We start from the raw sequence: 70498 nt of genomic DNA, 5'->3' as shown, positions 1-70498 counted from the left end.
AGGTGTATCGTTGATTTCTCAGGGTTTTCTAGATATAAGATCATATCATCTGCAAACAATGACAGTTTTACTTCTTCTTTTCCAATTTGGATGCCTTTTATTTCTTTGTCTTGCCGGATTGCCCTGGCTAGCACTTCCAGCACAATGTTGAATAACAGTGGTGACAGCGGGCATCCTTGTCTTGTTCCTGATCTTAGAGGGAAGGCTTTCAGTCTCTCACCATTGAGTACTATGCTGGCTGTGGGTTTTTCATATATGCTCTTTATCATGCTGAGGAAGTTTCCTTCAATTCCTACCTTTTGAAGTGTTTTTATCAAAAAGGGATGTTGGATTTTGTCAAATGCTTTTTCAGCATCTATTGAGATGATCAATTGATTTTTCCCTTTCGAGTTTTTAATGTGTCGTAATACATTGATTGTTTTTCTTATGTTGAACCATCCTTGCATGCCTGGAATGAACCCCACTTGGTCATGGTGTATGATTTTTTTAATGTGTCTTTGGATTCGATTTGCAAGTATTTTGTTGAGGATTTTTGCATCTATATTCATTAGGGAGATTGGCCGGTAGTTTTCCTTTTTTGTAGCATCTTTGCCTGGTTTTGGTATTAGATTGATGTTAGCTTCATAAAATGAGTTAGGTAGTGTTCCATTTTTTTCAATGTTTTGAAAGAGTTTGAGTAAGATTGGTGTCAGTTCTTTCTGGAAAGTTTGGTAGAATTCCCCTGTGAAGCCATCTGGCCCTGGGCATTTATTTGTGGGAAGATTTTTGATGACTGATTGGATCTCTTTGCTTGTGATGGGTTGGTTGAGGTCTTCTATTTCTTCTCTGGTCAGTCTAGGTTGTTCATATGTTTCCAGGAAATTGTCCATTTCTTCTACATTATCCAGTTTGTTGCCATACAGTTGTTCATAATATCCTCTTATAATTTTTTTAATTTCTTCAGGATCTGCAGTTATGTCACCTTTTTCATTCATTATTTTGTTTATATGGGTCTTCTCTCTTTTTGATTTTGTCAGTCTAGCTAGGGGCTTATCAATCTTGTTGATCTTCTCAAGGAACCAACTTTTGGTGATATTTATCCTCTCTATTGTTTTTTTGTTCTCTATGTCATTTATTTCTGCTTTAATCCTTGTTATTTCTTTTCTTGTACTTGGTTTAGGATTGGTTTGCTGTTCATTTTCTAGCTTCTTCAGTTGATCCATTAGTTCTTTGATTTTGGCTCTTTCTTCCTTTTTAATATATGCGTTTAGTGCTATAAATTTCCCCCTTAGCACTGCTTTTGCTGCATCCCATAGGTTTTGGTATGTTGTGTTCTCATTTTCATTTGTCTCTATATATTTAGCAATTTCTCTTGCTATTTCTTCTTTAACCCACTGATTGTTTAGGAGTGTGTTGTTTAACCTCCAGGTATTTGTGAATTTTCTAAGTCTCTGATGGTTATTGACTTCTAATTGTATTCCATTGTGGTCAGAGAATGTGCTTTGAATAATTTCAATCTTTTTAAATTTATTGAGGCTTGTTTTATGTCCCAGCATATGATCTATTCTGGAGAAAGTTCCGTGAGCACTAGAAAAGTATGTGTATCCTGGTGATTTGGGATGTAATGTCCTGTAGATGTCTGTTAAATCTAATTCATTTATCAGATTGTTTAGGTTTTCAATTTCCTTATTGGTCTTCTGTCTGGTTGATCTATCTATAGGAGAGAGTGATGTGTTGAAGTCTCCCACAATTATTGTGGAAACATCAATTGCTTCCTTTAGTTTTGCCAATGTTTCTCTCATGTATTTTGTGGCACCTTGATTGGGTGCATAGACATTTACGATTGTTATTTCTTCTTGCTGAATTGCCCCTTTTATTAGTATGTAGTGGCCTTCTTTGTCTCTCAAAACATCCCTGCATTTGAAGTCTATTTTATCTGAGATTAATATTGCTACACCTGCTTTCTTTTGGCTGTAGCTTGCATGAAATATTTTTTTCCATCCTTTCACTTTCAGTTTCTTTGTGTCCCTGTGTCTAAGATGAGTCTCTTGTATGCAACATATTGATGGTTCATTTTTTTTGATCCATTCTGCGAATCTATATCTTTTAATTGGGGAGTTTAATCCATTTACATTCAACGTTAAAACCGTGAAGGCATTTCTTGAATCGGCCATCTTATCCTTTGGTTTATGTTTGCCATATTTTTCCCTCTCTCTATTAATATCCTTTATTGTACCCATACCGAATCTCTTTAGTACTGAACCTTTCTCCAAGTCTCTCTGTCTTGTCTTTGTTTCTCTGTCTGTAGGGCTCCCTTTAGTATCTCCAGTAGGGCAGGTCTCTTGTTAGCAAATTCTCTCAGCATTTGTTTGTCTGTGAAAAATTTAAGCTCTCCCTCAAATTTGAAGGAGAGCTTTGCTGGATAAAGTATTCTTGGCTGGAAATTCCTCTCACTCAGAATTTTAAATATATTGTGCCACTGCCTTCTTGCCTCCATGGTGGCTGCTGAGTAGTCACTACTTAGTCTTATGCTGTTTCCTTTGTATGTGGTGAATTGCTTTTCTCTTGCTGCTTTCAGAACTTGCTCCTTCTCTTCTATGTTTGACAGTGTGATCAGTATATGTCTCGGAGTGGGTTTTTTTGGATTTATTCTATTTGGAGTTCGCTGAGCATTTATGATTTGTGTATTTATGTTGTTTAGAAGATTTGGGAAGTTTTCCCCAACAATTTCTTTGAATACTCTTCCTAGACCTTTACCCTTTTCTTCCCCTTCTGGGACACCAATGAGTCTTATATTCGGACGTTTCATATTATCTATCATATCCCTGAGGTCCATTTCGAGTTTTTCAATTTTTTTCCCCATTCTTTCTTTTATGCTTTCATTTTCCATTCTGTCATCTTCCAGGTCACTGATTCGTTGTTCAACTTCCTCTAGTCTTGTACTATGAGTGTCCAGAATCTTTTTAATTTGGTCAACAGTTTCTTTAATTTCCATAAGATCATCCATTTTTTTATTTAGTCTTGCAATGTCTTCTTTATGCTCTTCTAGGGTCTTCTTGATTTCCTTCATATCCCGTACTAGGGTCTCATTGTTCATCTTTAGTTCTTTGAGTAGCTGCTCTAGGTGCTGTGTCTCTTCTGGTCTTTTGATTTGGGTGCTTGGGCTTGGGTTATCCATATCGTCTGGTTTTTTCATATGCTTTATAATTTTCTGTTGTTTTTGGCCTCGTGGCATTTGCTGAACTTGATAGGGTTCTTTTAGGGTTTGTAGACCTATTGAAGTCCTTATCTCTAATTTATCAGATCTACAGCTTCGTGGAGTACACTTTCTCTAACTAACCAGCAGGTGGCGTCCACGAGCCACCTGTTCTCCACAAGCCAGTTCTCCCCTGCTTAGCCTTTTTGGTGAGTGGGGGAGTGAGTCTTGTGGGGCCCAATTGGTGTACCAAGCTTGCGTGTGTAGTTGGTGTTGCCTGCCCTGTATGTGGGGCGTGTTTCTGGGCAGTCGGGGAGGGGGGGTGGCCCTAACAATCAAATCTCCCTGGTGATCCTGGAGTTTTAAAGCTGCTGCAATAGTCTAATCCTTCAGTTCAGTCCTGCCACAGTTTGTCTCTGCCACTGACCCACAAGTCTTTGGTATTGGCGTATGGCTCCTGAGACTTGCAAGTGGGCCCCTCTTCCAGGCTGTGCACCCCGGGTCCTCTGTTGAGGGATGACTGTGCTATGTCACAGGTGAGTGCCGTCCCCCCAGGGCAGTTCTGGGCTGCTGGGCTGTGTAGGGAGGCTCCCAGTCTGCTCAAATGATGGCTGAATGGGGCTTTGTTAATTCACACTGCTCCACCTTCCCAGCTCTGGGACATTCAGCTGAGGTTGCAGGGAAGGCTAATGTCCACGCCCAGTTTTGTGGTGTGTGCCTGTTATTTGAAGCACTTCCGTCACACTGGGTTGTCTGGGGCAGCTCTGGGCTATGGGGCTGGCGATGGGCAGGAGTGTTTCCTGTCCACCAGGATGGTGGCTGTGAGCGGACACCCCCCTTTTCTTGGGAAGTTGTGTTGTTTAGTGAATTTTCTCAGCCACTGGATTATTTCCTTTTGTCTCAGAGCTCTCTTAGTTCTGCTCTTGACTTGACGTGCCCAAATTGCAATTCTTTGAAGCTTTCTGTATTGGGCTTAGATTTCGCTGATCTCAGCAGTTCCACGTTTTCATGAGTGTTGTATGAAGTATGCCCAAAGACAGATTGCTCTGTGGTGTCCAGTCCACGCAGTTCCTGGCTTTTTACCTACTTTCCTGGAGGAGTAACTAAAACTTACAGCTCACCAGTCTGCCATCTTGCCCCGCCTCTCTTTGTTCTTTTTTAATGTAAACATTTAGAAGTGTAAATTTCCCTGTTAGTACTGCCTTCAGTGCATCCCCTAAGTTTCAGTATGTTGTATTTTCATTTTCATTCACCTCAAGATATTTCCTAATTTTGCTTGGATTTCTTCTTTAACTCATTGGTGTTTATGAGTATGTTGCTTAATTTCCACATCTTTGTGAATTTTCCTTTTCTCCCTCTTTATTGATTTCTAGCTTCATTCCTTGTGTCGCAGAATATACATTGTAGGATTTCAATATTTTTTAATTTATTGAGAATTGTTTTGTGACCTAACACATGGTCTATTCTGGAGAATGAACCATGTGCACATGAGAAGGATTTATATACTTTTTTGTTGGGAGAAGTGTTCTATATATGTCTGTTAGGTCTAGTTGGTTTAGAGTGTCATTCTAGTCTTGTACTTCCCTAATAATCTTCTGACTAGATGTTCTATCTATTGTTGAGAGTGGTGTATTAGTGTCTCCTACTATTCCGGGGTCCCAGCAGCAGAGTGGCCTGCAGGCTCAGGGCAGGGATGCACCCACATAGGGTGGGAGCCAGCGCCATCGCCAAGAAGAAGCTTGCCAAGGCCAAGTCTAAGGAGCAAGGGACTGTCTTGGCTGAGGACCAGTGGGCCCAGATGTCAAGGCAATTGTATATGCTTGAGACCAACCTGGAGGAATTGTTCCAGTAAGCACAAACAGGAAATCCAGAAGAATCCCAAGTCCCGAGTTCCAGGACATGTGTGCCACTATTGGGGTGGATCCCCTGGCCTGTAAGGACTGGCCTGTAGGGATCCATTTTTCTCATAGAGTTCCTGATTGGGAATCATTTGTAGAAGGGCCTGCAGGGAGATTCAGAGGATGTAGTTTTTAGGGAGTGTCTAGAAGGATGACTTGGATCTATATCCTCACTGAGTGCCCAGTCTGATGGGGGAGGAAGGACATGCAGGTGTGCAGGCAGAGAAGCCAGTGTATGTGTCCTTCCCTAGAACAATCTACAGTCGATTTTTTTTAGAGAAGTTTTAGGTTTACAGAAAAATCATGCATAAGATACAGTGTTCTCATATACCACCCTATTATTAAAACCTTGCATTAGTGTGGTACATTTGTTAAAACTGATGAAAGAAAAAAAATTTTAATTCAATTTTATTGAGATATTTTCACATACCATACAATCATCCATGGTGTACAATCAACTTTTCACAGTACCATCTTATAGTTGTGCATTCATCACCCCAATCTATTTTTGTACATTTTCCATATACCAGAAAGAATCAGAATAAGAATAAAAAATAAAAATTAAAAAGAACACTCAAATCATCCCCCCAACCCACCCTATTTTTCATTTAGTTTTTGTCCCCATTTTACTACTCATCCATCCATACATTGGATAAAGGGAGTACGATCCACAAGGTTTTCACAATCACACTGTCACCCCTTGTAATCTACATTGTTATACAATCGTCTTCAAGAGTCAAGACTACTGGGTTGGAGTTTGGTAGTTTCATGTATTTACTTCTAGCTATTCCAATACATTAAAACCTAAAAACTGTTACCTATATAGTGCGTAAGAATGTCCACCAGAGTGACCTCTCTCAGCCACTGAAGCTTTATTTTGTTTCATTTTGCATCCCCCTTTTGGCCAAGAAGATGTTCTCAATCCCACGATGCTGGGTCCAGATTCATCTCTGGGAGTCATATCCTGCATTGCCAGGGAGATTTGCACCCCTGGGAGTCAGGTCCCATGTAGAGGGGAGGGCAGTGAGATCATCTGTCAAGGTGGCTTAGTTAGAGAGGGGGGGGGGGGCACATCTGAGCAACAAAGAGGCACTCAGGGGGAGACACTTAGACACTATTATAAGCAAGTTTAGCCTCTCCTTTGCAGTAACAAGCTTCATAGGGGCAAGCCCCAAGACAGAGGGCTCAGCTTGTCAAGCTGTCAGTCACCAGTGTTTGTGAGAACATCAGCAACGATCCAGGTGAGGAAGTCCAACACCTCCGCATCCTCCCCCAGCTCCTCAGGGGGGCCCCGAATATATATTTTTATTCTCCCCCCAAATTACTTTGGGATGTGTTGCTATGTCACTCTAACCTATACATACCTACCAAATCTCACTTCTTATTCAAAGTTCCATGTAATTGTGGTGTTTGACTGTAGAAGTTATATTGTTTAGAAGATGTAGATCATACAAAAAATAAACATTTCTTCCCTTGGTCTCACATAGAAGTTGAAGTTTTAACACACGGTCAGTTTCAACCTCTACCCTTTGGCCCGATTTGCCCTAGTCTTAATCAGATCTGCTTCATTCGTATCTCTAATTGAAGTCTGGGCTCTTTTTCAGATTTTTTTTTTAACAGTTGCTGTATGTGTTAATACTGACATTCATATCTGCCGAGCTCTAGGTCTGAGTTTCAGGTGTCACACAGATACCCAATGTTCCAGAGACCAATCAGGTTATACACAAATGGATCAGCATCTCAGAGTCTGGAGGTAGCCATTATAATTCAGGAATAGATTTGACTGCTCTAAGAGCTTACAATCTAGGGACCATTACAATAATCATTCCCCTGTTAGGTTGTGTTCTAAGCTTCAATTTGAGTTTACACATTGTAGTTAGTCTAGATCGGTGAGGCATTATAGTGCTTGCCTTTGTTTCTGGTGTACTTCACTCAAAATGCTGTCTACAGGATCCATGCACCTCCTTGTGTGTTTCTCAACTTCACTACTTCTTGTAGTTGCTCAATATTCCATTGCATACATACACCACAGTTCACCATTCTGTTCCTCAGTCGGTGTACTCTTAGGCCACCTCCACCCACTGCAAATCATGAATGCTGCCTCCATAAACACCAATGTGGAAAGAACATTTTTATAACTGTACTATTAGCTATAGTCCATGGTTTACATTAGGGTTACTGTTTATGTTGTATTATCCCATGTTTTGTTTTGTTTTTTAAATTATTATTCTAGTACCATAAATAGAACCTACAATTTTCTCTTTTAACCACATTCATATATATAATTCAGTGCTTTTAATTACATTCACAATGTTGTGCTTCCATCACCACTATCTATTACCAAAATTTTTCCATCAACCCAAATAGAAACTCTGTACAATTTAAACATTAACTTCCCATCCCTACCCCACCTCAGCCCTGGTCTATTGTAGATTTTTTATGTTTTATTTTTCCTTTATTAAAAAATACCTGATTAAAAAAGTTTCCTACTATTAATATAATACCATCAATTTCTGCCTTCAAATCCGTCAGTATTTGCTTCATATATTTTGGGTCTCTGCTGTTAGGTGCATATAGATTTATAATTGTTACATCTTCTTGTTGAATTGTCCACTTTATCAGTATAAAATGACCGTCTTTGTCTCTCATAATTATTTCTGACTTTAAGTCTATTTTAGCAGATTTTTTAACACTTACCCCCTTATGACAGAATCATCTTCAAAAATAATCATGAAATGAGATGGATAAAAACAATAGCCACAAACGAAATAAAGTGAAAATTTTCTTTTATTGAACTTCATAAATATAGTCATACCAATAAAAAAGTAATAAATAAAATAAAAATTACTGTTCAAAAGGGAAAAGAGTACTGGGTTAGTTTTTAGGTACATTAATGTATTTTTTACAAAAAGGAACACACACAAACACAAAAACGCCTTCAAAAGAGTGAAATCAGCAAGGTTCAGAGAATGATTTGCACAGAGAATGAAAGAATTGAAGTGACTCAAGTTCTGTTCCTCTGTTTTTACAATCACTTTGCTAACATTGTTTATTTCAAATCTGTTGTTTAAACTTGGGGATACGGGACAATAACTGATCCTGAAGAAGCCTGAATGATTCTGACCAGCTATGAACCTACTCTCACACCAAATTCTAGTCAAGGAGTCCACGTGTGTCGGGGTCAATTGTATATCTGGGAGGTCTCCAAATTAGCTTCCATATAGAATACAATATTTTTTAAAAGGGTCAGTTATAAAAAAAAAAAGGCACTAATTTGAAGCTTACATACATACATATTAAAACTAAAACTGGCCAGTAGTCACAGCAATTATTTAGAAAGATCTCTATAGGGAGGAAGATTTTATCACTGACCTTATCAGAGGGAGGACATGGTGATAAGAAGCAGCAGATCAAAAGAAGATAAGGCTCAGTTTCATTTTTGTTTTAAAATTCTGTACAGTTACATGACTCACTTCTGCCTCAGGCCAATAGTTGAAGAGCTCTGGTTAAGACTTTCCAAAAGTTCCTTCCAAAACTGGTATTTCACGACTTTCTAATAACTGGCTCCACAAGCTATTTCAAGCCTGTGAGATCCTAGGCAAGTCAGGTCATTTCTCTAAGTCTCAGTTTCTTCATCTGTGAAATGGGAACAACAGCCCCTATCCATCCCTCGCCGGCAAAGGACCCATGAGCCAGAGTGGGTGAAGATCTATAAAGAGGGAGGCACTGCACACAGAGAGACGGCTGATTCACAGGCGGCAGGCCTTGAAAACAAAGATGATGTTTTTCCCGCCAAAGTCATGCAGAAGTTATGCCTGGATCTAGGATCCGGGAGAGGGAAGGGGATTTGGTGGGTGCTGGACACTGCAAATTACTGAGTGTGATTTTATTTTCCTTCCGGGAAACGGCTGGAAGGAGGCAGGGGGCTGGGCACAAGCACCCGGACTGCTCAGCTGCCATATTCTGGCCTGGCTGGCGCATCTCCTTCCCCAGGGAGGGGGGCCAAGGCAGAAGGAGGGTGTGAGAAAAGTTGCCACCAACTATCTCTGGTCCTCAGAAGCCCCCTGAATTAAGCTCACCTGTTCATTTAATTGTCCGTCTCCCCCAAATAGAATGGAAGCTCCTAGAGCAGGGCTCAACAAAATTTTTTTGCAAAGAGCCAGACAGTAAATATTTTAGATTTTCCAGGCCATATGGTCTCCGTGGCAGCTACTCCACTCTGCTGTTGTAGCGCGAAAGCAGACATAGACGATACGTAAACGGAGCGTGGCTGTGTTCCAATAAAACTTTATTTATGGATACTGAAATTTGAATTTCATATAAAATTCACATCATGAAATATTCATCTTTTGATTTTTTTTTTCAATCATTTAAACATGTAAAAACCATTCTGAGCTCGTGGGTGTACAAAAACAGCGAGTCGGAATTGGCCCGTGGGCTCTAATTTGCCACCTCCATTCTAGAGGGCAGAGAAGTTCTCTGTCTACTCCTCTGCTGTACCCCCAGTGCCTAGGACAGGCCTGGCACAGAACCAGTACCCAGTGAGTATTTGTCGAAGACCACTACTAGCGCCTAACTCTGCCCACCATTCAATCCTCTCCAACTGGTGGCAACAAGCTTTTGCCCCATTCTAGTATCCAAGCCAGGAGCACTTCCCTGTGGAGGGGTCACTGGCCAACTCTCCCGCCTCCCTCCACAGTATTTCCTTGACCCTCTGCAGTCCTGGGACCCACCGGCAGGCTCTTCCTCCTCCTTTCCAACCACTCCTTTATCCTCATCCTTTACCATCCCAGGATCAAACTCGAGGGAGTTCCTTCAAGCTGGGGCCTTTTCTCCTCACTTCTTCATGTCACACCAATGGAGAGCCCACTCAGAGAACCCCAAGCCCCCATCTCGTAGCTCTCACATCTCTCTTTTGCAGAGAGGAAGGGAGAGTCTGAAGTCTGTGACTGTCACTTACTATTTATACTGAACACCTGTCATGTGCCAGGTTCTGCTCGGATGTTTTAGTGCCTGACCTCACTTTATACTCACACCCACCCCTATTTTACCAGGGGTGGGGGTGGTGGGGGTGGAGGGGACCACTGAGGCACAGAGGGGCTGACACCCTCAGAGTCACAGTTAGGAGTGGTAGAGGCAGGATTAGAGCCCAGGTTGGTGTGGTTCCATTCACCAGGATATATATATACATATGCAGATGTTACTGAGATATATTTATATACCATATATTCCATCCAAATTATACAATGTCTCACAGAATCATCACTTAGTGGTACAGTCATCATCACACTCAATTTTAGACAATTTTCATTGCCCCAAAGAGAAAAATAACAGACAAAAAAAAAAAAAAAGGAAAACCCAAAACACTCCGTATCCCTTATTTCCCCCCATTATTGGCCCCTAGTATTGGTGTGGTACATTTGTTACTGTTGATGAAAGAATATTAAGGTTTTGCTGTTAAATATAGTCCATAGCTTGCAATAGGCAACTTTCCCCCATATACCACTGTATTAACTCTTTGTATAAGTGTCATACATTTGTAGTAGTTCATGCAAGAACTTATTTGTATTTGTGCTAATTGGTGACATACATGACTTTAAACAACCCTTTCAATCAAATTCACCTACAATACAGCACTATTATTTATAATCCCAATAACGAGCTACCATCACCTCTCTCCATTTTACCAAGATATTTTGAGGGCCTGCTATATGTCAGATATATCCACGGATACAGCAGTAAATAAAACAGACAAGTCCAGCCTCATGGAGTTTCAATCTAATGGGGGGAACAAAGAATAACGGGACAGGTAAACATACCACATGATTGTTGTAGGGAAGTGTGCCATAATTGAAAGATAAAACAGGTGATTGCATTGAGGGTGAGGGGAGTTATTTTAGATAGGGCCAGGAAAGGCCTCTCTGGAAAGGTGACATTTGAGCAGAGGCCTGAATGAAGTGGGGGGAGGGAATGCTGAGACCTGGGGAAGGAGCGTTCCAGGTGAAGTACGCAGCCAGAGCAAAAGCCTGAGGTGGGGACATTCATGGCATGTCCAGTGAGCAGCAGGGATGCCTGGTAGCAGGAGGGCAGGGCAGTGGGTGAGGAAGGAGGCCAGGTCATGCAGGGCTTCACAGGCCAGGCAAAGGCTTTGAATTTTGTTTGAAGTCTGATGAGGAAGTCATTGGAGGGTTTCAAGCAGGGGAGCAATGCCACCCCTATCCCTTGGACCCAGATGGGACAGACAATGTCCTCTACCCCCCTCCCATGTCACTCCCACCCACCATCTGCACAGGGACCTCCTTCCAGGCTTTCCAGTCTGAGAGACCTGGATTCCCAACTTGGCTGCAATACCTACTAGCTGTGTGACTGTGGGAAATCCTGCCCCATTCTGAGCCTCCATTTTCTCATCTGGAAAATGGGGACAATCATTTCTGTCTCATGTTGGGGTGATTCAATGAATTCTTGCCTGTAAAACACTCAGTTCCAGGCATAGTTGCTTTTCAAAAAGCCCTCCTCCTTGGTGATTATTATTATTTAAATGTTCAGTTAAGTTCTGGCACTTTGTAGTCACTTGTCAAAACCATAACAATCCTTATGGTTACTCCCTCCACCCTGTTTCACTTGCAGCCAGGAGACCTGCATGTCAAGATCATCCTCTACTGAGAGGCCACGAAGGAATAATGATGATAGTGCCCCCTCCCCACCCCAGGGCAGAGCCCACTCAGAGCCTGGGCTCTTGAACCTTTTGGCAAGCACATATCCAGGCTGCAGCCGAGGGACCCAGAGCCCGGCCCTCAGCCCCCAACAGTTCAGACCTCTGCTCCCTGCCAGAATAATCGCTTCCCCAGGGTACAGAATAATAAACTCCCTTGTGTCCAGTAAAGCTCTTTCACACTCATGAATCATTCACTTAACAAACACCTCAAGTGACCGCCCAGGACAGCCTGTTCTAACTGCATTATTATTATTATTATTATTAATAGCTAGCATTTATCCACCACGCAGAGTGTAGCATTTCAGAGCATGGGCTCTGAAATCAGATTGCCTCAGTCTGAGTTCTTGACATGCTGTTTTGTAGCTGAGTGGTCTTGGCATGTCACCTAGCCCCTCTGAGCCACTGGTATGTGCCAGGGAGCGTGTAAAGTGCCACAGAGGGACTGAAGAACAAGACAGACTCAACTGCTGCCCTCAGAACTTAGAGTCTAATCAAAGAGCCACATGTTAATCAAATAATCACATAAAAACATGTAAAAGCACAACTTTGGGAAGCCCTATGGAGGAAAAGTCTCCAGTGCTATGATGTGTATAATAGGGAGGTGAGAGAAGCTGTCTTGGAGGAAGTGATCATGGAGCTGAGATGGCTTTAGGAAGCGAGAAGACAGTTTCAAACATAAGGAGCAGCACGTGCAAAGGCCCCATGGCAGAAAACTGAAGAAAAGCCAGTGTGACCAGAGCCTAGAGAGAGGTGGAACAAAGTGTGAGCTGAGGCTGCAGCAGAATCAGTGCTTTGTGGGCTACACTTTCGTCTCCATAGCTCTCTGCTGAGCAACTGCTGTCCCTACACCACAGATGGGCAAGGTGACTTGCCCAAGCTCCCCAGGCAGGGCCCAGGTGTCCTCTGGACTCCCTTCTTTCCAATGTAACCCACCACCTCTCCAACACCCTTGGAAGAGGGGATGCAGGAAGTGAAAATCATTCATAGGATAGCACAATCAGCTACTCCATTCTTAAATTAAGATGATAAGCTTGATAGAGAATCCTTTCCTGGGAGAGGGAGAAGGAAGAGGGTCAGGGGTTCCAGGGAGCAGGCAGATGAAAGGCAAGATCTCTCCTGCTTTCCTTTCGCCTCCCTCACTCCCACCCATCTGCCACCTCCGTCTCCCAGCCCTTTGCCCTCATTCTCGGCTCAGTATCTCTAAGTTTAACCTGAATGTGGCTGGCTGCAAGCCAGGTATTTGGCACCTGTGTGTGATCTGTTCTGAGCCCTGAGTAAGGTTACTAGATTTAGCAAATAAAAATATAGGACACTCAGTTACATCTGAATTTCAGAAGAATAACAAATAATTGTTTTAGTCTAAGTGTGACCCAGGTATTGCAACTCTATCCAAAGCAAAGGGGTTGGGGCAACACAAACTATTTCCTGGCAACTGAACTACATGATCCTAATATGGATGTTGACAACAGCTGCCAACTCTGGTCCAGGACTGCCCTCGGTTTATTCCACACCTTCTCTCATCAAGGAGCTGGAGAATGAGTGAACAAGAGAACAAATTCTTGGGCCAGACTGCCAGGGTTGTCTCCCAGCTTGGCCATTTTCCAGCTCTGTGACCTTGGAGGGACACTGGGACCTGGAGAAGCTTAACCTCTCTGTCCTCAATTTCTCATCTGCTCACTGGACAAGATAATAGCACCTAGTATTTGCTGAGGATTTTTTGAAGTTACACATGTAAAGTGCTTAGAACAGTGCCTGGCATATAGTGAGTGCTCTGTTGGTGTTAGGTGTAATTATTTATTTAATCACACCAGAAAGAACGAGAGCTCCACGAGAGCAGGGGCTTTGTTTTGTTCATTAGTATGTCTCCCACATCTAGAGAACACCTGACTTACAATACATATTCAGGAAGAGGGCCTGGCATGTAATATAGAGTCTATAAATATTTATTGAATTAAAATGAATTTAGTCCTCACTAGATCCCTGAAACACTGGGATTATAATTCCCATTTTACAGATGAGGAAACTGAGGTTTAGAGACATAAAATGAGTTTCCCAGTGTTAAGGAGGTAGAAGAGCTAGGATGGAAACCCAGATTTGTTGGGTTCAAAGTCCTTTCCAGGTCCCACTCTGGGAAAAGCATGCAATAAGGGGAGCAGCGGGACTCAGGAGAAATCCTCATCAACTTTTATTTCTTGACTTGTTGTGTGACCCTGGGTAAGTCACTTCATCCCCCGGAGCTTCAGTTTCCTGAAGCTAGGTGGTGGTGATAAGTCGGGATCACATGCTGGCCTCTGGCTTGCAGGAGGCTTCATAAACCTTCCTTTTCATCCCCCTGCTTTAGAACAGCTTGGCAAAGAACTTGTTGGTCTTCACCTCTTCACCACCCGCCCGTGTCTCCATTCTCCTACGTGTGCACAAACCTCACACGTGCGCTTAGACTTTTTTTGGAATCTCTCCAGGGAAAAACCCCTCCCCATCCTTTCACTCCTCACCCAGCCCGCCAGGTGCCGGTCAGTTCTGGGCGCCTGGCTGCCTCTTCACCTCACAGGGGGCCCAAGCCCAAATCAGCCGAGAGTTGGGCCTGTAGCTGGAGAGACTTCAGGGAGACCTGGCTTGGAAGGAACTCCCCCAGGCGACAGGAGGACACAATCGAGCACGGAATGCAATCACTGGGGGCGCTGTGGGTCCTGGCGGTGGTGACAGCAGACTTGCAGCCTGCCTGGGGCTGGGGCGCTGAGATCCCTACAGAGATTCCAATCCTGGCTTCCGCGCTGGGCAGAAACTTGTAGAGGGTCGGCTGTCCCCCTGGGCCTCTGCGGTGAGGGCCTGAGGAAAGCCGGGCCCAGGTTCCTTTCAAGCCTCCGCCGGGGTCTGGACACCCTGTGGAGGAGGGGGGTGGACGGGGGAGGGTCCCTCCCGCTGGGGGAGAAGGAACATCTGGGGAGCGAGTCTCCGATGAGTTGAGCGGGGTGGAGCGGAGGCCCTGGAGTGGTCTCCGCAGGGGCTGGGTCGGAGGAGCCGGGAGAGCCCTTTTCGCGCCGGGCAGAGCGCCAGCCACAGGCTCGGGGTGGAAGCGGCGCCCGCGCTGTCCGCGCTGTGGGGGCGGGGGTCCGCGCGGGGAATGCCGCTCCGCGGGGGCTGGGGAGGGGCTTCGGCGGCCCCGCCCCCGCGCAGGTAGCCAATGGGCGCGGCGGCGCCGGGTGACGGAGGGAGCCGAAGTGCGAGTGCCGCGGCAGCGGCGGCGGACGGCCCGGCCTGAACGCGGGGAGCACTGGGGGCGCGGGGGGCTCGAAGGAGCCGGGGCGCCGGGGCGCAGAGCCCGGGACCAGGAGACCTGAGAGGCGGCGCAGCCGGGGCCGCCAGAGGTGCGCGGGCGGCCCGGCGGCGGCGCGATGCCGCTCGCCCAGCTCAAGGAGCCCTGGCCGCTCATGGAGCTGGTGCCGCTGGATCCCGAGGTGAGTGTGCGGGGCGAGGGAAAGGCGCCGAGGGCCGGCGAGCCCCGGGCCCCGCAGGGGCAAGACGGCCCGTGGTTCCGCTGCAACCCGGCGGGCGCCGGCGAAGGCGCCCTGGGATCTCCGGCTCCGCCCCTCCCTCCCGGTGTCCCGAGTGTGTGTCTGCGAGGGACAGTTCCGCCCAGCGCCGAGTAACCCCCCCTTGACCAAGAGACGGATCTGGTGTGGCAATGAGATCTAGTTCCCCTCGAGCCGCACACCTAACACCCCTACCCGGCTGCGTCCCGAACTCTCAGAGCTTCCTGCAGGGCAGGGCTGGGGTGCCAGATGTATGGGATTCTACCAGAGATAAGGGTCTTGGGACCCCTACTCTTGATGTCTCCCACCGACTCCCTAAGAACTCCCTGCTTCTCCGCTGCTGACCCTGGAAGGATGGCGCCTCCTGCCTCCTGGCAGCCATGGAATGTGGAGTGACACCGTGTGTCTAGGGCTGGGACTCCTGGCTTTCTTTGCCCAAGGCTAAGGCCAGAGGATACCTGTGTCCCTGCCCCAGGCTGTGGAGAAGGGAGTGGGGAAAAGCCCTCAGACCATGTGAAAATTATTCCCGCCTGGCAAGGAGGGGAGGGAGGCTGGCCTTGGTGTCTGCCTCCCTTCTTGTGCCCCCCACCCCTAGAAAGATCTAGGCCCCTGGGGAGTTCAGCCTCTGCCAGCCCAGGTTCTTAGAGAAGCAGCTCCTGGCCTGGGATTATGTGGTGCCAGGCCCTAAAGAGGCGGAAGGATGGCTTTTCTTGTGCCCTTTGACTCCCAGAGTCAAGGTCAAGCCCCTGAAGCAGTAGGTCAAAAACTTTCCCCTCAGTCTCAGTCTGGGAGGGATGCAGATGATAGTCCATCCTTTCCAGGGGGCCTGAGGAGGCTGTGCAGATAGGGGAGTGGAGACCCCAACTGAGCCTGGGAGCCAAGGTGATTTTCTCCTGGCTTGGGCCCCCGGCCTCTGCCTCAGTCCCCTCCTCTGCCCTCTCTTACCTGGGGCAGCCGCCATGTGCCCTGCCTCTCATGGCCACAGGTTGGGGTCAGGGTGAGGGCCCTGGGCTCCAGGCACCTTGGATGTGCTGCTCCTTTAAAGGGATGGCCAACACTGGCCATTGGAGGGTGGGTGAGGTAGGATTAGGTAACCAACCTGAAGGCGCAGTTGGGAGTAAATTGCTCTGGGATCCCTGCCACAGGTTTTTACAGGCCCTGCACGGCTGCTCCGAGGTTCTCTCGGTGACTCACCCTCTGAAGTGAGGAACACTGCCCTTTGCAGCCCCTATCCCCTCATGCCCCCTTCCCCCCCACCCCTGGGGCTGGAGGGGTGCTCAGAGGTAGATTCCTTTGCCACTGCAACCTAGGCCTCCCAAGAGGGACGTAGGGCTGGGAGAGCTGGGGAGGGACCTAACCCAAGAACTTCCCTCCGGTTATTTTGGTAGAGAGGTAAGACACCTAAGAGCTCCAATCCCAGCCCAGGGCACCACTTCCTGCTTCCCTTTGCGAAATCTTGGAGCAAGACCCAGTTTCACCAGGGGACCAGGTTTAAAAGAGAAAAACTCAGTTTTGAGTACTCCAGTCCCCGAACTTGGTGAGAGGAGGAAACTAGCTCATTCCCCAGGATTTGGGGTGGGGGTAACGATTTCTCCAGGAGCTTCACCCCGGAAGTGCTGTGTGACCCTCAGTCAGTCCTCAACCTCTCTGGGCCTCTCTTTTTCCAGTGGTGAGGGCTGGGTTCCAGCCTCCACTTCCTGGGCCTGAGAGGGTACACTGCTGCCTGCCTCTCCCTCCCCCCTCTCAGTGGAGGTGCCAGGTGACTGGGTGTTATTGTTTGGGTAACAGGAGCCATGGAGCAGCCAGGGTGCGGGTGGGGCCATTCTCACCAGAGAACAGGGCCTTGCTGTTCTTAGCCCAGGTGACATGTAAGCGATACAGCAGCCTGACCTGCAGGTACAGGCGCTGCTGGCGGCTCCTGGCCTGGGAGGAGGCAGTCAAGGGGCTGGTGGGGGCCCTTGGCAGAGGCCTGGGATCTGGGCTGCTCTCCTCGTGATGCTGTTGAAAATGGGCTGCTGGGGGGCAGGGCCTGGCCCAGGGTGTGGCCCAGCCGGCATAAACCCACTGGAAACTGTGGCGACGATTCTGCCTGGGCCTTCCCTGGCCCTGCCTAAAGCAGTAACCTTGTCCCCAGGCCTACCTTTACTCTGATCCATGTACCCTGCTTCGCATATGTCACCTTATTTTAGTTCTCACAACAGCTTTTCAAGGTCAGGTTTATTACTCCCATTTTCGGATATGACAGCTGAATTCAGAATGCAGAACTGGCCTATGAATTATTATCAAAGCTAGGATTGGAATTCAGATCTCTCACTGTCTTCTTCTAAGCAGGAAGAGGCTCAAGGATGGGGAAGGTATGGGTTCAAACTGGCCCAGGTAGAAGAGGCTCCGGATATTGACAGACTCTCCTCATCCTGCAGGGCCCATGTCCAGCCTTGGCCGAGGGGCTGACGGGGCCAGCCGGCCCTGGCACCCAGCCCCTGGCCTCCAGCAGCGTGCAGGGCTGCCAGTGCTGGGCTCCGAACCTGGCTTCTGGGGCTACTTCCTGCCTGCGGGACACGTGCTGTCTTTCTCCATCTGCTGCCCAGCCTTGCCAGATGCTGCCCTGGCTCCCTCTTCCCAAGGCAGAGCTGCTTGGGTGGGAAGGAAGGGTAACTCTGGGAGCTCATCTCAACCTCTGGGAAGGGGGCACAGTGGTCTGGGGGCTCTGGACCGCCGTGTCTATGAGCATTGCTTTCTGAGGAAGTGCAAGGAGAGTAATCTCCATCCTGTAAGGGGCTCCAGGGCTCTTCCCTGAACCAGACTTTTTAGACAAGGTCTTTCATTCAGTATTCTGCAAGGTCAGCATCATTGTCTCTTTCATTCATTCATTCATTTATTAATCAGCAAATATTTATTGCACACTAATCATGTGTCAAGTACTATTCCAAGCAACAGGGCTGCAGATGTGAACAAGACAGACTAAAATCCCTGCCCTCAGTACAGATGAGGAACCTGGACTTCAGAGAAGTGATATGACAGGCCCTAGGTCAGAGTGGGTGGCTGACAGAGCTAGGGTTAGAGGGCATGTCTTCATGGCTGAAAAACTATGTTCTTTCCACCACCTCATGCAGCAGCCAGGTCTGAAGGGCAGATGAACCTACCTTCTAAGACCTGAGCTCTGAGGGGAAAGCCCACCTGGGATCTCTGCAGCACTAGTCCTTTTTTCAGGGCTGCCCATTCCACTCTCAAGACCTTTTGCATCCGCTCTTACAGGTGTCATCCCTGGGTGGGTTTCCATGAGGACAGCACCCAGGCCAGAGACCCAGGGAATGGAGACAAGCCGTACTGGGTCTGTGGGGTTCCCAGAGTCATCCAGGCCAGGGTGAAGCACTCACTCTTGGTAAACCCACACCACTGGGGACACCCGCTTCTTCCCCCTCTCCTTTATTGGAATCTAGGCTTGCAGCCATGTGGCTTGGGCTGTGATCTCTAGCCTACCGCCTGCTGCTAGCCGAGGACCTTGGATGAGTCCCTTAACTCTCTGAGCCTCATCTGAAAAAATGGGAGTAATAGCATCTGCTCAGTCTTCCTTGCTGGGTTGCACTATCATTTGACAAACTACCTGCTAGGCCCTTAGCTGAGTGCCAGGGAGATGGTGATGGACAAGCCAGGGCTTCTTCCTGAGTTAACCTACCACGTGTTTGATGGTTTGGGGCACAGAGGATGGAGAGAGCCCATGAGGCTGTGTGGTCAGAGGAGGTGACATCTGAATTGAATCTTGAAAGAAAACTAGGGGTTTGTCAAAGTGACAAGGCAGGGAAAGGTTTTGTTGGTAGAGGGAGTTGCCATGCAAACACTCTGGGATATGAAACAAGCTGGTTTGTTCAGGGTCTCAGGTCATTCAGTTCAGCTAAAAAATAGGGCCCAGTAATAACAATGGTTAGTGTTGGTGGAGCTATTACATGCCAGGTGTATATTCTTATAAGCATCATTTCATATGCTTCTTGCAGCCACCCGATGAAGTAGGTTACTTTTTATCCTCTTTTCACACATGAGGATACTGAAGTCCTAAGAAGTGAAATAACCTTCTTAGGGTCATGCAGAAGGCAGAAGCCTGAACTGGAACCCATGAGGTCAGGTTCCAGAACTCATGCACCATGCATGTCACTGTTTCTAAGTATGATTTTCAAAGTAGAAAACAATTAATAGAACCCACGCTCTTAATCACTGTGCTAGGCAGCTGGAGGTCGTGGCCTTGAATGCCATGCTAAGTTGCTGGGGCTTTATTCTGCAGGCAGTTGGGAGCTATAGACAGGTTTGGAGCTAGGTTCATAGGAGGTGCTCAATAAGGATCGAGTGAGTGAACAACCGAGTGAGTTGAGTGCAGTGACCACACTTGAGTTTTAGGAAGGATGAGGGTTTGAGGGTAGACGGCTGGTGTGCAGGTTGTTGTGATCATCCGTGGGAGTTAGTATCAAGTGTCTAGGGTGACACCAGAATGCTTGGGGACATGGGACTCACTCTACAAACGCATCACCCTCAGGCCTTGATCATCCCAACCTTGTGCCTCAGGCTGCTGAGAGATGATAGTGTGTGTGTGTGTGTGTATGTGTGTGTGTGTGTGTGTGTGTGTGTGTGTGTGTGTGTGTGTGTAGGGGCCTGAAGAACACTCAACCCCTGAGGAGGATTAGGGGGCATTAAAGGGGCTCAGGGAGCAGGATGTCCTGGGAATGGCAGGAGAGCTGGGCCAGGGAGAGTGGTTGTGCTATGGGCAGAGCGCAGCTGGGCCTTTTGCTGCCAAGCAAGGCCACAGCTGCCCTGTGGACCCAGTGCCTGGCTCCAAAGTCCTGACCTGCCCAGGCTGGGTCTTCCCAGCCATTGGAATCCTCATCTGTCTCTCTCTTCTCTCACCATGCCCGGAGGGGTGGGGACTGCTCCTTTCAGCTTCCCAAGGCCCAGAGAGGGTAGGTAACTCACCTTGCATCACACAGGAAATGGATGGGCTGGATTTGGTGTACCCCAGGGTGTATAATGCCCACCTGAGGCCAAAGTAAGGGGGCAGGGAGAAGGAAGCAGGACTCTCTGAAGGTGGGCACCTGAGCCCGCCTCTCTCTGCATGGAATTCCCCTGCCTGGACTGTGGGCACTTTCAGCCATTTTTCTTTGGAGCGCCTTCTCGGGGCCAGAGAGACCAGGGTTTGAATCCCCACTTACCAGTTGTGTGACCTTAGGTACATCACTCGAGCCCTCTGAGCCTCCTCTGCCACATGGGGCCAGGGACTACCCTGCAGGGCTGTCATGTGGATTACATGGTGCCACAGGTGTGAGGCGCTGAGCCAGGGCCTGGCATGTGGCAGGAGCTTGGAAGAGAGCAGCTGTTAGCACCAAGCCCTCATCTCTGCCTTCCGGGGACTCCCATGTATTGGAAGGACAGGCTTGTGTGTAACTAGTCCCTGCAATGCAGCAAATGGCACAAGGAAGGAATGCAGGGGTGGAGTGGAGGTAACTGTGATTCTCCCTGGCAAGGGCAGGGGAGGGGTCCCAGAGACAAGGCAAGGAGAGCCACCATCTCTGGGCTGGATTCTTCCCCATACTCTGTCTCCATCAATCCTTGCAACACCTCTGGGAGGTGAGTGTAGTTATCCCCATGTTACAGATCAGGCAACTGAGGCCTCTCACAGATGAGTAGTTTGAACAAATTGTAAGTAGTTTGAAAGAGCTTGGAGCTGCACATGAGCCTTCCCTCTCACTGGGAGGAGGTGATATTTGGGCTGAGTCTTCAAAGATGAGGTGTTTGCTAGGCAGAGAGATGAGTGAGGGAGTGTCGAGCCTCTGGGAAATGCTCTGCCTGAGTTGTAAGTGGGCAGCTGTGGCAGGACTTGATACCTGTCCCCCGGCCCTCGTGAAAGTACAGTTGGAGGGGACACCCACCCAAAGCTCCTGCCCCCACCTTCATGACCTCCCTGGCCTTTGGGAGCAGCCAAGGTGGGGGTGTTCCATGGGGCTCTCTCTCTGACTGCACTTCCCCAATCTCCCTTCTCTTTTCCAGAATGGACAGGCCTCGGGGGAAGACGCTGGACTTCAGCCGGCCAAGGTAAGGACCAGAGCCAGTGCCCCGGTCCAGGGCCTGGGTGGGGGGCAGTGGTTGCAGGGATTCAGAGGAGAGTGGCCTGCCCTCGTCCCCCCGGGCATGAGGGCCCTGGTCACTCATCCTCTTGCCCGACTCGCCCTTCTCTGAGCCCACCTAACCCCTCGTGGCACCCCCGTGCATAGGGATCGCTTGTTCTCACCTCCCCGCTGTTGAGGTGAGGCGTCTACAGCCTGCAAAGGCTCCGAAACAGAATCTTGTCAACCAGCCAGAACCTGTCCTCGGTTTACGGGCGCCTTCTGCTCGTGCTCAGCGTTGAGTGTGGAGGCTGGGCCTGCTGTGAGGAGAGGGCCTCGGCGATGGGAAAGGCTCAGGCCGGCTGAACCACCTTCCTTGGTAGAATGGCCTGATGAGGGCCTGGAGGCCTCTGGCATGCGTGACTCGGAGTGGTGGTGCTGGAAAGAATCTGGAGGCCTCTCAAGTCTAACCAGGGCCCAGAGGGGGCCCAAGAGCACGTCTCCATCTCTGGGAACTCCCACCTTCCAGCCTGATGCTCATTCTTTCACCCCTCCTACCTCTGCTTCCTCTGGGCACCCTTCAGCCCAAGGGATCCCTGAAGAGAGGCTTCAAAAGCTACCTAGGCTGGAGCAGAGCTTGGGCTCTGGTGTCACGACAGACCTGGGTTCAAGTCCTGGCTCCACCTTCACCATTTGACCAGAAGTTCATCTCCCTTCTGAGTCTCAGTTTCCTCTTCTGTAAATTAGGGAGAGTAATGCTCTCCTCACGGAAGGATGTGAAGGGCAGATGTGGAAGTACCTGCCTGCCACACATGGTGCCTTCACAGTGGCAGGAATGCCCGGGTGTGTTGCGCAGCCCGGCCTCCCGCAGTGGCCCCACCCTCCAGCCCTGCGTCTACCTGGGCATCCGGCCTGCCATAAATGGGACCTTTGAGATGGCCCCAGAGCTGGTGTTTGCTTTGACTCAGCCACCTAGATAAGAGAACTGAACTGGGTGGGGTTGGGCAGGGTGGGAGAAATGGGTTCCCACCCACTCCTCACTTGGTTGCTATGGCAATCTTGGGCTGGCAGAGGCTAGGCTAAGTGGGGTGGACTGGACTCCTCAGTCTGTCTCTTCTTGGCCCCACGGCTGGAGGATTTCTGCCCATGGTTGCTTAGCAACAGAATGACAATGCTGTAGCCCCCAGTGAAGAACCAGGATGGTCAGTCCTTGGGGCTGGGGCTCTGGGGGTTCCAGAGGAGCCCACAGTGTTTGGGGAGCTGGTGGTGAGCCCAGTATCTGACCTCTTGAACAGAGGGGCTGGTTGAGAGGGACGGGCACTTGCCCCAGCACAGAACCTACATTTGATCTCAAGCCCATGACTCCTGCGTCAGGCACACATTCCAGTGGTGGGAAGGGAGACAAGGCTGGAGATGCGAATGGAGCAGGGAGAACCTTGAATGCCACGTTAAGGAAGAGAAAGAGCTTCACCCATGCCCAGCAGTCACCACACCAGGCACTCTGCTTTTAATTCTCATGACACTCTCAGCAGAAGAGATCATTATTTTCTCCATTTTACAGATGAGAAAACTGAGGCTCACAGTCACATAGATGGCTAGGGGGTGGTGGAGTCAGGACTCGAACACAGGTCTGTGTGACCCCAGAGGTCATGCTCTCCTCAGCCCAGGGAGCCCTGAGTACTGCAAAGGAGGAGCATTGAGTCCCTGCCACCCCAACTGCCACCTGTCCTGTGCACCTGCTCATCCATCTTCTTTGCTGTCCCAGACACCAGTTTCACCACTGCCCAGTTCTGGGCTCAGCACACCAGGGGGCGCTCAGTCTGCAGTGGAATGAGCTGGCCACGGGCTTCCGGTGCTTCATCAGATATTCAGTGCACTCTTCTGTTGTCCTGGGGGACCTCAAAATGAAGATAACACTCCCTGCACCCTCAGGGAGCTCCCAGACTTGGAGGGAGACAGGAAAGTTGTGGTGGTGGGAGTAGAGAAAGGAAGGACTCAGCTGTGGGCACACAGAACCTCCGTGCCAGCCATGCCCAGACCTCCCGGGAGCCCACATTTCCCTCAGTGCGATGATGAGATGAGCAAGCCCATGGGGGCTGGCGGGTGGCATCTGATCAGAGGGCCCAGCATGGGCCAAGCAGACGGTCACTGCTGTGCCCGGCGGGGAAGGAGGGCTTGGCGGGCTGTGTGGCCTCTGGCCGCCTTCCCTGCCAAATGGGCATTTGGCTGACCCTCGAAAGACAGGTGGGATTTGGGCAATTAGAGAAGGAAATGGGGCCTTCCAGCTGGAGAAGTGGTAGGCACGGGGTCTCGGGAGTCAGGCATCCTGAGTTCCCAATCCTGTCCTTGCTTCTCATTTGCCTTGTAACCTTGGGTGAGTGACTTGCCTCTCTGAGGCTGAGATTCTTTTCCTTTCGAAGGGTAACGGAGCCCACCTCTCTGGGCCAACCGAAGAGAGAAGGTGATGTGTGTGAAATAAAGCACCCGACAGAGTTTGTGGCACAATATATGTGCTTAATGCTTGTTTATTTTTATTCATTTCAGGCAGAAAGGGGGGTTGGGTGAGGGTTTTAGGAGCAGCAGTGTGCACAGTGGGTTCAGGGTGAGCTCCACCGGATCCCTGCAGTACTCTGGGTGAACTTGGAATCCTCAGGCACCCTGGGACTCCATTCACCCACCCTCCCTTCCTGGTGGGGTGGACTGGGCATCCCAGACCCCCTTCCCCCGACTGCCTCCAGACTGGACCCCTTTGAAGTGCCTGCAGGTCTATTTTGAGAGCTGAGCGTCCCCCCCCCTCCCCTCCTCTCTTCCTGTTTATGAAACCCTGATCCCTCCCAGATCCCTCATGCTCCCCTGGCTGGAGCTCAGGCAGGATGTGACTGTGGACTTCAGGGAGCCTTGGGCAGCCTCAGGTGTTGGGGGAGGACTTCCCTTGGCCCACCCTCCCAGCACCTGGGGCCCTGGGTCTGGCCTCTGACCTGGCATCCTGCCCAGTAGAGACCCAGCTAAACCAGGGAGACGTTCTGTTTACAATGCCCCTTTGTCTCCGTGACCCAGTTTGCTTCTAGAAACAACCTTCTGAGGGTGGGGCATGTCGTTTTTACCTTCGTTTTACAGAGAAGAAAACCGAGACTCAGACAGGGAAAGATTGGCCTGGGAGCACTTTAACTAGTGAGTGGCCAGTTCTTCTTGACTTTCCACCCTCTACTCCTGGCCTCGAAACTCGTGCCCACGCCTGTCTCTCTGCCTGGAAGGCTTCCTTCCTCCTTTCGGCCTGGCCAAACCCTGCTCATCCGCAGGACCCAGCTCTGAGTTGCCACCACTGGGCACCCACAGCATCTGCTCGCAGTTCTGTCGCAGGACAGCTGTGTTTTACTATCATGTCTGCCTTAGCTCTGCACCTCCTGGCCTGGGACAGTAGGGGGTCAGTCGCTGTGAGTGACATCCAGAGGAGAAACAGGCTGGCTGTCCTTGTGGGGAGGGCAACAATGGAATGCTTAAGAGTGGGGGCTTTGGATTTTGATTTTGCTCTTAGCTTTGCACCTTTCTAGCCATGTGGCCTTGGGCAGGTCACTTTCTAAGTCTAGCTTCCTCATCTTTGAAATGGGATGGCAGTCCCTCCCTTGGAGCTAAGATGCAGGATCTTAGCCCCAGTGCCAGTGCCAAGCACAGGGCCTGGCAGAATCCCCATCGGCAAAGGTTAAAGGAAAGAATGGCCACGTGCAAAACATGCTCAATAAAAATAGGAGGTACAGTTCTCATTGGCACTCCATGCCAGTCCTGGCCTAGTGCCTGCGACCAGCTCTCCCTTCAAGGGTGCCCGGGAACTGCAAACCTCTCCTCACCTGCCCAGAGGCATGCTGGGAGTTGCATCTGGGGACATCTGTCCCACCAGAGGGGGTTAGCACCTGGGAGGCCCTGCAGATGCTGCTAGCTGGGGAAGGGGCTGTTGGTGTCTGTTGTGGGGGATTGGGAGGTGGGCTTGGGCTACAGCTGGAGGAGGGAGGCCCAGGGTGGGGACCAGGCGACCAGGGGCCAGGCTAGAGGACTCTGGGCTTCTCTCCCAGCTACCATGTGGGAGGAAGTAAATAAAGAGGAAGTGTCTCTGGGGGGAGAGGGGGCAGGGACCAAGGGGATGTGGGCTGGTGCCTGTCCTCCTGCCACTAGAGGCCCCACAGTCTCTCCACACACCCTTCTGCACAGGCAGTTCTGAGACTGTTTCCTTCCTGTACCCTGCTGGCCACAGCATTTGTTCCTCTGCTTCTGGGAGAACGGGGGGTGGGTGCCGAGCTGGCAGAGGCCCTTCCTGCTGCTGCGCCAGGGAGCTTTGGGGTTCCCAGGGCTGCCCCGGCCTCCAGGAAGGGGGCCTGAGGAAGCTGGGGTGCAGTGAGAGGCCTTGGTTTCAGGGAGGCATCTTTCACAACGCCTGGCGTCACCCATCAGAGACTGTTCTCCCGTGAGAGCAGGGCAGGGGAAGTCCATGTGTACTGCAGGCGTGTATTTCCACAGAGGCGAGTCTGTGGAAATGGTTTCCGACTGTCGGCCTGAGTGTGTGTGTGTGTGCATGTCAGTTCCTGTGGCTGTGCTGGTGTGAGGGATGAGGGGGGGCCACATGGAAAGGGGCTGGGCCTTGTCCAGCCCTCCCCCGTAGACCCCTGCCCCTCGGCCCCGTCCTCTGTGCCGGGCTGTTCAGTGGGACTTCTGCCCCCTCTCCCATCTGAGGCCCTGGACTGGCAAGCTTCTGCAGGGCAGGACTGAGAATGCAGAGCCTTGGAGCCACGGAGGGCTGGGTGCTGGGGCACCTCCTCGGAGCCCTGACATTTAGGGTGGGCCCAGCGTGGGAAGGTCACTGAGGGGGCAGGAGTGTCTTAAGGAGCTGAACTGTCTAAGCTCTGGGCTGGGGCAGTCAGGCTGCGGCTTTGCTGACTTCTGTCTCCCCTTCCCTCAGGGCCCCTCCAGTTGGGTGTTTGCGGGTGCTGGGAAGCCCACGGTGTCACCGCCTCATCACCGTGTGACTTCCGTCTGTGTTCCTGTCTCCCCTCCTTAGGGTCAGAGGAGATGGGGAGGGGCACACTCCTGGGTCCTCCCTGGGGTCATGGGCTTGGGGTCTGTGGTGTCCCCTCCTCAACAGTGGAGACTGACCCATCTTCTGTCCCTCCTCCCTGCAGAGGGGGAAGTGAGAAGGAGGGGGCCCAGGGACCCTGCCTTCTGGGCTGGGAAGGCTGAAAAAGCAGAAGTAAGGGGACTAACCAGGCCCTCTGGCCACCGGCTTGAGCCCCACCATGCAGACCACGGCAGATTTCCCCAGGGTTGGGGGAGACTTGGTCCCCTGTCCCAGGAAGGTGAGCGGAGAAGAGGCCTGCCTCTAGGGATGTCTGTCACCAAGACTCTTGGCAAGAGAGTCGGTTTGGGGGGTGTGGGTGCCTCTGTCCCCTGGGGTTTCCGCGTAGCTGCCTCTGTCCCCAGGGACTGTTTTCCGTCAGAGGCAGCTGACAGATGAGGTGGAGGCTCAGTTCTCAGGGTGGGGTGGGCAGAGCTTGCAGTGTGGTCTTGCCCCCACCACCGCCCCAGCCTATCGCTGGGTCAGGCTTGCTGCCTGTTTGCATCCAGGGGCCCGATTAGCCTGCAGTTTTTTTGTGGCTGTTATATCACTCCTCCCTTCTGTCAGGGAGGTCCCCTGAGGATGGGACTGTGTCTCTGAGGGTCAAGACCTAGAGTGGGAAGTCCCCAGACTGACCCTAAACTGAAGGAGTGGGCAGCCTTGGGTGGGCAGGAAGTGGCTCCGGCTGACTTACCTGCCCACCCTTTCCTGGCACTTGAGGCCTGCTGATCCCAGGCCAGGCAGTAACCAGGGGAGGGACTTGAGTTTTGCTGCCTCTGCCACTGGCTTGCTTTGAGCTTGGGTGAGTCACCGTCCTTCTCTGGGCCTCAGTTTCCTGTTCTCAAAATGGGGATGTTTTTGATTAGAGTCAAAGCCATCAGACTGCACTCAGAAGATGGCCCCCTCAGCCCACCGTCTTAGTCCTGGGCTCCCCTCAGGTCCTGGCAGGGGAAGAAAATCCTAGGGAAATAGAGGACCTCAGAGATGTCTCTGCCACAAATACTGGGTTATTTTCCTGAGTCCTTGGGATTTGAAGGTCATGTCCCCTCATCCCTCCTCCTACCCCAGGCAGACCAGCAAGAACCCAGAGCTCTGACGTCCCCTTTCCAGGGGATCCCTGCCCTGTGCCTGTCTTCACCTGTTGGGTACATGATATTGGTCTGTCTCTGCCTGTTGGGTTCCTTCCCCCGTCTGTCTCTGCTTGTTGAAGATGTGTTCTCTCCTGCCTCTGCTAGATACATGTCCCCACCCAGCTCTACCTGTTGGGTATCTGTCCTCGTCTGCCTCTGCCAGTTGGATGCGTCCTCCTCCTGGGTGCCTGCCTCTGCCACTTGGATGTCTCTTTGTACCTGCCTCCATGTGTTAGGTGCCTGTCCCTACCCAACCCAGAGTACTTACCTACTTCTTGGCAGCTGGGTTGGCATGAGGCCCCCAGGGAGGCTGGGGCAGGGCGGGCCTGAGGGCAGCCCTCAGGCTTTGGGGTGAGGGGGAAAGAGAGGAAGGGAAGGTGGTGAGGGTGTCAGCCTGGAGCTGGGAAACCACAGGCCCTGAGTGATTGGCGGTCCTGGGCCGGGCCCAGCCCCCGCCATCACCCTGCACATCCGCCTTGGGCCCGGCCACCTCCGCGGCACCCCGGGTCTCTGCCTGCTCCTGCCATGGTGCCGCGGCCCTGCGGGGCGGATGGAGCAGGATCCCAAGCCGCCCCGTCTGCGGCTCTGGGCCCTGCTCCCCTGGCTGCCCAGGAAGCAGCGGCCCAGGATCAGCCAGACCTCTCTGCCCGCCCCGGGCCCTGGCTCTGGCCCCCCGCAGGACTCGGTGAGTGTGCCCAGATGTCTGGCCCTGGCCCGGCTGTGGCCCTTGGAGCAGGCACCTGGGCAGCCAGTTCGGCCTGAGTTGGCTTCGGGCTCTCTTGGCCCTAGCCTGGCCCTGCCGGGTGACTGGACCCCTGCCCAGATTTGCTTCCTAGGGAGGTGAGGAGGCACTTCAGAGCTCTAGAGTGATACCAGAGGACTGGAAGGAAAGCACAAGGGTCCGAGGACAGCCAGGGCCTGGCAAGCGGTTTCTAATAGGCTTGTACGAGGGAAGTTTGAAAGGGTGGGCATGGAGTCTCTGGCTTAGCTCCCACCCGCCCTAGCCTGGCACTTTCTGGGTTGGTGGGGAAGTCCCAGGTGACTACTAGTCAGAGGGATCACTCCATCCCATCACAAGCAGGAGCAAAAACCCTGCTTCCTATTGTGGCAAAACCAAAAACCTTTGCAGCAGGGAGAAGGGACCATTCAGGGTGGACCTGGAGGTCTTGGGGCCTCAGCCAGAACCTGGGGTTCTGGAGACACCCTCCTGGCTCTGCCTGGGCATCCCTTTGCGCCTGAGCCAGCACCATGGTGGTTTGATCCTCTCTGGTCTTTGAAGCCCTTTTGGGGTTGGTAAACCCAGAGGCCTTCGGGGTAGTGGCCTGGTCAGGCCTGCAGGGCCCTGTCTACTGAGGTCCAGTGGGAATGGTCCTAGACTCGGGGGACAATACCTGAGTGGGGCTGTCCATGCCCACCAGCTCTGTCCCTCTGTCAGGATGAGGGCGTCCTCAAGGAGATCTCCATCACTCACCACGTCAAGGCTGGCTCTGAGAAGGCTGACCCATCCCATTTTGAACTCCTCAAGGTTCTGGGCCAGGGATCCTTTGGCAAAGTGAGTCCTGAGCCCCCTGCTGGGAGGGCAGCATTGGTCATGTCAGAGGAGGGGGAGTGAGGGGTTACCTTGGGGCTCAAGGAATCAGGGGGCAAGGGTTGATGGGTCTGGGGCAGGGTGAGAGGTCACTGTGGAGCCTGGGGAGGGCAGAATGTCATCTGGGGGCCCAGGGAAGTTAGAGGTCAGCCTGGGACCTGGAGGGAGGGAGCTGACAGTCTCATCACCTTCCACCCCAATCCCGCTGCCTTCTCAGGTCTTCCTGGTGCGAAAGGTCACCCGGCCTGACAGTGGACACCTATACGCCATGAAGGTGCTGAAGAAGGCAACACTGAAAGGTGAGTGAGCAGCTCCTTGTGTGAACCTGGGTTGGGGCCAGGGTTGAGGGAGACAGCCTAGACCTCAAGGGCCTCGGATGTGATGGGGAAGGGAGCTCTATCCTCAGGAGCACCCAGTCTGTGAGAGGAGAAAAGGGAAACAGGCCTGCTCTCAGCCCCTCCTGCCCCCCCACACCTGATGGGGAAGGCAGGGCCTGTTCAGAAGAAAAGATACCAGGGCATCCCCACCCACTTCTTGCAGCCAAGTGCCAAATGTCATTGACCAGGATGGAAGGTGAATGTCTGGAAGGAGGCAAATGCAGTGTGTTTGTGGTGGGGTGGGGAACCTCAAATATCCAGCATCAGGTTGGTGGGGTGGGGGCATTCTAACTGTCAGCAGGTTGCTTCATGATGCAAGAGTCTGGGGGAGACCTCTCTGGCCTCCTAGCTCAGGGTGGAGAAGGATGTGAGAAAAGAGGCAGAGAGCCCAGGGAAACATCGGAGCCAGGCAAGAGAGGGTGAGGTCGAAGCAGGGCCATGGAGATGTACGGCAGGGAGGTTTGGAAGGGAGCCCCCAGCCAAGGTCTAGAATTCTGGGGACCTCCAAAGGGGGTGAGGATGGTTGGGAGCGGGCTTCAGGCTGGACGCTGACTCTGATTGGCCTGGGAACCAATCAGCCACGGACCAGGTGGAATCAGAGCCTGGTCCTGGCTGAGTGGGGGGAGATGGGGACAGTAGGAGGTGGTGGCCTGCAGTTCGTTATGGGTCATGTGGCCCTCAAAGAGCTATCTGTGGGGCGATAGTAGCTTTGGTTCCTCAGCGCCAGTCGGGGTGGGAGTCATTCCCCGGCGGGGATGGTGAGAGCCACAGAGGATAGAGAGAGATGAAAAGACTTGGTGCCTACCCATGAAGGCCTTCCAGGCCCGGGAGGGTGAGGCTAATCAGACCCTGGCAGTGGGGTGCAGTCAGGGCTGTGACACCTGGGTGGCTGTCCAAGGGGCTGGGGTTGCCCGGAGGAGGGTGGGCTGTGGCTCGGGGAGGGAAGGCTCAGAGTTCAGGGGGTGCACTATGGTGTAGCTATTTGAGCTATGCCTGGAAGGATGGGTTAGGAGTTTTCCAAACAGAAAATGGTAGAGGAAGGTCACCTGGAAGGAGGAAAACACTGAGCAAAGGTGGAGACTCAGGAAAATGCAAGTACTATATTTGGGAACAGTGTTTAGAATAGTTAACTCCAGCCTGGTCCCTGCCATATCTAGTGAATGGAGGGGAAATGTGCCCCAATCACTCTAGGAGCCCAGAAGGCCCCAGTGCAGCTTGGGACATTAAGGAATGCTTTCTGGAGGAGGTGAGGCCTGATGTGAGTCAAAGAAGGAGACTGCGTCAGTGGTTCCCAAACCTGCTGGTGATCAGAATTGCCTGGGCACTTTTATTCTTAAATTCCCATTTTAAGTTTCCTCATTGCTAAAGCAAATACCATGCAATGGGTTGGCTTGAACAATGGAAATGTATTAGCTCATGGTTTTGAGGCTAGGAGATGTCCAAATCAAGATGTCATCGAGGTGACGCTTTCTTCCCAAAGAGGGGCGTTCTGGGGCTGGATGCCAGTGATCCTTGGTCCTGGGCTCCTGTCACCTGACAATGCACATAGCAACCTCTCCTGGCCTTTCCCTTCTCTTTTGGGTTCCAATGATTTTGGTTCCTGGCTGTTCCCTCTGGCTTTTTTTTCTCTCTCAGGGACCTTCCCTATAAAGCCTTTAGTAGTAGGATTCAGACCCATCCTGGCCACATCCTATCTGAAGTAACCTCATCAAAAGGTCCTATTTACCAGGGTTCATACCCACAGGAATGGATTAAGTTTAAGAATGTGTTTTTTCTGGGGTATATTGCTCCAAACCACCACAATGCCCAAACCCATGAATTCAAATTTTAGGACCAGGGAATCTGCATTTCTAACCAGCTCTCCAGGTGACTGTTTGCCTCAGCCTCCAGGCTGGACTTTGGGATTTTTTATGCCAGATGAAGAGGAGGCTGGTAAAGGCATCTTGGGGGAGCCCCAGAGACAAAGGCTGGGGGTCTAAGAAAGCAGGGCACAGGGAAAAATACAAGTTGCTCAGATCGGCTGGATTGAATGGCCCTTGGTGGTGGGAGACAGGGAAGAGAGATGGACAAGGAGCCAAGGGGTCAGGGAGCAGGCCAAGGAGCCAGAAACAGACTGGGAAAGAAGGAAGAAACCTAAAAATTGAGGATCCCAAAGCCCTCGGGGAGGCAGGCCTGGGGAGTTCAGGCCTGGAGGAACAAATGGAAAAGAAGGTCCCATTCTTAGCCAGGGTTTGGGAAGTGGCTGGTCTTTGTGAGGGACCCTGGGTGACCGCCTTTCCCCTTGGCCAGTGCGTGACCGCGTCCGGACCAAGATGGAGAGAGACATCCTGGCTGACGTAAACCACCCATTTGTGGTGAAGCTGCACTACGGTGAGACCACAGACCTTACCTGAGCTCCCACCCTATCTGCTAGCCTTCACCCTTGCCCTTGGGCAGCTGCCTCCCCTGTACCTTGTCCCACCTCCCACAGGCAGGCCAAGGGAGCCCGGGGCGGCGTGGGGGTGGAGAGCCCAGGACCCCGCTGGCTCTACCATTGTCCTTTCCCCTCTCCCCAGCCTTCCAGACCGAGGGCAAGCTCTATCTTATTCTGGACTTCCTACGTGGTGGGGACCTGTTCACTCGGCTCTCTAAGGAGGTGAGCTGAGTCCCTTTGCTGGAGGACCCCAAGATGGAGGTGGGGGGTCAATGGGGCCTCCTCTCTCAGGGCTCTGCCAAACACATGCCCCATTTGGCCTGGACCTGGGATTACCAGGCTTGCCTAGCAGCCCCTGACTCCGGAAACATCACCCATGTAGGGTCAGAGGCCACACCCTGACAAAGCCTCTGAGAGTTCCCCTAAGGTGGGCAGAGGAGGGTCAGGCCCTGGATTCTGATGCCACCCTGATTCCAGGGAGCTAAGGGTGACTGTCATCTCTCCACCTGCGTTTTTCCAGGGCTGCCCTGGGCAGGGCCGTGAAGACAGAGGAGAAGCCCAGATCCATCCAGAGAGCTAGAAACGTTGACGTTTTTGTCCCACTTGTTAGCCAAAAGGATTTTGAAATGATATAAAAGGATTTGAGCCAGATATAAACATGGGAGCATTCATACAACTCCAACTTTAAATAGAACCAAACTTTTTTTTTAATTTTTAATTTTTATTTTCATGTTTGAGTAGGTAATACTATTACATGATTCAAAAGAAAAATATTCATCAAGAAGTCTTGCTCCCACCCGTCCCCTCTGCCTCCCATAGGTAAACATTTTTATTGGTTTCTTAACCTTGCCATGTTTCACAAACAAATCTGATGTGTTCTGAATTCCCTGACCCTACTTTCTTCCATAAAAAGTATCATCCAGTATACACTGTTCTATAGTTTGCTTTTTTCATTTGCCAGTGTATCTTGGCAATCCTTCCATGTGAGAACATGGAGAAACTCCTTGTTCTGGTTTGTGGCTGCATAGCGTTCCATTATGTAGAGGAGAGATGGTTTATTCCAGTCTTCTGCTGGACCTTTGGGCTGTTGCCAAACAATTTTGTGATTCCAAACAGTGTCACAATGAGTGACTTGTGTATTAGTCATTTCATATTTCAAATCTCCTATAAAAAGAGGAGAGAATATGGCAGGTGGACCCTCAGGAGCCAGGGGGTCTCAGCTGAAGCTCCCTCCCGCTGGTTGCAGGTCATGTTCACGGAGGAGGATGTGAAGTTCTACCTGGCCGAGCTGGCTTTGGGCCTGGACCACCTGCACAGCCTGGGCATCATTTACAGAGACCTCAAGCCCGAGAAGTGAGCGGAGCCGCCAGCCCCGCCCCAGCCTCCCGGAGGGGTGTAGAGGCAGGCCCTGGGGCCACACTAACGGAGGTGGGGGTGGCCCTTCCCAAGAAGGTCCCGTTCTCTTGGGCTGTCGTGGGGCGGGGTGGTAGCGGCTGCAGGCTCCTCTCTGTCACAGGGCTGCATGTCCCCAGTGCTGCCGTCTCTGGTGCTGGCCCTATCCGTGCAGGCGCATTGCCTGCCTTGTTTGCATCTGTTTTGCCAGTGCAGCATCTGAAATGCACATCAATGATCACTCCTTTGGTTAGATTGGCCCCCTAGAATTTTTCTCAACATCTAAGTACGCTTGAGTGGTAACTTGGGAGCCAGGGGCAAATGGTGAAATGGAATAAGATCTTGCTTTGGAGTTAGGCAAACCTGAATTCAAATCCTGTCTGTGTTCTCTACTAGCTCTGTGACTATGGGGAGTTACCTAATTGCCCTGAGCCTTAGTTTCCCTATTATTAAAATGAGGTCCGTCCTTCCTTCCTTCCTTCCTTCCATCCTCCCTCCCTCCCTCCCTCCCTTCCTTCCTTCCTTCCTTCCGCTATCTTTTCACACTGTGAAGTAGATCTTGTTTCAGAGGACACACCAAGGCTTTCTTACCATCAATCCGATCAGGCCTTGCAAATCTATGGGCCATGGAGAAACCTCTGTAGTCGTCCCTGCTGATGCTTTCTGTCTGTTCGGGATTAAATTTGGATGCCTTTTTTTCCTCCAAGGGAAAGAAAGGGAGGGGGCATGAGAGTACCTACCTCACATGGTTGTTTCAAGGATTAGCAAACAAGGCAGGCAACATGTCTGCACGGCGGGGCCTGGCACTGGTAATGGCGGCATTTGTGATTACGCAGACCCATGATGGAGGTGAGCCTGCTGCCACCCGCCCCACCCACTCCTTCATCAGACAGATCTGGGGGCAGTGGTCTTCTCTGGGCTGGGCCCAACCTTCACCCCACCCCACCATGGTGTCACTAGAACCCCCTGAGGGGCCTCAGCTTGGGGTAACTGACTTCCATCTCTCCATTACAGCATCCTTCTGGATGAGGAGGGCCACATCAAACTCACTGGTGAGCAGAGGGTGCCTGCACCCTCGGTCCTCAGGGTGGAGGGCAGAGGGGGCTGCTGACGGGTCTTGGAGGAGTGCAGGGGGCTTGTCCCTCCTGAGAGGCGGGGCCAGATCCAGGGAAGTGGTCAAAGCCCAGGTCCCAGCCTTGGAACGCCCTGGGTTTGAATCTCAGCTCCCTGCTTTGCTGCCTGTGTGACCTTGGGCCAGTAGCCTGACCTCTCTGGGCCTCAACCCCCTCCTGAGTATTATGGGCGTCATGCCCTCAGCCTCCGGGTTAGGGGGCTTGGATGTCTGAGGGGTGACACAAGGAAGGCAGTGATCCCTGAAGATGTGTCCTCTTGCCCTCCTGGCCGCAGATTTTGGCTTGAGCAAGGAGGCCATTGACCATGAGAAGAAGGCCTACTCCTTCTGCGGGACGGTGGAGTACATGGCCCCCGAGGTCGTCAACCGCCAGGGCCACACCCACAGTGCTGACTGGTGGTCCTACGGGGTGTTGATGGTGAGCACCCAGATGTGGGTGAAGGATCCAGCTCAGGCCTTAGGCCTCAGTTTCCCCATCTGTACAGTGAGGGGTTGATGGTCTCTAAGTTTCTCCCAGCTCCTCCCACAGCCAAACTGGCCCCATTCTCTACACAGATGCAGTCTCCTTCCTGGAAAGGATCCCAGGCTTGGCCCCACCTGGGGTGTCCCTAGCCCAGGAACCGTCCTCTCCCCAGCCTGGGGCCCTTGGTGTTGCTCCTGATGGTCTGGGGTGGGCTTGGACCCCCAACAGGCCAGCAAGGGTCCCGGGAATGGGTCTGAGTGGCCTGGATGGGAGGAGGCAGGGGGAGTGGGAGATGGGAACCAGAGCCTGAATGGACGCTTGTCTTCTGCAGTTTGAGATGCTGACGGGCTCCCTGCCCTTCCAGGGGAAGGACCGGAAGGAGACCATGACACTGATTCTGAAGTAAGCACTGTCTCTCTCACACCTCAGGGCCGTCCCCACTGGCCCAGTTTGAGGCCAGGGTCATACCCTGTCCCAGCCTCACATTCCACCATTAGTGAGACCCTCCTCTGGGTTAAGCATTGTGCTTTCCAAGTCTCCCTTTTATCTCTACCAGGGCCCGTGGGAGGGGATCCCTGAAGTCTTTGAGAGGTGACTTAATGGGTGGCTTGTCTGGACTAAGCGAGAAACTAGATCTGGACCGAGAGGAGGAGGGGAGACGGGGCCTCCGGGGTGGGGCTCAGCCCTTATGAGACCTGGGGGCTGTTGTTGCAGGGCAAAGCTAGGCATGCCCCAGTTTCTGAGCTCGGAAGCCCAGAGCCTCCTGCGGGCCTTGTTCAAGCGGAATCCTGCCAACCGACTCGGTAAGTGGCCCCCAGCTCAGGGGAGGGGACGTGGCAGTGGGGAGCAGGGTACAGTTGCAGCCTAGGCCACGGGGCCACGTCTGGGGCTGAAAGGGACCGTTGTCTTTTGTGTGGGCAGACAATGTCGCCAGCCACTCTGCTGTCTGGCTCCGTGTGTGGTGGCGGTGGGGTGACCTGTGTGTAGGGGGAAGGCAGGAACTGAGTCATCCCCACTCCCCCTGGGGACAAGGACAGAGATTCCCACACAGTTCCTCCTCCACGGCTGCTGGTGCAAGAGACAGAGCGTGAGCTTAGAAGTCAGAAATCCCAGTCCTGCCCCAGGTCCCACCTCCTGGGGCACAGCAGGCCCTCCCTAAATATTTGTCGAGAGAAAGAATGCCATATATGAGCGAGTGACCCAAGGCAGGTATCTTCACCTTTCTGAGCCCCAGCCTCCTTGTCTGAATGGAAGACAATGATCCCAAGCTCTCAGGCTCTGTTGACTGAATGAAGTTACATGTATGTGCCTAGCATGTAGTAGGTGCTTAATATGTGCAGCTCCCTTAGATCCTGGGTTCACTTGGACTGTGACCGGTCTGGTTGGGCCCATTCCAAGCCTTTGGGCTCAGATGGAGCAAGAGTCTGTCAAATGGTTGGAAAGGGCAATGGGATAAGAGCAAAAGAGATGAGGCCTGAATTGGGGAGGGGGTTCAGGGGCCCAGTGGAGATCTTGGAACAAGTCCGGCCTTTGTTCAGGCTGTGTGGCTTTGGATAAGTTGCCTAACCTCTCTGAGCCTGCCTTCTCCTTTCAGTACACTGGAGCTTGATCTTAAGGAACTCCAAAAAGCAGATAATGCTGAGTGGGCATTAGCTGAGTGGGGCCGATGGCTAGGTGGATTTGGAGGCAGGGGGAGCCCTTCCTGCCTCTCTGCTCCTGGTGGGCTGCTCTGGTGGCTCAACCCAGACCCTGTGGGGCCACTCGGCAGGCAGGCCAGGTGTCTGGGGTTGGGCTGTCCCGTAAGAGGCCCTTCATCTGGACTCTTCCAGGCTCTGGCCCTGATGGGGCAGAGGAAATCAAGCGGCACGTCTTCTATTCAACCATTGACTGGAATGTGAGTGTGTCCGTCTGTTCCAGGGCCCCAGCTGGGACTTTGACTGGGTCAACCTCAGAAAGGGTAGTGGGAGGGGGACCTCTGCTGACCAGGGCATTGGCCGTGGGGGCAGAGGGCGACAGCTGGCCTTGGAGGCAAGGGTGGCCTCCTGGAGGCCTGTGCTCCAGACCTTCCTCCTGTGTGGGGCATGTGGTGGGCTGTTGGGGGACAGGGGGAGCCCGTGGTGACTGGAGAACCTGCCCTGCCTTGCAGAAGCTGTACCGTCGTGAGATCAAGCCACCGTTCAAGCCAGCCGTGGCTCAGCCCGATGACACCTTCTACTTTGACACAGAGTTCACCTCCCGCACGCCCAGGGGTGCGTCCGTCGTTTGGGTTTGTTTGTCTTGGGCTGGTATAGGAGGGAAGCAGGGAGCCTGGGCACCTTGGGACACAGAGCTGGTCAGGGACTCCGGCGGGCCCAGGTGTGTGGGCAGGTGGGTGCGCTTCTGCCCTGTGGGACTCTCTTTGTTACTGTCTCACTCTGCCTGACTCTCCCACTCCAGGGCTCTGTGGGCCTCTTTGTGTCTGGGTGAGGGGGTGGGAGTAGGTGGGTGGTTGAGGCCACAACAGAAAAGTCAGGACCCTGCCCTGGGCATCTTTCAGCCCACTGGGAAGACCAGACACATCAGGCTCACACTCTCATCAGGGCTAAAGAATCTGACCCTGCAAAACTGCACGGTGGGGGTAGTCTGGGGGTGCAGAGGAGATGGCACCCACAGGTCAGGGGCATGTGTGGGGATGGCTTTGGTTGGTGTGAGGGCTGGGCCTCGGTGTGGCTCATCTGAAACATGGGCACAGCCGCAGATCCACTCATTCCCTGACACTGCTGCGAGAAGCTGAGGATGGAGCTTCTGGGAAGGAGCTTGCTAGAGCCTAACTTTCAGTAAAATGTTAGAGATAGTGTTAGTACTGGGAGGGGTAGGTTTTAACAGAGGGGGGTGCTTTTTTTGCTGCAGCTTGCATATCTCTGATGACAGAGAGCTCAGCACTTCTCCAAGCAGTCTGTTCCATCTTTACTCAGTCCTCCAACAAATAAGTACTAGGCGGCTATTGTGTGCCAGGTGTTGGGGGAATGATGGAGCACACAACAGACCCAGGCCCTGCCATGGATGGCACAGGCTGTAGTAGAGGGATAGACCTAGAAACAGCTCCTGGGCAGCCTGACGAGCGCAGCTTAATAGGTGCAAAGGAGCCGAGGAGCAGCTTCAGGCTCAGAGAATGTGGAAGCCGAGCTTGAAGAATGGACAAGGAGAGGATCACCCAGTTAGAGGGAACAGCATATGTGGTGGCTCAGAGACTCCTGTAAGGAGCTGAGAAGCCCAGTGTGGCTGAGCTGTGGGGCGGGGGGGAGAGGCTGGCAGGGGCTGGGTCACAGACCTCAATCTCCAGGCCGAGGAGTTGGACTTTCTCCTAAGCACAGAGGGGTGCATTTGAAGGGTGCACACAGGGTGGCAAAGTGGTCAGATTTGTGGTCGAAACCACCCCCCTGGCTGCTGCACACAGGCTGGATCTGAAGGGGCAGACCTGGGACAGGGAGGCCGGGAGAAGATGGCCAGCAAAAGAGGAAGTGGCTTGACCTGGGCTGGAGGCCAGGCGTTGGAGTCTTTCATGGTCCTGGTGCATCAGGACTGCACTAGTCTAAGCACACATTGTACAGATGGGCTAACTAAGGTCTGGGCTGCATGGGCCCTGCCCAGGGCCCCACCACAGCCTGTTACCACGGCAGTCCTCGAAGCCCATGGTTCCCCTTTGCCGGGTACCTCCTCAGGCGTGCTTCCTGCCCCTACAGACTCCCCGGGGATCCCCCCCAGCGCTGGCGCCCATCAGCTGTTCCGTGGCTTCAGCTTTGTGGCCACCGGTCTGATGGAGGAGGACGGCAAGCCTCGGGCCACGCAGGCACCGCTGCACTCAGTTGTACAGGTGAGGGAGCAGGGGACCGCTGCCCAGTGGGCCCTGTCCACCTAGAAGCCACAAGGCAGAATGACTGCAAACAGAGGCTCTGGAGTTGGACAAAGCTTTGATGCCACCATGAGCCCATAGGTCCTCTCACTGCCTGAGCCTCGGTTTCCCCATTTGTAAAACGAGGGTGATGGTACCCACCTCACCTGGTGGTCCTGAAGATTAAATGACAGTGTGAATATAAAGTTCTCAGAACAGGGCCAGGGACATTGGAGGATCAGGATAAATGCCAGGTGGTTCCCAAGGTGGTGTGGCAAGGGTGTCAGGGGGCTTGTGTCTCCTCACGCTTGTCCCCCATTTGCACATTTGCACTGCTTCATGGGAAATTCAGGGTTGAGAGGCAAGAAGGTCAATTATAGAGCCTGTTGCCTGGGTTCAGAGCCCTTTGGGTCCCAGTGCCTTAGTTTCCTCATCTGTAAAATGGGGTAATGATAGAGCCTTTTTGCGAAGTGTTGTGAGGCTTACGTGAGTTAATGTCAAGTTAGGGTTCTGGTATACTTTATTTTCCAAACTGGGACGTCTTTGTCCAGGGCGAATGTTAAACTGGACTGGATGCCGGAACAACAGGTGTAAACCAGGGCTGTCCAAGGCAAACGGGGACATGTGGTCACCTGTGCAAAGTGCTTAGCACAGTGCCTTACCACCCGAGGCAGCACGTGTGCATTTGCTATGCTCAGTGCCTCAGAACCTCGAGACAGCCCATGAGGGGCTGGGACCCCCTGGAAAGGCCCAGTAAGCAGCAGAGCTGGAACCCAGCTCAGGGATCCCATGTCCCTCCCAGGCCTGGCCGGGCCCTCAGAACCACAGACCTCTGGTGAGGAGGGGAGGGGGGGAGGGGAGCGCGGCCCTGTTGCCCCCACTCCCCACCCCCTGTGACCACAGTCTCCAACACAGGCTGGCTGGGAGCCAGCCAGTCTGTCCATCGTGCAGTGCAAAAAAAACAAGGCCCCGAGAGGGGCAGGGTCGCCCCACCAACGCTCAACCCCAGGCCTCCTGGGGCTGTCTTGTTGTGCCAAGGCCTTGGGTGCTGGGGGGCGACCCCTGGCATTGTGGAGCAGGGGGTCAGCCCACCTCTTGGGTCTCCTGCAGCAACTTCACGGGAAGAACCTGGTGTTCAGTGACGGCTACATGGTAAAGGAGACAATCGGCGTGGGCTCCTACTCTGTGTGCAAGCGCTGTGTCCACAAGGCCACCAACATGGAGTATGCCGTCAAGGTGGGCCTCTCCGCCGTGTTTTGGCTGAGGCTGCTGGACTGGGGGAGGAGGAGGGTTGGTGTCCGAGGCTCTGTGGAGAGGGGACAGGTGTGCAGCTGAGACCCTCCGGGCTCTGCCACGCGGACTCTGGCAGGGAGGGACTCACGTCTCTCTCCCTGGCACTGCCACATGCACCCTCTTCCCTCAGGTCATTGACAAGAGCAAGCGGGACCCCTCAGAGGAGATTGAGATTCTTCTGCGATATGGGCAGCACCCCAATATCATCACCTTGAAAGATGTGAGTGGGGGTCCTTGAGACTGGGGTGGGATTGGGGCACTTAGTCCTCTAGGGTTTGTCTGGGGGCTGCCACTCCTTGGGCCTCTGATCCCCTTCCCATTGTTCATGGGGAGGGGACGCAGACCCGTGGTCCCCCCAGTGTGGCTGCCCCCCAAAGTCCAGACTTGGGTTTTCTCTGAGATCTCTCCTGCCCCTCGGGGGCCAGGGCTAGTGCCAGCGTCCTCCCGTCCAGGCAGGACAGGGCCCGAAGAGGTGAAGCCCCTCCTGGGGCCACCGAAGCACATAGCGGAACATACACCCAAGGCTCCAGCATCCTGGGCCAGATCCTTCTTCCCTGGCCTGATAAGCTGGTGGCCCAGGGCCTGACAGTGAAGTCCCCGGCAGGTGTATGATGATGGCAAACACGTGTATCTGGTAACGGAGCTGATGAGGGGCGGGGAGCTGCTGGACAAGATCCTGAGGCAGAAATTCTTCTCAGAACGGGAGGCCAGCTTCGTCCTGTACACCATCGGCAAGACCGTGGAGTATCTGCACTCACAGGGGGTAAGTCTAGGGTAGCGGCCATGGGGGGTGGGGGTGGGCTGCCAAGGGCCATACCACCAGCAGAGCGTAAGAACCATGGGCTGGCCCAGGTAGTGGCAGCCTTTAACCAGCCAGAGGGGATACTCAGGATGGTAGGCAGCTGGGTGGACGGATGCATGTTAAGAAGAAAGGGAGGGACAGAGAAATGAAACCAAGTTACAAAAAAGGTCCGTTTATTAAGTTCCTAATATGGCCAGGCGCCATGCTAAGTTCTGTCCCTACGTTAGTTATCTCACCTGATGCTCTCAACAATCCTACCAGGTAGGTGCTATTGTTGGTCCCACTTTTCAGGTAAGAGTGAGGCTCAGAGATGTGAGATCACTTGCCCAAGGTCACACAGCCAGGGAGGGATGGAGCCAGAATGCCAGGTGTGGGGTGGTTTCTGAGCCAGAGAGCATCGGGGTCACTGTGGGGCTTCAGAGAGATAAATGGGGCTGCGGGTTCAGCTGCTAGGACAGAGGAAGTGAATGCAGAAGGCGGTGCCGCTGGAGACGCAGCAGCTGCTGCAGGAGACGGGTGGGTGCAAGTGGCAGAACTTGACCTTCATTATTATGGAAGGAAGGCGTGTGCCAGAGGAGCCTGGGCCAAGGCTGGTGGAGCTGAGGGGCAGTAGAGATGCTCTTTATGGTGTATTAAAGCCACAGACAGTGGCCTTAGGGTGAGTTTCTCTCTGCAAGAGGTGATATTTTAGGGTGCTTCTAATCAGACACAGCGGCAGTTAAAAATGCAGGGTCTGGAATCCGACAGTTTGGTCCGAGTCCTTCCTTCTTCGCTTACTGCGTGTGAGGTTCGGGAAGCCACTTCACCTCTCCCAGGCTTTTCTCATCTCCTGCTAAGAGCTGCCACCCCAAGAGTGGTTAAGAGGGTGAAGTCAGGGGCTGTGCCTGGGAAAGCATCAGGCCCAGTGCAGGCTCCCAGTAGATGCCACATAAACATTAGAGAGAAATAGGACCAGACCATTGCCCTGTCTTTTTTTTTTTTAATTAGTTTTTTATTATAAAAATTTCAAACATATAAAAACCATGAAGAATAGTATAATGAACCCCAGATTCAAAAACCGTCACGATTTTTGCCACACTTGCTTTGTCTGTCCTTCTCTTTCTTTCTGCCTTTCTTTTTTTCCATTCTTTCCTTTTCCTCCCTCCCTCCTTCCCTTCCTTTCACTTTCTTTTTATTGTGTTTTGTCATTGAAGTATCATTCCCAACTTTCTTTTTTCCCTTCAAAATAAATAGTTTAATTTCATTTTTATCTGAAAAAAAAAAGTTTAAAGTGAAATGACAAGCACTTTGACATGTCAGCAGGTGTCATTTTTTTTTTAAATGGTATTACACTTTATTCCCAACTTTTTATTGAGGAAAAAGTTCAAACCTACAGAAAAGTTACAAGAATAGTACTGTGGAAACCATTTACCTTCTGGATTCACCAAATTTTAAGTCTGCCACATTTGCTCTCTCGTTTTCTCTCTCTCTCTCTCTCGCTCTCTGTCCGTCTCGCTTTATATATACATATATAGGTTTTTGCTGATGCATTTGAAAAGAAGTTGCAGACAACATGATGTTTGCTCCATAACTACCTATAACTAAAGTATTTTAAGGTGTTTCCCAGACCTCACATTATCTTACTCCTATGTCTATAACTCTAGAAAGGTGAACATTTTCTTTCATAACAACTAACAATATTAGCAATGACTTACTTTCACATACAGGCAAGTCCGTAGACAGATTTCCCGTTCTGTCCTTTCAAAGTGTCTTTTTACAGTTGGTTGATTGGAGTAAGGATCCTTGCAAGGGATTCGGTTGTAATATCCTCACATCTCTCTCTTTTTAACTGAGGTGAAATTTGCATACAGTGAATTAATAGTTCAGTGAGTTCTGCTAAATGTGTGCCTCTGTCTTGAGACCCCCCGCCCTTGTTTTATGCCACCTACTTGGAGAGATTCGTTGTTCTATGGAATGTTCCACATTCTAAATTCATCTGCTTCCTTGTGGCATCGTTTGTTTTTCCATTGCCTATAATTTTGTAGCTAACTGCAAGTTGTTCTAGAGTCTTGAGTAAATTCAGTTTCACCGTTTTTGATGGGTTGAGTTTCAAAAACACCTCAGGTCACACCCCATCAGCAAGCTCGCAGGGCCACATTGCCCCCCAGTAGAGAGGTCAGGTGGTGACAGTCTGATCCCACTGTAAAGATCACCATCAACCTGTCATCTAATAGTTTCATTCTTCAAGGATCTTTGCCTGAAACAATTATTTCATTAGGGCTTGCAAAATGGCAATGTCTGATTGTTTAATTTTTTTTTAGAAAAAAAAAGTAAAGAACTTTACCTTATAACCAGAGCTTCAGTTTGGTTACAACATGTACTTCTAATGATCATGTTTGGAGTGGCTTTGGTTTTTGAGATGACCAGTGCAGATGGACTTGTATTTAAATACATCCAGGTTAGAAAGTAAATGTGTTTCCTCATCCTACTTTGTTCTCAAGTGAGTACTAGTTATAGTTACTCCCGGGAAGGTTTAGAAGACAGAGCTGGAATCTCTCAGTTACTAGTGGATCACCTGAGGCTCAAAGCAGAGAAGAACTTTCTAGAATAGGGGCTGCCTCCGTAGTTAATGAGCCCCCTCCAGAGGCTCCGAGTGTGGACAGCCACTTGGTGGGCATGTTGTTGGAGGAACTTTTCTCCTTCCCAAAACCAGCTGTCCATGGGTCTCCGAAGTTTCTGGCCCTTTTCAGGGAACAAATGAAGAGATGCTTCTCGTTGAAGTATCTGGAGGGAGAGTCTCTGGGCTGATTCGGCATTGGCAGTAGCTGTGGTCTAGAAGCTGGGAATCCCATGGGAGATGGGGGATGAGGGGTGGAAGGGTGACACCTTATCTTTTTATTCACATATCACAGAAACAACAAAGTGCACAGATCATGGGGTGCAAATCAATTTTCAAAAAGTGAATGTACCTATGTAACCGCATCCGTATCAGGAAATTAAGCATTTCCAGTGCCCCCAAAGCCCCTCATTCTCCTTCCAGTCCTCCCTTCCCCCAAGGGTAACCATTCTAAGTTGACTTCTTGATAGCTTGGATTAGTTTTGCCCGTTTTTGAATTTTATATAAACGTACTCTTTTTTTTTGTCTGGCTTCTTACCATCATCTCTGAGATTCATCATGTTATTGTGCGTGGCAGCAGTTCATTCATTCTCATTGCTAGATGGTATTCTACTGTATGAACAAACCACAATGCAATTGTCCGTTCTGCTGTCCAGTTCATGACTATTATGACTGCCATTGCTGTTACGTTTTAGTTATTTTCTTTTGGTGAACATTTGTACGTTTTTATGTTGGGTGTATGTCTTGGAGTGGAATTGCTAGATCACAGTATATGCATATGTTTTTCTTTTGTAGATATTGCCGAACAGTTTTCCAAAGTGTTTTTAACCATTTACACTCCCACCAGAAGTGTATGAGTGTCCAATATTGGCTAACACTTGGTGTTTTCTCATCTTTGTAATTATAGTCATTCTGGTGGGTGTGGAGTGGTATGTCGCTGTGGTTTTAAATTGCATTTCCCTGGTGGACTAATGGAGTTGAGCACCTTTTCATGTGTTCATTGGCCATTTAGATAGTCTCCTCTCTGAAATACCTATTTAAGTCTTTTTGTCCATTTCTTAATTGTATTGTTTACCTTTTTCTTATTATTTTGCAGGAGTTCTTTATTGAATACATGGAGCCCTTTTAAGTTCCCAGCCCCTTTCAGGTTGTTTCTTTTAAGGTCTCTGTTGTGCCAGAGAGAGCCTGAGAACAGCCCTGGAGTCGGTGGGATCAGTGGAGGATTGACCTCATGCTTTGGCTTCTCTGTTTAACCAGATAATTCACATTGAACACCTTCACCTCTTCTGGGGGGTCACAGGCTCCCAAATGCACGTCTTCTGAGGCTGCTGAGGTTGGTGCTGCCAGCAGCTAGCACCATATAGCCCTTGCCACAGCCAGGCAGGCTTCTACGCGCTTTACGTATTCATCACACCAGTAAACCTGTAAGAAAGTACTATCATTATTCCCATTTTATAAGCGAGGGAACTGAGGCTCTGGGAACTTGAGTAATTTGCCTGAAGTCCCACAGCTAGTCTGGGCCCAGAGTCTGTGCTCCTGTGCTTGTGATCAGATGCTGCTGTGGACAAGAGTGAATTTCTTGCCTTCTGATTTTTAGTTGCTTCTTAACAAGCAGCTGCCGTGTATTAACATCCACAGTGGGGTTCAGCCACAGGCTCTTCTGAGGTTACTGTGACAACAGCTGCCGTTTCCCCAGCCCTGTGCTGAACATTCCTCTTGCACTAACTCTTATGCTCTTGCCTACGTCCCTGGGGCTGAGCACTGTGATTAGCCCAGTTTTACAGATGGGAAAAATTCTAGATGGCTAGAGAGGTTAAGCGACATGCCCAAGATCACAGGGCTACTGATGGTGAAGCCAGGATTCCTACCTTGGCCTGCCTGACTCCACACCTGAAATCCCAACTCTGCCAGAAGTCACAAATCGTGACTCAGTGGCTGCATTTGACTTGCAGACATACTTTGCACTGAACCTGAGGTCCTACATGGTGACTATCAGCTGGAGCTAAATTGTGCCTGCCCTCTTTAAGCTGGGCACACACTGTTGGCTTGTGGTTCCTGCTCTGACTCACTTCACTGATTCCTCGCCAGCCTGTTGTATGTCTTAATGCAGTGAGATGTGAAAATATACTTCCCCCTCCTCCCCCACCCCAAACACACCTGTTGTGCAGATAACAGAATCACCTGTGGAGCTCTTTCAAGCTGTGCTTACCTTCCCCTGCCCCCATCCCTAATATTCCGATACCTGCCATGGTTAACCGCAGTTACCTGTGGGAGCTTATGGTTTCCCAAAGTGTTGTCTGTGCCACGTAAACTGGAAAGACCATGGAATTAAGGTCAGAACTGGGTTCAAGTCTTGCCTCTGCCTCTGACTAGCCAGGAGGAAGCCACTTCTTCTCTCAGCACCTCAGTTTCTTTCTCTCTCCATAATCCCTGCCCTGCCCACATACTGAGGGGTAATGGGCAGTCCCAATGTGATCGTGGCCAGCAAAGCACTTTGTAAACCAGGGAGATCACGGTGCAGGGTCGTCAGTGTTCTCAGCCAGGCTGAGCAACCTTGACCTCTGGGAAACTTGGTTGGGCCCTCTGCATTTCTGGGGGTCTGGGCTAGTGCTCTGAGCCGTGCGATTGTATTACGAAGGAGAGAGCCCAAGTGGCTGGACAGATGCTGCTCAGGAAGGGACTTCTCCAGGGCTGGGAAACAATTCCCAGGTTGTCACTGAGACCACCCTCCTCATTTCCCTGGAGGTTGGCTAGGCCTTGTCTGCCTCCAGTCTGCCAGTCCCCTGGGCAATTGCTGGAGGGCTTGAGGCTCCACTGGGGCTATGAAAGGACCATCTCTGTAAAGTCAACTAGCTTTATGGTCTGTGAGACTCAACTAATCGAACCCTAAGGGTCTCTATGTATTCCAGAAGTATAATGCATTCATTCATTGCACAAATATTCACTTAGTACTTGCTCTGTGCTAGGCCCTACACTGAGAGCCCAAGTTGAACAGATGTTCCATAGACAGATAAGGTTATGCCCAAGGGAGTCCCCAGGGGCCTCAGCTCCAGGGGATTCGTAGGATGGTGGAGCTGAAATGGATGGCCAAGGCTCCTGCACCAAGCTGGGGGCTTTGGGATTTATCCTGAAGGCAGTAGGGAGCCATTGAAGACTTCTGAGCAGGGAGTGATGCGATTTAAGTCTTTCAGTCACTTAGGTAAGAAATAATGCTCCCTGAGCTCAGGTGGCAGTGGGTTTGATGCTGGCAAAGTGGGAGCAGAAGAGATGGGACTTGGAGCTGGTGGACTGAGATGGGAGAGGAGGCGGACTGAGGACAGTGCCCAGGGAGGCAGCTTTAGCTCATGAGAGGAGGAGCAGGAGGGCAGGACGTGGTGGGCTAGAGGCCTGAGGGACATCCGGCGGTTGCTATCTGGCGGGCAGCTGGATGGGTGAGCCTGGACTCAAGAAAGGTCGGGACTAGGGTCAGCGATCTTGAGGTGTTAAAAATTGGGTGTTGGGTGATAGAACTGTGCCTGGGCAGGACGGAAGAGGAGAGTGGTTCAGCCTCCTCAGCTTACAGGTGAGCAGACGGGTCCAGAGGAAAGTCATCTGCGTTTAAGGCCCCAGCAATACGTGGCATTCATTCATTCAACAAACACTGAGCACCCACTGTGGGCTAGGGGCGGTTTTGAGTGTTGGGAAACAGCAGTAAGCAAAACACTCACGGAATTTACATTCCAGTAGGGGGACTTAGTAAGTATTATGTCACCTGATGGTATTATCAATAAAGATAAAACTAGATAAAGAGACTAAGAAGTACTAGGGGTTGGGTGGCCATTTTGTAAATGAGGAGGGAAGGTCTTACTGATAAGGTGAAACTTGAGCTGGGACCTGAAAGAAGCAAGAGAATGAACTGGGCAGATCTCAGGGAAGAGTCTTACAGGAGGAGGGAACAGCAAATGCACAGACCCCGAGCAGGAGGGTGCTTGGCTTGTCGAAGGAAGAATGAGGAGGCCGGGGTGGCTGAAGCAGAATGAGCTCGGCAGAGTGTGGCAGAAGCCCCCAGAGTGCGAGAGATGTGGGTGAGGGGCAAAGGGGTCAGGCAGGGCCACAAGGACATTGTAAGGGCATTTCCACTCAAGAGGGGCAGCCTTGGAGGTTTGCAAGCCTGGGAGTGACATGATCTGAGTTAAGGCTAATGGGATCACGCTGGCTCCTGGGTAGAGACAGACTGTAGGGGCAAGGACAGAAGCATGGAGACCACTTGGGAGGTAGTTGCAGTCATTCGGGAGACCAGGGTGCGGTCGAGGGGCCGAGAGGGGCTTGAGCCAACTGAGTTTGCTGGTGGACTGATTGAGGAATATGAGAAAGAAGAGGGATCGAGAATGACCTTGGCCTGAGCCACAGGAAGGAAGGGGTTGCCATGAGATAAGACTGGTGAGCAGGTTTGAGGCGGAAAATGGGGAGATCCCTTTGGGACAGGTGAAGTTGGAGTCTCGGCATTTACATAGACTTCAAGTAAGCAGTGCTGGTAGCACACAGGGCCCGTGGTTCATCCCCTTCCCCTCCTTTTGGGTTCTGGATCCTGTCCCTGTCGCCCCACCTTCCTCACTTTCCCATCCTTGGCAGTTGCCCCCGGCCACTAGCAGCCTCTCCACCTTGAGAGCTGACCCAGCCCTCCTTCCCCAGGTGGTGCACAGGGACCTCAAGCCCAGCAACATCCTGTACGTGGACGAGTCTGGGAACCCCGAGTGCCTGCGCATCTGCGACTTCGGCTTCGCCAAGCAGCTGCGGGCCGAGAATGGGCTGCTTATGACCCCTTGCTATACCGCCAACTTCGTGGCTCCCGAGGTGAGTGGCCTGGCCTCCTCAGCTGCCAGAGAAAGGGGGCCTGGCATGGGAGGGAGCCCTCGTGCCCCCTTCCAGAGGCTCCCACACTGATCCAGGACTCAAAGCCCTGTGGCCTTGGCACCCACGGACAACGCAGCCCGTGGCTGGGACCCTTGTCCTACCCCTTTGGGGAGGTACAGGCTTCCGCTGCCCCTCAGACTGACCACTCTCCCCTGCCTCCCTTCAGGTGCTGAAGCGCCAGGGCTACGACGAAGGCTGTGACATCTGGAGCCTGGGCATTCTGCTGTACACCATGCTGGCGGGGTGAGTGCCCGGCTGGCCTGGACTCTCGTCCGCCCCCCACCCCTTCCTCCAGCCCTAGTTTTCAAGCTGGGCTGGTGCTGGTTTGATGGGCGAGACTGAGCCCTGTCTGCAGAGGGGTCTGGGGCTAGGGAGGGACATGGTCCTGCCTTCAGGGAGCTCCACTGTGAGGAGGAAGAGGCTGCCTGGGAAGTGCCCACCCTGCAGGGGCAGGCACAGCCCCTGCTCCCCTACCCCAGCGTGGAGATGGAGGCCAGAGGCTGTGCCCAGACCATGTGGGCTTTTCCCCAGGTATACTCCATTCGCCAACGGGCCCAGTGACACACCAGAGGAAATCCTGACCCGGATCGGCAGTGGGAAGTTCACCCTCACTGGGGGAAATTGGAACACAGTTTCAGAGACAGCCAAGGTGAGTCTGTTAGGCCTGTCCCGGCCTCATTTGGGAGTGGGGAGGCAGCATCCCATCCCAGGGCTTTTTTAGCAGTTGATGAACAGGTGACCTGCAGCCTCATTTCTCCTTCTGGAATGTTCTACAAATCCCTGTAGCCATATTTCTCCAAGTGGAAGGTTCCCAGACAGACCCCCTACTCCCAACCTTGTTTGGATAACTTGGTGATCATTAGCTGGCCCTTCCCACATACTGGGCCCTGCAGGACAGAGGGCTGCATCAATCATGCTCTCTGGCTTGTGGAAACTTGGTGTGGTGGGAGATTCAGGCTTACATGCAAGGAACAGAGATGCTGGGCAGCAGAAGGAGGCACATATATGGGCAGTGGAGGCACAGAACACAGCAACTGACTGTGGGCTTCCTGGAGGAGGTGACATTTGAGCTTTCAATATTGGTGGTAGTTTCCAGTTATTGGGAACTTCTGTGCCAGGCACTGCCTGATGAGACAGATATTGTTCTCTCTCTTTCCAAGGGGTGGGTAACTGAGGCTTAGAGAGTTGAAGTAACTTTCCTGGGGCATTCAGTTGATTAGTAGAGTCAAGTTTAGAACCTCAGTCTGACCCAAATTGGATGCTCTTCCCACCTTCCCATATGGCTTCTTGATGGCAAAGAAGAAAGGGAAAAGGGTTCCAGGAAGAAGAGTTTGGAGCACTAAAGGCCCAAAGAAGGGAATGCCTTGGCTAGACTTGGGGAGACTACAACAGTGTGGAGAATGGATCGTGGGGCCGAGGGTTGGGGCGTGAGGTGCTGAGACCTGGTTGCTTTGCCCATCCCGTCAGTGGGGTGCAGCTGTCTGTCCCTATGATGGCCCCTCCCATCAAACCCCTTGCCCACTGTGCCCCCAGGACCTGGTGTCCAAGATGCTGCACGTGGACCCCCACCAGCGCCTCACAGCCAAGCAGGTCCTTCAGCACCCGTGGATCACCCAGAAAGACAAGCTTCCTCAGAGCCAGCTGTCCCACCAGGACCTACAGCTTGTGAAGGTACAGCCACCCCTGGCTCCCACATAGCTAAGCCCCCCATATGTTCCCATGGGCAGGGACATGGGGTGGCAAAACCAGGACATGCCATGTCTATGCCAGGCCATGAAGTGGGACAGAGAAAAAGCAGACAGACCTGTCCTCATGGAGCCCCAGTCCAACCCTGCACTCATGGGCCCCCAGTCCTCAGGGGTTACAGCCCCTGACCGCTGAAGCCCCCAGTCTGATGGGGCAGGCAGGACCAGTGAACATGAAGGACTACAGGGCTGGTTTAACAGTGGGTTGGGTGAACTGTGGAGAACTGGGAGGAGACGGCCAGACCCTGGAGCAGCGGCCCCTGCCTCCCCGGTGAACTGACCTCCCGCCTTCCTTCGCAGGGAGCCATGGCAGCCACATACTCCGCACTCAACAGCTCCAAGCCCACCCCCCAGCTGAAGCCCATCGAGTCGTCTATCCTGGCCCAGCGGCGGGTGAGGAAGCTGCCGTCCACCACCCTGTGAGGGTCGGGGTGCCCAGGCCGCAGGGCGGTGTGAGCCCCACAAAGGCAGCATATTCCCCAGAGGGAGCAGGCCTGAGAAGCAGGGCCAGAGGGAGCTGGAGCCCCTAGGGGCCCAGGAAGCAGCCAGCCCGGATCGCCCCGGTGAGGGTGAGAGAAGTGCCTTCTCCTTCCCCAGGACAGACTCTTCTCGGCTCAGGCTCTGCTGGTTGAAATCGATTGACTGTACAAACTCTTACTTTTTTTAAAGAAAAAAAAAATGGCATCAACCACCGTGGATTTTTACAAGATCCATTTGCCTTTCTGGAAGCAGAAATAGCCGGTGAAGCCCTAGGAGGGGCACTGGATCACGCTACAGCTCTGTGCAGCTGAAACTCCTCAGATCAGCTTTGGGGTCCTCCCCTGGGAACCCCCACAGGTGGCCATCCGTGGCCATGTGCACACACACACCTCCAGGGCAGTCCAGTGGCACCTTCCAGAGCCTCTGGCTATTTAGCAGAACTCATTCGATCCCATCAGTTTTTCATTCTGTTCTGCTGGGGGTTCTGGAACCACTTCCTGCTAGAGGAGAGGACCAAGGCCCCGCTGACCCCCAGCCCCAGGCACCGGCATACGTGTGGGTTCCGCCTCTGGGCCCCTGCACTCCGTTTGGGCAGCCGTCGCGGGAGGATAAGAAAGCACTTTTTGGCCTTCTGTCGGTGTCTCTCGCAGGAGGTCAGTGGGGCGGGCCAGCCAGAAGGGGCAGGGGCTTTTTGTTTCGGCTTGTTTCATTTCTTCCTCAGCTGGTAACTCAGGGTTCATCTGTCCATGGCCTTTCTAATAAACTTACAGTTGAGTTGACGTGTGCTCTCCTTCACCTTTCGTCCTTGGATTTGCCCTCTCTTCGCTTCTGGGTGTTGGCTTTGGCAACAACAAGGAATTAGCCCAGCTGCTTGGAGCTCAGGTCATTTGGGGAGCAACATGCCCAGCACATTCCAGCCAGGGAATTCCATTCTGGAATTGATAACGTATCGGTTTTGTTAGCCACTGGTTACCCAGTGCTGGGCACCACCTGGGCTTGACATGTGTATCTCATTTACTCTTAATCACCACCCTTGAGGGGGAGCGATTCCATTATTATCCTCATTTTATAGGTGAGGAAACAGGCTCCCACCTATTCTGGCCCTGCACCTGTTCCAAGCCTTAGAGTGGTAAACCAGGTAGACAAGGTCACTGTTCTCGTGGGTCTTACCTCCTAGTGGGGGAAACAGACAATTAACAAACCAGGGTCAGGTACTGGTAAGTTATACAGAGTTCAACTGGGGTGAAGGATAGGGAGTGACTTCAGGTAGGGAGGACGGGGAAGTAAACCAGAAGCCGAGACCTGAATTGTGAGAAGGAGCCAGCCAAGCCCGGACCGGGAGGCAGAGGGCAGAGCTGGGGCAAAGGCCCTCAGGGGAAAGCAGGCTGGGATGGAGGCAGGGGCCAGTCATGCTGGGCTATTTGTAGGCCAGGGTAGGGAGTTAGGGCTTAATTCTAGGTGGGATGCAAACCCCTGAAAGAGTAATTAAATGGGGAATGACATGATTTGATTTATATTTTTAAAAGCTAGCACAGACTGCTATGTAGAGAATTACTGGGAGGGGGTAAAGGGAGCAGTTATTGCAGTAGCCCAGAAAAGAGCTGTGGTAGCCTAGACAGGCTGATGGGAGTGGAGATGGGAGAAGTGAACAGATTCAGGATATGCTTTGGAGATTAAGTAGACAGCGCTTGGTGGTGGTTTGGGTGCAGAGGGTAAGAGAAAAAGGAGATTGAAGGAGATCTTCTAGATCTTTGACTTGGGCAGTTGGGTCCCGAGATAGGGAAGAGTTGGGGAGGAGCAGCTTTAGGGGAAATTTTTACAACCCAGTGGGAGACACCTTTTAGATATTCAAATAGACCGTGGCAAATAAGAGGTTTAATTAGAAGCTGGAGTTCTGGGGAGAGGTCTAGACTGGAAATACAAATTTGGAAGTCATCCTCTAGGAGAAAATGTGTAAAGCCAAGAGACTGGTCTCAAAGTGTGGTCCATGGACCAGCCTCATTGGCATCGCCTAGGAGCCTGTTAGAAATGCAGAGGCTCAGGCCCATCCCAGACCTGCTCAGTCAGAAGCTGTGTTTTAGCAAGATCCACGTGTGATTTGTGTGCACGTTGAAGTCTTTTTCTTTATTAAAGAAGTTGTGGGTTTACAGAACCATTATGCATAGAATCCGGGATTCCCATACTACACACTAAAGTCTGAGAAGTCCTGTTCCAGGAACTGAGTGCAGGGAAGAGGCCGATGTGGCTGAGCCCTGGGGCAAACCATGGGGAAGAGAGGAGGTGGATCGAGAGCCAGCACAGGGGACAGCAGCCAGTCAGGGAGGACCTGCCAGGGCCTTTGCTTTTGTACTTCTCAGATAAGAAAGCCAGGGCTGCAGAAGTGAAAAGGACAGTTACCGCAGAAGGGGATACTAATCAGTGACAATTTAGCTTCAGACCTGGGCTAATCACTTAGGTTCTAATCCTACAGCCTCCCCATGGAGCTGGGAAGGATGTGTTGGGGTCCCCTCCACGGCTCACAAGCCCTTCTGAACACTCACTGACATAAACAGTCCTGGGCTGCTGACTGTGTTCTGCTTCCCTGAGACTCAGTTTCCCTGTCTGTGCAGTGAAACCAGCATTTCCTGTCCCACCCAGCTATCTTTGAGCCATAGCCCCAGCTGGAATCTTGAGTGTCATCCCAGACTCTTTCCCTCACTCCCCACATCCAGTTTGCATTCTGACCCCATCATTTCTGTCTTCTAAATATTTTTGAAATTCATCTCTCCATCCTCCCTCCCCTCCTCATATCTTTGCTCCTTCCAGCAGCTGCCTCACTGGTTCTTCCCAGTCTTTTGTGTCCCCAGCATCCTCCATCTAGAATCAAACATCTGACCCAGCATTTCCCCTGGAGTAGCTCCTCACTGCCCACAAGATAGAGCCTAGGAGTCCAGCCCAACACTCAGGGTCCTGCAAGATCTGGGCCCCTGCCAAGCCCCCAGCATCAGCACTCATTGCTGTCCCCAAATTGCTCACAGTCCCTGAACTTGCCATGCTAGGACCTCCACTGGATCCCACTGCCATGTGTGTCTGGCTATCTCCTACCCCTCCTTTAGGACAACTCAAGTGACACCTCCAGGAAGCTTTCTGGGAACCCCAGACTGGGTTGGATGGCTCTACTTTGGGATCCCCAAACACCCCATAGCCCATCTCTTTTGCATACCACACAATTTTAGAAAGAGTTGTTCACATGTTCTCTCCCCAGCAGTCTGTGAACTCCAGGAGGTACTCATCTGTGTACCTCAAGTACCTAGACCCAGACCTGACCTGCAGCTGGTCCGCAGCTAGTGTGTGTTGAAAGGGTGAGTGACAGAGAATGCAGGAACAGTGGATGACAGTGCGGGGCGGGAGCACAACAAACTACACCTGCAGGCTAGAGCCGGGAAAGGCATCTGGAGAGGAAGAAGCTGGTGCTGAAGCCCCGAGCAGTTAGTGGCTGGCCCCCAGAACTGGAAGGAAGGTTCAAAAACCAGGAAATGGTGGTGGTTGGGTAAGGTGGGAGCCCATAGTTGCTTTCCCAGCAGCTAAACCCCCAAACCCAAATACTTGGATTCTCTGATCCTTAGTTTCCCCACATACCAGATGAGAATAATAATTCCGGCCCATCTCACAGCATCCCCTGAAAATCACATTTAGAAAGGGAGAAAGTGCTGCTTGTATAATTAAGCTTGTTTTGGTTTTCATGAGGTTAGGATGACCCCCCAAGAACTCACTGGACTCCAGAAACAATTCCAGCAACCAGCATCTCCAACAGGAACTTCCCTGTGAGTGTCAATGCCTTGAGCAAAACCCACAAATTATTAATCTAGATGTCCCAAGTTCCAGGGTCACTCTTCCCTTTAATGTCCAAATAATGAGCCCCCACCCTGTGTGATATCCCCTCCCATGAGATATCGGATCCCATTATTAAGAAAATGCTCACTGTGTCAGTGCCAGCTCCAAATGCTTTCCATGCATTATTTTATTTAATCCTCATGTGAGGGGGATATAATTAATCTCATTTCATACATGTAGAAAACTGAGGCTCGGGAAGGTTAAGTGACTTGCCCAAGGACACGTAGCTAAGTGGCAGAGCAGAACTTAAATCAAGGTCTGTGTGATTCTGAAACTCACTTGTAACCAGCGTGCTGTCCCAATACTCTGCTTCTGGGAACACCCAAGACTACTAACATGTTCCCCAGGTTGGCCTGGTTATCACTCTTCCCCTCAGCCAGCCACGTGGGCATAAAGATTCCCATAAGATTGGGGTCTGGTCTCAATTAGAGGAAGTAGTTGTTAGAGATTCTGTTTCCCAGCTGGCAAATGGTGGAAACAAGCTGGGAAACTTGGGGAGTTTCCTATGGAGACCCTCATAAGAAAGTGAATTCCCCATCACCTGGAGGGCAGGTGGAGATCTAATGACCCCTTGTCAAGGTCTTAGGGGGGACTCCTGTTCCCAGTGGGGAACTGTTTAGATGACCTCACATGTCCCCTTTGGGTCAGAGTCTCAAATTCGTGTTTGTTGGCACAGTCATCAAAATCCATGTTTCTTACACTTTACCCATTATATATGAAATCACAATGTTTTCTATGATTATTTCAGAGACAGGCACCCTTGGACAAAAGTCTGGCCTCCTATATGTTTAGTATCCAAACATTTAATGGCACCTTGGTTAACACATGAATTTCATTCCCTTTCCCAACCCTGTAATAAAAGGCCACCAAAGATCTTGCCAATCCATGACTTGGCTTTTCATTTAATGGCAAGAATAATAAACACAATTTATTGAGTTCCAGCTGCACACCAGACACCATATATACATCATTGCTAATATTCAAAGCAGTCTCATGAGGCAGGTATTGTAGTTTACATTTTGTGGCAAGGGAACTGAGGCTAAGGGAGTAACTCACCCATGGTCCCCCAGCAAGGAGGCGGCTGAGCCAGGTTTCAGAGACAGGTCTGTCTGGCTCTAAAGCACATATGTGTCCATCTTGGCACATGGGCTGAATTTCACCCCACAGTGACACCTGAAATCTCAGGTTCAGAAGAGCCCTAAAGCTTTATACTCAACCTCCACCCACTACAGGAACCCCCCACAGATGGTTATCCAGTTTCTGCTCGAATACCACCAACGACAGAGAATTCACCACATCACAAGGCAGCTCCCTGCACTGCTGGAAAGTTCCTCCAGCTTTGAACTGAGGGCTTCTGAGTAGCTTCCATTTCTTGGGGGATTCCCACTAACTCCACAGGTCTCGAGGGAGAAATGACTCAAGAGTAACAGCGAGGGAAACCTAGATGAACACCCACCACCAATACAGCCAGTGAAGGAGCTCCAGGTGGCAAGGAAAGGGGAGGTACCAAGGCCATGCCAGGAAGAGAGAAAGACCCAGTGAGGTGAGCAGCAGGGCCTTGTAGGCCATCACCCCACAGGGCCATGCAGTCAGCCCTACCTGTTCCCTCCTGCCTCGACCCCCGCCCAGCTCATTCACGGAGGTGGCAGCAGGTGGTGGGAACAGCGCAGGTCACGGAGTCAGGGGGACCTGCCATCTCACCCCAGCCCCTCTGCTGACCTGCTGTGTGACCTTGGGCAGGTTGCTTTGCTGTTCTGATCTTTCCTCAACTGTCATAAAGGGCCATCGTGAAATTAAATGAGAATGTGTCTGAAATGTGTGGCTATCACCAAGCAGCAACCAGGAATAGAAAGTAGCCTAGAGTGGTGGTGAAATGAAGACTTGGGGTTAGGCTATCCTGGTTTTGTTGTTTAACTTTTTTATTGAAGTGTAAGCACCTATGGGTTAAAAACCAATTGCAGCCACTTGTTGGGGCAAATCACTTACCCTCTCTGCCTTGTTTTCCCCATCTTTTGAGTGGGGGTTAATAGTCTCTACTCCAGTGAAGATGAAACAAGGAAACGTGTGAGAAGCATATAGTGCAGAGCCTACCGGCTATATTAAATGATTGGGGCGCTAAGATGCCCTCCCTCCTCCAGAGCAGACTCCAACCTCTCTCTTTTTTCTCTCTCTCTTTTCTCTCTCTCTTCCACTTCTCTCTCTCACTCTGCTCTCTCTGTCTCTGTGTCTCTCTTTTTTATCTCTCTCTTCCTCTCATCTCTGTCTTCCTGTCTCTGTCTCTCTGCACCCCACTCCACCCCTGCGTTAAGTGGTAGAGGGAGCCACCTCCAAAGCCTGGAGAGAACTCTGCTTTCTGAGCATCCTCACCCCATGGGGAGCAAAGGACAGCCTCTCACAGGGACCTTCTCTCTCTTTTCCCCTTCTACCCTAGAATCTCTTCTGAGTTATAACTCAGGTTTGTGACTCAATCTGAAACTTCTTTTTATAAGTAATTTCCTCTGTTTCTCTTCTCTTCTTCCGTTCCACCCCTACCCTCCAGGCCAAGTTGAGAAATAGAGTGGGGTGAGGGGTGGGGGTGGAGGATGACACATGTCTGAGCTGGGTGTGAGCTGAGGTCACTCCCACATTGCAGAATCTTCTTACTGGGGATGGATTTGGACAAATTCATTCCTGCTGTCACGATGGAGCCCTGCATGTGGGCTTCAGAGAACATCTCTGAAGGGGGCTAGAGTCCCACCTCAAGGAATGAGCAGGGGGTTGGAATCAGAAGGCTCAGATGAGGTGAAATCTCAACACCAGCCTTCACTAGCTGTGTGATCTTGGACAAGTTACTTGGCCTTTCTGAGCCACATTTTCCTCATCTGTAAAGCAGTCCACAGAGAATTGTGGAGAGGTTTAAAAGAAATAATGAGAGTAAAGGCTCTGAGAGATTAGGTGCAGACAAATGGTGACTGAGTTTTAAGAACACTTGATAGTGCCTTCAGAGCTGAGCCAGACCCTCCAGAATCAGGGTTTCTTACCCTGGGGTCCGCGGGTTTCCCAGGCATGAGGAAATTCTATGCAAAATGGTATTATGTATGTGTATTTTTCTGGAGGTTTTCATCAGACTCTCAAAGGGGTTCGGGACCCCCAAAATGTCAAGAAACATTGTGCCAAGCAAGTACTTCCTAGGCATGTCAAACAGCCCTCCCGCCCCAACTGTGCAGTGGTTCATTCAGTGGTCACCTATGGTGGCCTCCTGTGTTCCAGGTGCCGAAGACACAAAGACCAATGCAATTGGCTCCCTGCCCTTCTGGAACACTGAGCTTCAGAGGCGTTAAGGCATTGAGTTCACACCGTTCTGAATGAAGCCTGCTACTAGGACTGAATCCCTGAATCTCTGACTGCAAAGTTGGCCACTTAGTGTCTCAGTAGAGGAGCCCTCCTGGGTCTGTGGGTCAGTCAGGGTCCCCCTGGTTGACCAAGGCCAGCAGGCTGAGTGTTCCATAAGAAAGGACCTGGAAAGAGGAGACGATTGGGTCCTCATCTATCCTCCCGAGGTTGCTGTCTCTGGGCTGTTAGCTCTGACCAGTGCTACTCTGAGCTGACTCAAGGAGCTGGAGCTTCCCTCCTAACTGAACAGGAGCTGACAGGCCATGAGGGAACTCCATATGTACATTTGTGCCAACCGTATTGAGTATTAATTTGCGTAGAATCAAATGTGCAGATTTTAAGTGTACAATTGAATGTTTCTACAAACAGGCGCACCTGTGAAACCCATACCACTCTCAAGGTTTAGAACATTTCCACTCTGTGTCCCTTCTCAGTCAATCTCGCCCAATACCAGCAGCCACTGCTCTGATGTTTTTCACCATGTGTTAGTTTTGACTGTTCTAGAACTTGATATAAATGGAATCATACACCATGTACTCTTTTGTATCTGACTTTTCTTGCTCAGCATAAGGTCTGTGAAGGTTCATCCATGTTGTTTCATGTATCAGTAGTTACATTCCCTTTTGTTGCAGAATTTTTGTTTCATTGAGTGAATTTGTCATGGTATATTTCATCCATCTACCAGATGATGGACATTTGGATTGTTCACAGTTTTTGCCTAATAGGAATAGATTCGCTATGAATATTCATGTACGAATCTTTGTGTGGACCTATTATTTCTACTTCTCTTGGGTAAATACCTAGAAGTGGCATTGCTGGGTCACAGGGAGGTGTATATTTAACTATATAAAAGGTTACCAAACTGTTTTCCAAAGAGATTGTACCATTGTACACTCCCACCAGCATTGTATGAGATTTCCAGCTGCTTCATATCCTTGCCAACATTTGGTAATGTTAGTCTTTTTAATTTTAGTCATTCTAGCAGAAGTGAAGTGGTTTCTCTGTGGTTTTAAATGGCATTTCTCTAATGACTAATGATATTGAGCATCTTTTCATGTGCTTATTGGCTATTTCTATATATTCTTTTGTCAAAGAATATGACCATATGAACTTTTGACCCATTTTTTAAAAAATTGGGTTGTTTGTTTTATTTAGATTGTAAAGAGTTCTTTATATATTCTGGATACAAGCCCTTTGCCAGATGTATGTATTGTGAATATTTTCTCCCAATCTATGACTTGCCATTTCATTTGAAGAGTGGTTTTAAATTTTGGTGAAGTACAATTTATTTATCAAATTTTGAGGGTTTTTTTTTTTTTTTTTTTTTTTTGCTGTTGTTGTTCTATCTAAAAAATCTCTGCCTATTTATTAATCATAAAGATTTTCCTTTAAGGAAATCAATTTTAATAAAAATTATACTAACGAATACTGAGTCCTTAGCACCAAGCACTGTGCTGCATTAACTTAATCATCAGAGCAAAGCTGTGAGACAGACTGTTAATATCCCAACCTCAAAGATGTGAAAACCTAAATAGTGGAAAAATAGTGGAAGGTTAAATAACACACAGCTAGAAAGAGACAGAGTTGGGATTAAATCAGGTTCGTCTAACCTGGAACTCTATGTTACTAACTTTTACTGCTTTACTGCTTCTGTAATTTTAAACCCGGGTGATGATTAGTCTGGGAATTTTAAAGATCTGCAAGGTTTTTATTGGGATTACATTGAGTCTATAGATTAATTTGAGGAGAATTAGCATTTTAATATTAAGTCTTTCAATTCATGAACACAGGATTTCTCCATCTGTTCGATTTTCTTTCATTTCTCTTAGCAATATTTTGCGGACTTCAGTGTTCAGGACTTGTACATTTTTGTCACACTTATCCCTCTAACTATTTCATAGTTTTCATACCACTGTGAATGGCATTGTTTTTCTAAATTTCCAAATTCCAGTTCGTGTCCCTAGTGTTTAGGAATACAATTGATTTTTGTATATTGACATATTTGTCTTGTATTCTGCTACCTTGCTTAGCTCACTTATTGGTTCTAGTAGCTGTTTTTATAGATTCCTTTGAAATTTTTATGTAGATGATCTTGTCCTCTGTGAATAGATTGTTTTACTTATTCCTTTCCAATCTGTATGCTTTTTATTTCTTTTCCTTGCCTTTTTGCACTGGTTAGAACCTCTGGTACAATGTTAAATGTGACGAGAGCTGATATCCTTGTAAGAATTTTTATCATGAATAGAATTTAGTTTTTGTCAGATACTTTTTCTACGCCTATTTAAATGATCATTTCCTTGATGTTTTTTAGTCTGTTAATGTGGTAAATTACATTGATTCAGATGTTAAAGCAGTCTTGCATTCCTGAGATATGTATTATCCTTCTTATAGATTGTTAGATTTGATTTGTAAAAATTTTGTCAAGAATTTTTGTGTCTAGGTTCATGATGTGCATTGATCTGTATTTTTCTTGTAATGTTGACTTCGATGTTTTTCTGGTTTTGGTATCATGATAATGCTGGCCTCAAAAAATGAGTTGGGAAGTGTTCTCTTCAGTTTTCTGGAAGAGTTTCAATAGAGTTGGTATTTTTTATACCTAGATTTCATCTGGTCTTGGAGCTTTCTTTGTAAGAGAACCTTAACTACAAATTTAATGTCTTTAATAGTTACAGGGCTATTCAGATTATGTTTCTTCATGAGTGAACTTTGGTAGTTTGTGTCTTCAAAAAACTTGTTCATTTCATCTAAGTTGTTGGTACCTAATTTACTGGCATAAAGTTGTCATAATATTCCCTTATTATCTTTCAGTGTCTGTAGGATCTATGTAATGTTCCCTCCCTCATTCCATATGTTGGTAATTTGCATCTTTTCCCTTTTTTTCCTGATCAATCTGGCAAGAGGCTGATCTATTCTATTGATCTTCTCAAAAAAACCAGCTTTTGGTTTAATCAAATTTGTGTGTTGTTTTTCTTTCTATTTCAATTGACTTCTGCTTTTAAAATATGTAAGCTTTATTCTGGTTCTTCCATTAAAAACCAATTAAAATACCAATTCTGCCAGGCCTCATTCTCACAGGTTGCTAGTAGAAGTGGTTGATCTTTCTGGTGGGGCCACCCCCACCCCAAGGCTACAGGTGTGGCTGGCCCCAGCCTGAAACTATCAGTTGTGGTCCTGGGCCCACCATGAAGAACAAAAGGCACTCCCATTATAGGAAATTCCAAAGATGCGGAGATCTCCCTAGGAACTGGGGACAAAGACCAACCAAGATTTTCATTATGCCACAACCACACATTGCAGTGATGTTGGCATCTGTTCATTTGCCAGTGAACAAACATTTCCTAGGTACCCACACAACATCTAATTTCTTGGAGAGAAAAATGACAGCTTTGGTTTGGTGTTTGTTAAAAGGCAGTCTATAGGTCACCAAATGGCAGAGTGAGGCATTCCAGGGTTTTATCTCCACACAGAAGTTTTAAACGACAAGCAAAAACAGGCAGAACCATCTTTCTTTGAGCTAGCGGTAACTGGGTGAGTGCCAAATCAAGAAAAAGACAACTTAAAAGCGATAGGAAAACCATGTGGTGCCTTTGACAGCCCTTCACCCACACTCACTCCTTAGTGTGGTGCAGAATCAGCCTATACTCCCAGTGCAGATCACTGGTCCTGGTTCCAGAAGAAGCAGAATAACCCTTGCATATACCAGGGTGCATGTAGCTCTGTAGCAATCTGGTGGCAGCCTGAAGGAATGGACCTGGATACTTGTCTCAGACTCAGCATCCCAGTTTTTACACAGCATGTAGAAGCAGCTCACAGGGCAGCCAATACTCTATAAGGAAGCAATCAAATTGCAGCCACTTGGGGCAAAGGATTACTGCTTTAGGATGTACAATATAGTCCTGAAGACCAGGAGTAAGGACAGTTTCCTGGGGGAAAAGGGACGTTTGGATCCAGAGTTCTGCAAACAGGGAGTTCCTAAGGCCTCACAGTCATGTTGAGGACAAGATGAAGGCTCAGAAAAGACCTGGAGGACCCTATGCTTTTGTCTCACACTATTCTTTAAAGAAGAGTCATCATTAGTCCAGTTAAACTCTCAAGGAGAGCTCTGGCCCAGGCTGATCTGCAAAGACTAAGAAAGGTGTTTTTTTGTGGTTGTTATTGTTAACTCCTGGCATTCAAGGAATTTCAGTCATAACACTAACTTCCTACAAGCTTAGGGAACAGACACCTCAGTGACTAAATTCCAGAGATATCACATTAAAATATGAACATGCCCAGTGTGCAACAAAAGATTACAAGACATGCAAAGAAACAGGAAATGATGCTCAAGGCAAAGAATAAAGCATTAGGAACCAGCAACAAGGAAGACTAGACTTTGGGCATACCAGACAAAAACTTTCAAAAAATTGTCATGAACATGCTCAGAAAGCTAAAAGAAAACATGAACAAAGAACTAAAGGAAATCAGGATAATGACAGAAAACAAAAAGAGAATTTCAATGAACAGACAGAAACCATTAAAAAAACAAACAGAAACATTGGAGCTGAAGACCATAATAACTGAAATTTAAAATCCCAGGGGTTCAACAACAGACTGGAGTTGGCAGAAGAAAGAATCAGTGAATTTTATGAAAACACAGTTGAAATTATTCAGTCAGAGGAGCAGAAAGATAAAGAATGAAGAAAGGTGAACAGAATCTGAGAGACCTGTGAGACACCATAGAGTGTACCAATATACAATTACAGGTGTCCCAGAAGCAAAAGAAAGAAAGAAAGGGGCAGAAAAAAATATTTGAAGAAATAATGACTTAAAATTTCCCAATTTAACTAAAGACTTGAATATACACATCTAAGAAGCTCAATGATCTCCAAACAGGATATGGTCAAAGAGACCTACAAGGAGACACATTATAATCACAATATCAAATGTCAAAGACAAAGGGAACCCTGAAAACCTCAAAGGAGAAGAAATGCATCATGTCAAGGCATCCTCAATGAGATTAATTCTGATTTCTCATCAGAAACCATGGAACCAAGAAGATTGTGGGATGATGCACTTGAAAGAAAAAAATTACCAACTCTTTCAGTTTTCTGACTGCTAAAACAGATACCTTACAATGGGTTGGCTTAAACAATTTTGAGGGTAGGAGAAGTCCAAAATTGAGACATCAGCAAGAAGATGCTTTCTCCTCAAAGACTGTGGCATTCTGGGACTGGCTGCCAGAGATGCTTGGCCATCAGAGATCCTTGTCCCTTGGCTTTTCTGTCACATGGCAATGCATATGACAGCATCTTCTCCTTTCTCTTCTGGGTTCCACTGACTTCCTGCTTCTGGGTGCTGCCTGTGGCTCTCTGTGTCCAATTTCCTCTGCTTATAAGGACTTAAGCCACACCGGATTAAGGCCTGCCTTCATTCAGTTTGGGCACATCTTAACTAACAGCATCTTCAAAGGTCATATTTATACAAATGGGTTCACACTCAGGGGACCAGAGGTTGGGATCTGAACATGCCTTCTCTGGGGAACATGATTGAATCCCCAACACCAACCAGGAATTCCATATCCAGCGAAACTGTCTTTCAAAAACAAGGGAGATTTAAAACATTACAAAGCTACAAAACAGTGTAGTACCGGCACAAGGGCAGAGATACAGAGCAATGGAATAGAATTGAGAGTACAGAAACAAACCCACAGGTCTATGACCAATTGACTTTTTTTTGTACATTTGTCCATTTGCTACAACTGATGAACCAATATTATTATAAATATATTATAAAGTCCATAGTTTACATAGGGTTCACTCTCTGTGTTGTATAATTCTATGGATTTGTAAAAAAAATTTTACTGTGTAAATATATGTGCAATATACAATTTCCTATTTTAACCACTTTCAAGTATACAATTCATTGGCATTAATGACATTCACAATGTTGTGCTGCTATCAATACCATCCAATATCAAAACTTGAAAACATCACCCCAACAGAAATACTGTATTCATTAAGCATTAACTCCCTATTTCCCATCCCTAACCCTGCCCCTGATAACCTGTAATCTAATTTCTAACTCTATGAATTTGCATTTTCTAGCTGTTTCATATAAGTTGAATCATATAATATTTGTCCTTTTGTGCCTGGCTTATTTCACTCAATGATGTCTTCAAAGGTTCATGCATTGTCGCATGTATCAGAACTTCATTCCTTTATATGGTTGAATAATACTTCATCGTATGGATAAATCACATTTTGTTTATCTGTTCATGTATCGATGGACACTTGGGTTGCTTCCACCTTTTGGCTATCGTGAATAATGCTGCTATGAAAACCTGTGCAAATATCTGTTTGAGTCCCTGCTTTTGATTGTTTTGGGAATATACCTAGAAGTGGGATTACTGGGTCATGTGGTAGTTCTACGTTTAAATTTTTTAGAAACTGCCAAACTGTTTTCCACAGCAGCTGAACCATCTTACATTCCCACCAACAGTGTATGAGGGTTCCTAATTCTCCACATCCTCGTGGTCAATTGATTATTGACAAGAGCACCAAGTTCACTCAATGGGAAAAGAATAATCTCTTCAAAAAATGATGCTGGGAAAACCAGAAATCCACATACAAAAGAATGAAAGTGGACTCTTACCTCACACCATACACTAAAATTAACTCAAAATGGATCAATGACCTAAATATAAGAACTAAAACTATACAATTCCTAGAAGAAAACATAGGGAATATCTTCAGGACCTTGCATTAGGCAACAGATTCTTAGACTTTACACCAAAACCAGGAGCACCAAATGAAAAAAATAGATAATTTGGGCCTCATCAAAATTAATACATTTTGTGCATCAAAAGACATTACCAAGAAGGTGGAAAGATAATCTTCAGAATGGGAGAAAATATTTGGAAATCATATATCTGAAAGGGCATACCTGATAGGATGTTTAATATCATATATCTGATAGGACCCAATCAATGGTTCCCAATTGTTTGTTTGAAAACCCTTCAAGCTTCCTTTGTGTTTATTTTTTCTTTTATTAACCCCACGTCCACAATAAAACTACATTTGCTGCTGGGAACAGTGGAAACAGACTGAGATTTGAAGTCAGCCTGACCTAGATTTGGATCTCAACGCTACAGTTTACCAGCTGTATGACCTTAGGTAAGTCACTTTCCCTCTCTGAGCCTGAGCTTCTGCAGCTTCTTCTTTTTCCCTTTGCCTCCCTCCTCCTCCTCCTCCTCTTTCTCCTTATTTTTAAAATAAAATTTACTGAGATATTTTCATACAGTAAAATGTACCCATTTGAAGTATATAGCTGGATGAGTTTTTTTGCTTTTATTTAAAAAATTTTTATTTTTGTAACATATATACAACCTAAAATTTTCCCCATTAACCACATTCAGATATATAATTCAATGGTATTAATTATATTTACAGTGTGGTGCTACCATCACCATCATCCATTGCCACAACTTTTCCATCACCACCAATAAAAATTCTATACCAATTAAGCTTTAACTTCCCATTCCCTAGGCCTCCCAAGCCCCTGCTAATCAGTGTTCTAGATTCTAACTCTAAGAATTTGTTTATTCTAATTATTTCATATCAGTGAGATCATACAATATTTGTCCATTTGTGTCTGGCTTATTTCACTTACTGTTGGATGAATTTTGTCTAACATATACACTCATGTAAAACCACCCCAATCAAAATAGCAAACATTTACATTAGCCCCCACATTCTCTCATACACCTTTGCTGTCAATCCCTCTATCCCCAGACAAATATTGAAATGCTTTCTAATGTTACTGCAGATTAGTTTTGCCTGTTCTAAAATTTAATGTAAATGGAAAAATACAATATGTACTTTTTTGTGTCTAACTTCTTTCATCAGCATAGCAATTTTGAGATTCATCCATTTTACCATATATATATATATCAGTAGTTCATCCCTTTTTATTGCTGAGTAGTATTCCCTTGAATGTTTATAGCACAATTCATTTACTGTTTACCTGCTGACGGATATTTGGGTTATTTCCAGTTTGGAACTACTATGAGTAAAACTGCTACAAACATTAATAAACAAGTAGTTTTTATTTATCTTGAGTAAATATCTAGGAGTGATATTGTTTGGTCATATGGTAAGTGTATGTTTAATTTTATAAGAAACTACCAAACTATTTTCCAAAGTGGTTGTATCATTTTATATTCCCACCAGTAGCATATGAGTGTTCCAATTGCACTACATCTTCACCAACACTTGGTCTTTTTAAGTTTTAGCTATTCTAGTGGATGGGTAGAGATAACTTGTAGTTTTAATTTGTATTTTCCTGATGACTAATGACATGGAGCATTTTTTCATGAGCTTTGTAGCTGTTCATATATCTTCTTTGGAGAAGAGTACAAATTTTTTACCTATTTTAAATTGGATTTGTCTTATTATTGAATTGTAAGAATTCTTTATATATTCTGGATACAATTTCTTTGTCAGATTTACACATTACAAATATTTTCCCTAGTCTGTGATTTATTATTTCACCTTCTTAATAGTATCTTGAGAAGAGTAAAAAATTTTAACTTGATACAATTTATCAAGTTTTACTTTTATGATCATTGTTATTATTATTGTTGTTGTTGTTGTTGTTATTTAATTTGAAGAAAGATTTGTCTAACCCCAAGGTTTCAAAGATTTTTCTTCGGTTTTATTCCAAGTTTTATAGTTTTAGCTTTTACAATTAGAGCTCTGGTCCATTTCAAAGTAATGTTTTTGGAATGGTATGAGACAAGGGTTGAGATTTTTTTCTTAGGCCTGTCCAGTTGTTTCTTAGTACCTTTGTTGAAAATAAATTGACCATTGTATGGCTGCCCTAATAATTACCATATACTAGATACTAAAACAAGAGAAATTTCTTCTCTCACAGTTCTGGAGGCTAGAAGTCTGAAATCAAGGTGTTGGCAGGGCCACACTCCCCTCAGGTCTGTAAGGAAAAATATGTTCGGTTGCCCTCTCTCAGCTTCTGGTGGTTGTGGGAAATCCTTGGCATTCCTTGGTTTGTAGATGCATCACCCCAATATCTGACTCTGCCTTTTTTTTAATTTGAAAATTTGTGGGTTTACAGAAAAATTATGCACAAAATACAACTTGTACTAGTGTACATTTGTTGCAATTGATGAAAGAATATTATTATAATTGTACTATTAACTGTAGTCCCTGGTTTAATTTAGGGTTCACTGTTTCTGTTCTACAGTCCTATGTTGTTGTTTTTTACTCTAGCACCATATATACATCCTAAAATTTCCCCTTTTAACCACATTCGAATATATAATTCAGTGCTGTTAATTATATTCACAATGTTATGCTACTATCACCACCATCTATTACCAAAATGTTTCCAGCACCCCAAACAGAAATGCTGTACAATTTTAAGCATTAATTCCCCATTCCCTACCCACACCCTGGCCCCTGGCAACCTATATTCTAGTTTTGGACTATGAATTTGCTTATTCTAATTATTTCGTATCAGTGAGATCATACAATATTTATCTTTTTGTATCTAGCTTATTTCACTCAACATGATGTCTTCAAGGTTCATCCATATTGTTACGTGTATCAGAATTTCATTCCTTTTTATGATTGAATGATATTCCATTGTATCCACATTTTGTTTATCCATTCATCAGCTGATGGACATTTGGGTTGGTTCCATCTTTTTGGCAATTGTGAATAATGCTACTTTGAACATTGGTGTGCAAATATTTGTTCAAGTCCCCACTTTCAATTCTTCTGGGTATATACCTAAAAGTGGGATTTCTGGGTCATATGGTGTGCCAGTTTGGATGTATTATGTCCCCTAAAACGCCATGTTCTTTGATGCAATCTTGTGGGGGTAAATGTATTAGTGTTGATTAGATTGGAATTCTTAGACTGAGTATTTCCATGGACATGTGACTCAATCAACTATGAGTGAAACGCTTGATTAGATAATTTCCATGGAGGTGTTACCCACCCATTCAGGGTGGGTGTTAATTGAATCACTGGAATCCTATAAAGGAATTCACAGACAGAAGGACCTCAGAGCAGTTAAAATTGACATTTTGGAGAGCAGCTAAGTAAGAGAGGACAAAACACCCCAAGAGCAACATTTTGGAGAACGCCATTTTGAAATGCAACTGGGGAGCAAGCGGATGCCAGCCATGTGCCTTCCGAGTTAATAGAGGTTTTCCGGATGCCAATGGCCATCCTTCAGTGAAGGCACACTGTTGTTGATGCCTTACTTTGGACACTATATGGCCTTAAGACTATAACTTTGTAACCAAATAAACCCCCTTTATAAAAGCCAATCCATTTCCTGGTATTTTGCAAATGGCAGCATTAGCAAACTGAAACATAAGATAATTCTATACTTAACTTTCTGAGGAACCACAAAAGTGTCTTCCACAGTTGCTGCACCATTTTACATCCCCACCAACAATTAATGAGTGTTCTTATTTCTCCACATCCCCTCCAACACTTGTAGTAATTTTCTTTTTTTTTTTTTAAGTAGCCATTCTATGGATGTGAAATGGTGTCTCATTGTGGTTTTAATTTGCATTTCCTTAACGGCTAATGATGTTGAACATCTTTTCATGTGCTTTTTGGCCATTTGTATATCTTCTGTGGAGAAACACCTTTTCAAGTCTTTTGCCCATTTTTTATTTGGGTTGTCTCTTTGTTGTTGAGTTGCAGGAATTCTTTATATTCGGGATATTAAACCTTTTTCAGATATGTAGTTTCCAAATATTTTTTCCCATTCTGTAGGCTGTCTTTTTTCTTTCATGATGAAGTCCTTTGATGCACAAAAGCTTTTAATTTTGATGCGGTCCCCTTTATTTTTACTTTTATTGCTTGTGTTTTGGATGTAAATTCTAAGAAACCATTACCTAACACAAAGTCCTGAAAATGCTTCCCTATATTTTCTAGAATTTTATAGTTCTGGTTCTTACATTTAGGCCTTTGATCCATTTTGAGTTGATTTTTTGTATATGGTGTGAGATGGGGTCCACCTTCATTCTTTTGCATGTGGAAATCCAGTTTTCCAAGTGCCATTTTTTGAAGAGACTATTCTTTCCCCCAATGAGTGGATTTGGCTCCCTTGTCAAAACTTAAGTGGCCATAGATACCTGGGTTATTTCTGTGCTCTCAGATCTATTCATTGGGGCTGTATGTTCCTTGGCTTGTAGACACATCACCCCAATGTTACCTCTTTGTTCACATTGTGTTCTTCCCCCTCCTCTCTCTTTCTATGCATCTAAATTTCCCTCTTCTTGTATGGATTCCAGTCATGTTGGATTTAGGCCCACCCTAATCCAGTATGATATCTTCTTAACTCAATTATAGCTATGAGGACTCTATTTCTAATTAAGATCACATTCACAGGTCACAGGGAGATATGAATTTGGGGACATTATTCAACACTGTACATCCATATACATGTGGGTCTATTCCTGAATTCTACTCTGTACTACTGATCTAAATGTCTTTCTACTACCATAGTTTTGATTACAATAGATTTATTGTGAGTCTTGAAATTGGGCAGTTTAAGTCCTCATCTCTGGCATCTTTTTTGGATTGTCTCTCTCCTTGGTTTTGTGCATTTCACTATGACAGGATTCTCACTCTATTTAATATAGACCTAGGAGCAAACTTACTGAGTTATAGGATATATGCAAAATTTATTGACAATGTACCAGCAGATTGCTCTCCAGAATTGCTGCACTAGTCTACACTCCCACCAGGGTCCCTCTATCCCCCATCTCAGCTAACACTTAGCATTCCCTACCTTTCTAATTTTGCTAGTCTAAATAAAGTGATATTGTTGTATTTTTTTAAACAGCTTTATTAAGGTAAAATGGACATACAACACATATTTAAAGGGTACAATTTTATGATTTTTGACATATGTATACACCTGTGAAACCATTGTGACAATCAAAATAATGAATGGATCCATCACCCCCAAAAGCTTCTTTGTGCCCCTTTGAGTCTGAGCTTTCCCATATGAAAAACACAACATGGTGTGAGGATGCATGGTGTGAGCTAAGCTTGGGTCTGGCACATAGGAGTCATTAGAGAAATGGGGGTAGTATTACTGCAACCATACAGCAGGGAAGTTAAGCGTATGGGACCTGGAGGCAGACTGCCTGGGTTCATACCCGTCTCTGCTGTTTTCTTCCCTGGACAAGTTACCTACTGTCTCTATGCATTAAATTCCCCACCTGTAAAATGGGAATAATATGGTACCTACATCAAAGGGTCATTATGAGGAATAAAAGAGTTAATACACATGAAAATATTTTTTCTTCATTGTAGGTAATTGAATGATTTTTAGCTAGACATTTTGAAATTTTGAAAATATTCATTAGCATTTTCTCTCATATGTAGGGGTTTGGGACTCCAGCTCTGGAACCTCTGAACTAAGTGCAGCCTTTCAGTGGTCTCCAAGAATCCTTGAAATTTGGTGCTTAGGTCTATAATGCTTAGGTCTATAATTTAACTTAAGTGGTTATGGTAATTCTAGGATTCACCACAAGAGGGATTAAGAATT

General features: G+C 48.9%; 1 protein-coding gene across 6 annotated transcripts; it reads left to right on the top strand.

The window, feature by feature from the left end:
* The first annotated feature begins 15087 nt into the window (after window positions 1-15087).
* Window positions 15088-51459, top strand: RPS6KA1 (ribosomal protein S6 kinase A1). 6 transcript variants are annotated; one of them, XM_037828062.1, is made up of 22 exons: window positions 15088-15243; window positions 21349-21393; window positions 29071-29187; window positions 29441-29522; window positions 31890-31970; window positions 32156-32235; window positions 33260-33366; window positions 34420-34457; window positions 34813-34955; window positions 35332-35402; window positions 35715-35803; window positions 36830-36894; window positions 37147-37249; window positions 38723-38853; window positions 39982-40107; window positions 40295-40384; window positions 40769-40927; window positions 48234-48395; window positions 48622-48698; window positions 48987-49104; window positions 49989-50126; window positions 50501-51459. In XM_037828062.1, the coding sequence occupies exons 1-22, from the start codon at window positions 15181-15183 to the stop codon at window positions 50621-50623; spliced, it is 2208 nt and encodes a 735-aa protein (XP_037683990.1). In that variant the 5' UTR covers window positions 15088-15180; the 3' UTR covers window positions 50624-51459. The 6 variants fall into 6 exon arrangements, with proteins under 6 accessions (XP_037683990.1, XP_037683991.1, XP_037683988.1 ...); XM_037828060.1 differs by lacking the exons at window positions 15088-15243; window positions 21349-21393 and adding exons at window positions 26721-26746; window positions 27574-28320; XM_037828063.1 differs by lacking the exons at window positions 15088-15243; window positions 21349-21393 and adding an exon at window positions 25646-26746.
* Window positions 51460-70498: the final 19039 nt, after the last annotated feature.

The sequence above is a fragment of the Choloepus didactylus genome, chromosome 2, assembly GCF_015220235.1.
Source record: "Choloepus didactylus isolate mChoDid1 chromosome 2, mChoDid1.pri, whole genome shotgun sequence".
NCBI classification, from domain to species: domain Eukaryota; kingdom Metazoa; phylum Chordata; class Mammalia; order Pilosa; family Megalonychidae; genus Choloepus; species Choloepus didactylus.
The sequence above is the reverse complement of the archived record's forward strand: the minus strand, read 5'-3'. Positions and strand labels throughout refer to the sequence as shown.

Excerpts from the sequence above, each read along its gene's own strand:
- RPS6KA1 (XM_037828060.1), top strand. The coding sequence starts at position 28,186 with ATGGAGCAGGATCCCAAGCCGCCCCGTCTGCGGCTCTGGGCCCTGCTC. Across the intron at positions 31,971-32,155 it reads TGTGGTGAAGCTGCACTACG|CCTTCCAGACCGAGGGCAAG; the intron begins GTGAGACCACAG and ends CCCTCTCCCCAG. Across the intron at positions 48,699-48,986 it reads CTGTACACCATGCTGGCGGG|GTATACTCCATTCGCCAACG; the intron begins GTGAGTGCCCGG and ends GCTTTTCCCCAG.